Source organism: Callithrix jacchus, chromosome 5 (assembly GCF_049354715.1).
Source record: "Callithrix jacchus isolate 240 chromosome 5, calJac240_pri, whole genome shotgun sequence".
Classification (NCBI taxonomy): domain Eukaryota; kingdom Metazoa; phylum Chordata; class Mammalia; order Primates; family Cebidae; genus Callithrix; species Callithrix jacchus.
The window spans coordinates 109,445,199-109,508,574 of NC_133506.1; the positions used below are offsets into that span (position 1 = coordinate 109,445,199).

At 41.0% G+C, this 63,376-nt stretch overlaps 1 protein-coding gene, 1 non-coding gene and 1 pseudogene across 4 annotated transcripts; 1 reads left to right on the top strand and 2 right to left on the bottom strand.

Moving 5' to 3' along the window:
* The first annotated feature begins 7,015 nt into the window (after nt 1-7,015).
* LOC100395092 (small ribosomal subunit protein eS6 pseudogene) lies at nt 7,016-7,819 on the top strand (annotated as a pseudogene).
* A 5,867-nt stretch (nt 7,820-13,686) lies between these two features.
* LOC118154233 (U6 spliceosomal RNA) lies at nt 13,687-13,793 on the bottom strand. The gene has a single exon (XR_004744124.1). It is a non-coding gene; the product is annotated as a U6 spliceosomal RNA (small nuclear RNA).
* A 2,505-nt stretch (nt 13,794-16,298) lies between these two features.
* Nucleotides 16,299-49,434, bottom strand: DGKE (diacylglycerol kinase epsilon). Of its 3 annotated transcripts, none has more exons than XM_008997322.5 (12): nt 49,316-49,434; nt 48,278-48,759; nt 40,580-40,739; nt 38,187-38,306; nt 35,901-36,044; nt 35,094-35,251; nt 34,711-34,762; nt 28,057-28,170; nt 26,325-26,396; nt 23,306-23,433; nt 22,970-23,081; nt 16,299-22,603 (listed from the first exon to the last, which is right to left on the bottom strand). In XM_008997322.5, exons 2-12 carry the CDS (start codon nt 48,739-48,741, stop codon nt 22,424-22,426), a joined length of 1,704 nt encoding a protein of 567 aa, XP_008995570.1. In that variant the 5' UTR covers nt 48,742-48,759; nt 49,316-49,434; the 3' UTR covers nt 16,299-22,423. The 3 variants fall into 3 exon arrangements, with proteins under 3 accessions (XP_008995570.1, XP_035157032.1, XP_002748444.1); XM_035301141.3 differs by having other exon boundaries at nt 16,299-18,548; nt 49,048-49,434; XM_002748398.8 differs by having other exon boundaries at nt 49,048-49,434.
* Between the last annotated feature and the right edge of the window lie 13,942 nt (nt 49,435-63,376).

Sequence of the window (63,376 nt, forward strand, 5' to 3'; positions counted from 1 at the left end):
AAATGCCATAGCATCATGAATAACCGATGGATCCCCAACTGTTATTGACTTTGGAGTCACAGTCTACCTGTATTATAGATCAGTTCCAATATGTAAAATACAGGAAGGCTCTAAAGAAGCGAATTAAAGAGTAAAGGGGAAAGGATACATTGGAACAGCCTAGTTTAACCGGGGCAATTTGGAATGAGTGCACATACAAAATAGGGTTCTTTTGCTGATGCCTCTGCTGCCTTATTGAGCTGTGTGTCCTTAGTCCAGGCACATCTCCTTTCTGAGTCTTTTTTTTTTCATCAAAAATTTTAACTGATAGAGTCACAACCAGAAAATTAAGAAAGAAAAGGAAGAAGACCATTTATAATTTTCTTCCCTAAACCATCTATTCTAGCATTTTAGAATTTTTTTTTCTGTCAGTGTTTTTCAACTCGGTAGTTAAAAAAAAATTATTACATATTACAAATTCTTTCAGCATTTCTTTCTATTTAATATTCAGTGTTTTTCTTAATATATATTTTATTGCGTTTTAGGTTTTGGGGTACATGTGAAGAATATGCAAGATTGTTGCTCCTTTCTGAGTCTTAACTTTGCCTGCATTAAAGGTTCCATGAGGATCAGATGAAATTTTTGAGGTAAAAATAGGTTAACATTTAAAATATGGTACATGTGATTATTCTAGCTTCTCTACATACTCATACACACACCTACATTTTGAGGGGAATCCAGTTGGGGGCTGCCTTGGGAACTAGGACACAGTATTTTAGCCAAAGGGCCTTTTCTCTCAACTGAGGCATGTTGGCATTGCCACCACTCCCTTCTTGGGCTCCATTCCGCAGAGAGTTCCTGCACCCAAGGGCTGCTGACACTGGGTGAGCTCCACCTACTCCTTCCCCTTGTGTATTTGGACTTTGTTCTTCTCCTTTCTGCCTCACCGTATCTCTTTCTCCCTGCCAGCTTCCTGAGCTTGTTCTGTGAACCACAGATAAGCCATTTGCAGGCTCAGGCTGTGCTGAACCCTGTTCACTGTTTTTGGCACCCTGTCCCTGATCTGGGATGGCAAAGCAGGCCAGTGTCCTCAGATGGCTTCTAGGGATCCAGCCACAGATGCCTCTCCCTGTCTCTCACCTCAAGACTCACTTCTGTTCTATCTATCCCCTGGAGCTTCATCGATTTGTTTGTTTGTTTGTTTATTTTCTGAGAGCCTCTAGCATTATTGTCCAGGCTGGAGTGTAGTCGCCCAGTCTTAGCTCACTGCAACCTCTGCCTCCTGGGTTCAAGCGATTCTCCTGCCTCGGCCTCTCGAGTAGCTACCCAGTATCAAGGGTAGCACCTTGATTACAGGCATATACCACCATGCCAAACTATTTTTTGTATTTTTGGAGTACAGATGGAGTTTCACCATGTTGGCCAGGCTGGTCTCTAACTTCTGGCCTCAAGTGATTCGCCCTTTGGCCTCCTAAAGTGCTGGGATGACAGGCGTGAGCCACTGTGCTCAGTCTTCTTCATTGAATTGTTCATTGCCTAGCCATGAATTCAGCATGTGGAAGAAATGTTAATCCTTTGAGGTAAACAAAGACAGACTAGGCCAACTAGAGAGCTGGTTGAGTTTCCTATCAATGGAGGTGTAAAGATAGATTGGACAGATCAGTTGTCCTTTTCTCTTAAATCAATTCATTATTTTTCTAAAAATGATACACGGTTGATATGAGTAGGCTTGTGTCCCCACCCAAATCTCATCCTGAATTGTAATCCCCATAATCCCTGCTTTTCAAGGGAGAGAGCAGGTGGAGGTAACTGAATCATGGGAGAGGTTTCCCCTATGCTATTCTCGTGATCGTGAGTTTTCATGAGATCTGATGGTTTTATAATGGGCTCTTCCCCCTTGGCTCAGCGCTTCTCCTTCCTGCTGCCTTGGGAAGACGTTGCCTTGCTTCCCCTTTGACTGCTGGCATAATTGTAAGTGTCCTGAGGCCTTCCCAGTCATGCTGAACTGTGAGTCAATTAAACCTCTTTCCTTTATAAATTACCCAGACTCAGGGAGTTCTTTATAGCAGTGTGAAAACGGACTAATACAATGGTCATTATGAAGGACTAAAGCAGGACAGAAAATTACAAATAAATCATCTCAAATGCTACTATCTGGAAAGAAATCTGTCTCTTAGTGGATAAATAGACATATGCATGCATCGATGATGTTGTAAACATGATGGAGAGATGGCAGATAAGTAGAATGGTATTTAATCTTTCTGGAATCACAGACCTCTTTGGGAATCTGTAGCTTAACCTCAGACCTCCCTCACCAGAACAACACACACACACACACACACATACACAGAAGGCAACTTTGCACACAGTTTTAGGGGATTCATGAAAAGCTGCTGCCATAGAATGATTGATGATCATTCTGTAGCCCCATGAAAAGGTGTATTTAATTTCATAATGGAAACAAGAAAACAGTGTTATAGGCATACAATATATTCACAACCAGGAGCAGCTGCCACACTGTCTGCACTAAAGCACACACACCACACCCCCCCCACACACACCCATACCCACACTCGAACACATGAACCAAGCAAAACCAGCTGCTCTGACCTTTTCCATGAATGTATATTTGCTACTTGTTAATTCTTTCTGTCATCTGCTGGTACTTACTCTCTAGAAATGTGAAAAGTCATGAGCTTATGCTAGGACCTGCCATCCTCCCTGCGTTCAGACAGCTCCTACCAACCTGATGCTGACGTGTCTGATGATGATGAATCTCCCAATGCCAGCCTGTTCCCCGACCTGCCACCCCTCACTGTGTCCTAGAGGCACAGTGCCTGTGACCAGTGGCTGCAGGATGCCTTCCACATTAGCCTCCAAAGAGCTGAGGGGGGGGTGGTGGGCATGCACCCATGCAAAAGGCTGAGATGCTCCCTCTTCCACAAGCCTTCAGACTGCAGTGCTGGTGCCTTCCCCCATACCAACTCACTTCACAGGAGGGCCAGGCACCACCTGTGTCTCTCAGAGGCAAAACTGCCAACCCCTTTCTCCTGTCTTGGGTTGGCTGACACTGGGGCAGGCACCTAGGATATAGCCTCTGCCCATGGCAATGGGCCTCTACCTTTTTCCACATGTGTGCACCCCCAGCTTGGCAACCCTCAGCCTGGCGGCTGGGTCCAAAGTATCTTCTCCTCCTTTTGGCATCTCTGGGATTGGGATGAATGTCTGGCTCCCATCTCCTTCTCCCCTTTTGTTGCTATTGTGAGCTGCTGGCTCAGGGCATCCCACCTCCAGGCTCTGGGTTCCACTTCCATGGAAGGGCTCCAGGACCCATCCTGACACCCACCCCACAGCCAGGAGGGCCAAGGCCCCATGCTGGATATTTAAATTTAGAGGCCGGCCTCCAGGGCGCATAGACAAATAAATACTCTTTCAGCATTAAAAAAAAAAAAAAAAAGAAATACCAAAGGTCAAAAAACTTGGTAGAAGAACATTTCCAATTTGAGAGCATTCTATTGGCTATTTTAAAGTATATTCTCGTGAATTGGAGACAGATCATCATTGTAATATTGGGATAAAGCAGTGTGGTGTGTGAGGAAAACCCCAGCTTCACCATTCCTGTGACCTTGGCAAGTTACTGTACTTCTTTATTTCCTTACCAACAGAATGAGTGTAATGACATCTTAGTGTTACGGCACAACACAATGAGACGCAGTAAACAGCTGACACACAGTAAATGCTCAGTGCTAGTGTGGTTGTTGTAATAATCGTAGTCTAGGCAGCTTAAAGACAGTGATAAATAGAAGGTAATGCTCATTCCCTTAAAAAGCAGCGTCAGCTCAGTGTTCTGTGGGCACACAGTGTAAGAACTGTTGGGCTTTTTGGTAAGTTAACATAGGATGGGAAGTAGGGCTGTGGCCAGCTTTGAAAAAAATAAAATCTGCCCAACTTCCTCAGTCTTTTCATTCACCTTGAACACTTTTTTTTCCCATCACCATGCCTGGCTAATTTTGTTGTATTTTTAGTAGAGTCGGGGTGTCATCATGTTGGCCAGGCTGGTCTCACACTCCTGACTTCAGGTGGTCCGCTTGCCTCGGCCTCCCAAAGTGCTGGGAGTACAGGTGTGAGCTGCCGAGCCCGGCCTCATTCTCCTTGAACGCTTACTGTACTAGTTTCAGATTGGCCAGATTCTATGTTAATTTATGATTGTTCTGTGAATTTACTATTGTCCTACCCTTGACGATAGGGGAATGTTCATATATTTAAAAAAAAAAGTTTGTAACTTTACATCACCCTTCTCTACATAAAAGATTCACAGACAAAGATAGTATTTGACCTCCAATACCAATATCCATGTATTAATTAATAATATTGGATTATTAATCACTCTTTGATGCTACTGGTACCACCAGATACACAACCCTTGAAATGGCATGAAGAGTTAGTGTCACCTTGTATAAGGCACGGAAACTAAGTTCTTAAAGTGCCAAACTACACCAGTGCTTCATTAACAGAAACGACTTCCTGTTTTAACAAAAGCTCAGAAGCTTATCATTCCCACTGTATAAACTACTCACTAATTAGCTCTTTATACAAAGCTAAAAGCAATTTGCGCTGTTTCCTTTTTGAATAGTTACTTTAAAAATAGAAATCGAAATTTACTAATGATTTAGGAAGCACCAACTATCATTAGTTGCCAAATCTAGGCCTGATTCCAACTATTTGGAGGCTGAGGTGGGAGGACTGCTTTGAGACCACAAGTTTGAGTCCAGACCAGAACAACACAGTGAGACCTAGTCTCTAAAAAGAAAAGAAATGTATGCCAGCAGTGTAATCTTTTTGTTTGTTTGTTTGAGACAGTCTCGCTCTGTTGCCCAGGCTAGAGTGCAGTGGCATGATCTCAGCTCACTGCGACCTCTGCCTCCTGGGTTCAAGCGATTCTCCTGCCTCAGCCTCCTAAGTAGCTGGGATTATAGGCATGTGCCACCATACCTGGGGAATTTTTGTATTTCTTGGTAGAGAAATGGTTTCACCATGTCGGCCAGGCTGGTCTTGAACTCTTGGCCTCAAGTGATCCATCCACCTCAGCCTCCCAAAGTGCTGGGATTACAGGTGTGAGCCGCGGCACCCAGCCCAGTAATGTAATCGTAACAAATTATACAAGGTGTAAATAAGAAAGCTTCTGCATTTATGTATTGGATACAGTTGCTGCACGACTTTGTAATATTCTGTGGGCAGCACTTGGTTCTAGAATAGGAGCCCTACCTGGTAGGTGGGGCAGTTTCTGTTTTGCTTTTTCTTGCCTATTCCTAATGACTTACAATGAGACACTACCCTTTATGTCCAACTGTTTAATATGCCTCAAATCAGATTTCTTTAAAACATATTCTAACAATGGCATACATTGAATTTTCATTTGGCCCCTGTCTGGAAGGCAGCCAGTAACCAGGAACTAGGTTCTTTTAGGAATCAGTAGTCTCTGAGACAGGAAAAAGGAGGGAATACTAGAAGCCATCACACCTGGCCTTATGGCAAGGTGGAGACTAAAAGAAGGTTAAAACAAGGCCAGGTGCAGTGGCTCATGCCTGTAATCCCAGCACTTTGGGAGGTGGGTGGATCACCTGAGGTCAGAAGTTCGAGAACAACCTGGCCAACATGGCAAAACCCCATCTCTACTAAAAACACAAAAATTAGACAGGCGTGGTGGCAGGTGCCTGTAATCCCAGCTACTCTGGAGGCTGGGGCAAGAGAATCACTTGAACCGAGGGCAGAGGTTGCAGTGAGCTGAGGTCATGCCACTGCACTCCAGCCTGGGCAAAAGAATGAAACGCCATCTCAAAAAAAAAAGGTTAAAATGTAAATGCTGGACTTCTATTCCATAGTTGTCTCTTTTTTATATCTTTAATCTCTCCCTTTCCATCAGATAGTTCCTTCTCCCATGCTGCAAATGCTGACCCTGCATTCCTTAACAAGGCAATGATATTCAGTGACAACCCTGCCAACTTGCAGAGTCTGATGTGGTTGAGAGTGACCTCCCTGGTCATCTGCTGCTCCTATATTTAGGATGACTGCTCCTCCAGGTAATTTTTTGTTTCCCCTTCCCCTTAAGTATGCTTCTGTGGTTCCCTGCCCAGAACTCCAGCCATGATCCCCTCTGTCAATACTATCGTTGCCAAACTGACATCAATGAAGGGGTGACTTATTCATTCAGTAAATACTTCTTGAATGCCTACTGGATGCTAGGCGTTGTCCCTAGGCTGGGGAGACAGCAGGGAAAAAAGAAACCCAAATTCCTGCCTCTATGTCACTTACATTCTAGTAGAGGAAACAGACAACAGACAGATAAATATCAGTCTAGGGAAAAGGGCCAAAGGAAAACAAACCCGTTTGGGGCACAGCATGATATATATATGTGTGTGCTGGTCTAGCAAAGACATTCAGGAAAGACCCCTCTGATGGGGTGACATTTGCTCAGAATGAACTGGGGAGAGGGTTAGGCTAAGTGAAGCTCTGGGAGAGAGAGAAGGCCCTGAGGCAGCATGTGCCTGGTATTTGAAGAACCGCACGTGTGGTTTTGGGTTCTATTTTAAGCGTGGGTGATGTAAGGAAAGGCACAGTTCCTTCATCTTACTCTTTAACTTCTCACTAGAAAGTGAGCTCCATGAGGACAGGTGTTTCATCTCTTTTGTTCATTGCTGTTTCCTAAATACTCTGAACAATGCCTGGGACACAGGAGATGTTGGTCTGGTGTCAGTGCACATCGAGAACACAAGCCCAGCATGCATTAACAGATGTGCTGTATGTCTGGAGTCAGCCAGAGGAATTTATAACAGAGGAGAAAAAGTAATATTTAAAACCTGAGGCTAGGCTGGGTGTGGTGGCTCATGCCTATAATTCCAGCACTTTGGGAGGCTGAAGTGGGTGGATCACATGAGGCCAGGAGTTCAAGACCAGCCTGGCCAACATGGTGAAATCCTATCTCTACTAAAAATACAAAAATTATCTCTTTTCTGTGGCGCCTGGAAGGCATATAGCTGTTTCAAGATGAAGCTGAACATCTCCTTCCCAGCCACTGGCTGCCAGAAACTCATTGAAGTGGATGATGAATGTAAACTTCGTACTTTTTATGAGAAGCGTATGGCGACAGAAGTTGCCGCTGACGCTCTGGGTGAAGAATGGAAGGGTTATGTGGTCCGAATCAGTGGTGGGAACGACAAACAAGGTTTCCCCATGAAGCAGGGTGTCTTGACCCATGGCCGTGTCCGCCTGCTACTGAGTAAGGGGCATTCCTGTTACAGACCAAGGAGAACTGGAGAAAGAAAGAGAAAATCAGTTCGTGGTTGCATTGTGGATGCTAATCTGAGCGTTCTCAACTTGGTTATTGTAAAAAAAGGAGAGAAGGATATTCCTGGACTGATACCACCGTGCCTCGTCGCCTGGGGCCCAAAAGAGCTAGCAGAATCTGCAAACTTTTCAATCTCTCTAAAGAAGATGACGTCCGCCAGTATGTTGTAAGAAAGCTCTTAAACAAAGAAGGTAAGAAACCTAGGACCAAAGCACCCAAGATTCAACGTCTTGTTACTCCACGTGTCCTGCAGCACAAACGGCGGCGTATTGCTCTGAAGAAGCAGCGTACTAAGAAAAACAAGGAAGAGGCCGCAGAATATGCTAAATTTTTGGCCAAGAGAATGAAGGAGGCTAAAGAGAAGCGCCAGGAACAAATTGTGAAGAGACACAGACTTTTGTCTCCGCAAGCTTCTACTTCTAAGTCTGAATCCAGTCAGAAATAAGATTTTTTGAGTAACAAATAAATAAGATCAGACTCAAAAAAAAAAAAAAATTAGCTGGGCGTGGTGTGCACTTGTAATCCTAGCTACTCGGGAAGCCGAGACACGAGAATTGTTTGAACTTGATAGGTGGAAGGTTGCAGTGAGCTGAGATCATACCATGCACTCCAGCCTGGGTGACAGCGCGACTCTGTCTCCAAACACACACACACACACACACACACACACACACACACACCCAAAAAACCAACTTAAACCAACTGATACTAAATATGACCATTCCCAGAATCCTAAAGAAAAAATAGGGTAGGCATGGTGGCTCACGCCTGTAATCCCAGTAATTTGGAGGCTGAGGTGGGTGGATCACTTGAGCTCAGCAGTGAAACCAGCCTGGGCAACATGGAGAGACCCTGTATCATTGTGTCTGCTGGTCTGGGAACTGCACTTTGAGAATCACCGGTCTAGAGAGACACCTTAAAAGACATCAACTGGTACATAAAGGTGAGCCTTTGTGAGCCAAATTTGGTTCTCCTCCAGGTCTCCCCTTAAGGGAGGAAGGGAAAGAGTCCCTTCTGTGGCATTCCACATGGTGGAACTAGTATCCCTTGTGTGTTACTCTCATTTCCTTTGCCTGCATTAAACTTTGCTTCCCTTTTCCATTACTGATTATTTGTCATTTCATCCTCTCTCCAGTCTCCTCTAAAAGTGAATGTTCTCTAGGATCTCAGCTATTTTCACCTTAGCATTCTGCCCTTCAAGAGTCCACCCACTTTCTTCATCATCTTAATTGTGGGAAGTAGAAAAGTTCCTCTTTACAGTTTCCTTTCTTTCTTTTTTTTTGAGACAGAGTAACCCAGCCTGGAGTGCAGTGGCACAATCTTGGCTCATTGCAACCTCCACCTCCCTAGTTCAAGCGATTCTCCTGCCTCAGCCTCCTAAGCAGCTGGGACTACAGGCGTATGCCACCATGCCCAGCTAATTTTTTGTATTTTTAGTAGAGACAGGATTTCACCAATTTGGCCAGGCTGGTCTTGAACTCCTGACCTCATGATCCACCCGCCTCAGCCTCCCAAAGTGCTGGAATTACAAGCATGAGCCACCAAGCCCGGCCCCAAAGTTTCCTTTCTTGTTAAAGAATAAATTATAAGTGTGCCAATAACTCTTTGTTAAGCCCGATCCTATGCAGCTGTTAGACATGCCATGCTTACAGGCACGCAGTACATTCTATGTCCTTGTACTTTAGCCAAGATATCTGTGCTGGGCGTGTTCACAGGCATGTCCCAACTCTCCACTGCTTTTACCTGTTTAGAAAAGTTTTAAGTTGTTAGCAAATCAGGTTTTAGTTTAGATTGTGAGTTCTGGCTCCAGCCAACAGAGATCAGACAGCAGTAAGGACGACACCAAATGCATAAGAGAGAAATATGTCTGTTTTCCTTTGTTCTGGCAAGATGGCTAGCAGGAGTACCCTTCCTGCAGTGCAGGAAGTAAAAATTGTGTTGCTGAAGCACTTTTTGGCTTATTCTTTTTGCTGTCTACGTAAGTAACAAACTGTCTAAATCTTGAAGTGGCTCCTTATAAATTGACTGGTTGACTCAGAACACGGCTTTGGCCTTGACACCCTGACCCTCCACACTTCTATCATCAACAGAGTGCACACAATAAATATTCATTGAACACATTTGTTCTTCCAAGGCTGAAAATCTTGAGAGAGCTCTTACCCCTTTCCTCTTGGTGTCCTACATCTTGGCCTGTCAATTGTTCCTGTGTGAACGTTCTCATTTCTGCCTCTACTTCTATCTAATAGCTTTCCCATTTCTAATCCTTCTGCCTTACAACTCATCTTCCACACTGTTCCTACAGTAATCTTAAAATGCCATTTTTGTACATGGCACCCTAAATTTCACAGTTCACAGACTTACTGCATGCTTTAGCTTCTTTTTTGAGATAGAGTTTTGCTTGTCACGCAGGCTGGAGTGCAGTGGCATGATCTCAGCTCACAGCAACCTCTGCCTCCTGGGTTCAAGTGATTTCCCTGCCTCACCCTCCCCAGTAGCTGGGATTATAGGCACCCGCCACCAGGCCCAGCTAATTTTTGTATTTTTAGCAGAGACAGGGTATCACCATGTTGGCCAGGCTAGTCTCGAACTCCTGACCTCAGGTGATCAGCCCTCCCCGGCCTCCCAAAGTGCTGGGATTACAGGTGTGAGCCACCGTACCCGGCCATGCATCAGTCTGTTCTCCTTGCCAGCTTGTCCAACATGATGTCCCAAGAATATGTCAGAATGGCATCTCCTTAGAGGAGCAGCCTAAGTGCCACTTTTTTTCTCCTGGAAATGTTTCTCCACCACTAGCTTTTCTGAACCTGTGTGTTACTGATTTCTCTGTGGGCTTATGGGTGAATCAGAATAGAAAATGGCTGGAGGCAGCAGAAGATAACCAGACAGAACAAGCTCATTGCCAGTTTATACTAAACATGTCTGAGACGCCTCAGCTAGGACTAGAATCCTTGGTTCAGAGGTTCTTAACTGGAGTCTCAGAGGCCCTTGACATTGGCTGCAAAATTCTGCTGTATGTGCCAAGCTGCTAGGGTGAGGGGGAGGGGGGAAGTGTCTGTAACTATAGCTAACTTCTTGTAGAGGTTGGCTTATGATACAATAAAGGCTAGGAACCCCTGACCTAGGAAAAAGATGGCATAACTTAGTGGGGGAAAAATATAAAGGAAAAACAAACTCCACTAAATTTTGGAGTCACAAGACTAGATTGGTATCCTAGCTCTGTGCAGCCCTGGCATGTCATTAGCCTTTCTGAATCACAATGTAGTCATTTAGAAAAATTATATGTACACTGCCTGCTCAACTGAGTTTTGATGGGGAATACTTTATATAAAATTGTTTTATAAATGATCATATGCCCTGCTAATATGAATGTTACTTAACTCCAGATCATACGGCTCTGTTTGTATGTTTCCATTTACATAATGTCTGACATCTCAAAATAACAGGTTCTTATTTGTCTCATCTCTCCCTCCCTCCAGTTGTCTTAAGGTTTCATTGGTCCAGAGTCCATTGCCATTACCTGAATCATGGTCAAGATTTAGTATGAGATGTAGTTATGGCTCTTTTTACCAGTCGGATTATGGGAGGCCCATCGTGCAGACCTTATTTATTCCTGATTACCTCCCAAAGGCCCTACCTCTAATCAACTTGTGAATTTGGGGATTAAGTTTCAAATACATGAAATTTAAGGGAATACATGCAAACCATGGTATTAACCAATGCATTGCTAGATAGGTAGTTATCTAGATGGATGGGAAGAATCACAACTAATACTAGAACCTGCTCCTACACATGCTTGGGTGAGTAATTCAGGAAGCTGCCTTTATGAAAGTGTTTGGTATCCTTCCCTTGGTAGGTAGGCTTGTTGATAATCATGATCAACAAACTTGGCATTGGGAAGAAGCAATAGAAGAAGGGAATGGCCTCTAACTACTATTGATTTTATCACTGGTAATTTTTCTGTATTCCTAGAGAAAAATGTATCCATAAGGCTGGGTGCTCTGGCTCATGCCTGTAATCCCAACACTTTGGGAGGCCAAGACAGCGAGATCGCTTGAGTCCTGGAGTTGAAGACCAGCCTGGGAAAAATGGTGAAACCCTGTCTCTACCATAAATACAAAAAATAGCCAGGTGTAGTGGTGCAGGCCTACAGTTCCCCAGCTACTTGGGAAGCTAAGGTAGGAGGATCACTTAAGTCCTGGAGGTAGAGGTTGCAGTGAGCCATGTTTGTGCCACTTAACTCCAGCCTGGGCAACAGACTGAGACTCTGTCTCAAAAGAAAAGAAAAGAAAAACTCAGACTAATCTCAGCAGTGCTCCAGACTCCCTCTGTAATCAAACTCTTTGGTTTGACACAGATTATGGAGATTGAACTACTCTATATAATGACACAGCTATAACACCAGAACACGACCATGATACCTTTAACTGTATCATAGAGAGCTCAGTGAAATTAGGTATTGGTTCACTGGAAACTCTAGAAGCAAATGGAATGCCTCTATAGTTTCAACTATAGAAAATAAGTAGCTTTGTTTATCGGATAAATACTCGGAGCATATTTGAAGAGGAAACAATCATCATCCTTAGTTGATGATGACATACACGAGTTACTTTATCAAGTACATTGAACTGTTTTTGGTTCTAACTCCAGTTTTATATATATATATTTGAGATGGAGTCTCACTCTGTCACCAAGGCTGGAGTGCAATGGTGTGGTCTCAGCTCACTGCAACCTCTGATTCCCAGGTTCAAGTGATTCTCCCACTTCAGCCACCTGATTAGCTGGGACTACAGGGGCATGCCACCACACCTGGCTAATTTTTGTATTTTTAGTAGAGATGGGGTTTCACCATGTTGGCCAGGCTGGTTTTGAACTCCTGGCCTCGTGATCTGCCCTGCCTCCCTAGTGATCAGCCCACCTGTGCTAGGATGACAGGTGTAAGTCACTGCACCCAGCCTCCAACTCCAAATTTAAACCATAACCATTCGACCTGGCAATGAGCAAATGCAGATATGACGAAGAATCACTATGGCATTCCTGTCACCCCAACTGGTGGATAATGAGATTCACTTTGCACCTTTTTCTCAATAATACTGGATTGTTCTCTTTTTTTGAGATGGAGTTTCACTCTTGCTGACCAGGCTGGAGTGTAGTGGCGTGATCTTGGCTCACTGAAACCTCCACCTCCCGAGTTCAAGCGATTCTCCTGCCTCAGCCTCAAGTGGCTGGGATTACAGGTGCCTGCCACCATGCCTAGCTAACTTTTTTATATTTTTAGTGGAGATGGGGTTTCACCATGTTGGCCAGGCTGGTCTCAAACTCCTGACCTCAGGTGATCCGCCCGCCTCGGCCTCCCGTTGTGTTGGGATTATAGGCGTGAGCCACTGCGCTCCGCCAGATTATTCATCTTGAATGGCAAATGTATAAAGGTTTTTCCACCTAAATGACTTGAACGTTTGGGCTATGTCCTACCTAAAATGACCAGATGACTCTTCAAATGTTAATCAAATTCTGAACCTCAGAAACGAGCCTCCTGAGTGATCTTCCAAACCCAATCATACAATGGGGTTGCAGATTGCATTCTTTTGTAAGAGCTTTTTCCTCAGCTTGGAGTCTCTGAATTGAAAAAATTACTTATCAATATTTCAGCAACTCTTGAAAAAAGTTTTAGTGATATTTGTGAATTTTCTTCAAGCAGTACAATGTGAGATAATTTCACCTTAGCAGTACCCCAAGATAGGAGTTATTGACACTTTAGCTGCTCAGCAGTGAGGAGCTTGTGCTTGAATTGGTGAGAAGTGGTGTTTTTATGTTAACAAAACCTAATAGTGTTTTGTTATATTTGATATTGTTGCCCAAAATTTAAAGGACTCTCAAGAATACAAGGTTCTTATTTCATTAGCACTGCCTCCCTTGATATTTCAGTTGGTTAAATCTTGGCTCCTGGGAATCTTTTCTTGGGGTATTTTTTGATCCTTTGCTATTATTCTCCTCGTAGTTATTGTGTTCACCTATACACAGTGGGTGCCCATATACAATGGCTTACCCAACAACACAGTACATTGTATTCTCTCAGTACTTTTTAAAATTTATTTTTTTTAGCGACAATGTCTTCCTCTGTCACCAAGGCAGGAGTGCAGTGGTGCAATCATAGTTCACTGGACTTGGAACTTCTGAGCTAAAGTGATCCTCCCACCTCAGTCTCCTGAGTAGCTGGGATTACAGGTGTGTGCCACCATTCTCAGCTAATTTTTTTTCTCCCAACTTAGAAAGTTTATTTTACCAAGATTAAGGATGTGCCCATGACATGTCCTCAGGAGGTCTTGATGACATGTACCCAAGGTGACCAGGGTACGGCTTGCTTTTATAATATGGAAGATTTCACGAATTTGCATGCTATCCTTCTTCAGGGGACATGCTAATCTTCTCTGTATTGTTCTAATTTTAGTATATGTGCTGCTGTAGTAAGCACTGCCCAGCTAACTTATATTTTTTTGGGATGGGGTCTCTGTCACCAACGTTGGAGTGCTGTGGCACAATTGCGGCTCACTGCAACTTCTGCCTCTCAGGCCCAAGTGATCCTACCTCAGCCTCTTGCGTAGCTGGGACCAGAGGTGTGTGCCACCATGCCTGGCTAATTTTTTGTTATTTTTGGTAGAGACGGGTTTCATTATGTTGCTTAGGCTGGTCTGGAACTCCTGAGCTCTAACAACCCATCTGCCTTGGCCTCCCACAGTGCTGGGATTATAGGTGTGAGCCTCCATACCCAGCCCTGCCCAGGTCACTAAAAATATGCCTTTTTTTGTAGACATGGGGTCTTGTTACATTGTTCACCTGGTCTTGAACTCCTGTTCATGCAATTCTACTTTGCCCTCCAGAGTTCTGGGATTACAGGTGTTATCCACAGAGCCTGGTCTTTTCAAGGACATTAAATGCTTTCCAGCAGTCACTTTTATGTCAAAAGACTGCCATAAGGATCAGACAATTGGAGGAAACCAGCATGGACTGTCACGCTGAGGGTGACTCCGAGCCCTAGCGCCACTACTGATAACATCTGACTCTTCTTCCCAGACTGTGTCAGTAGTGATAACTGAGAGTAATGCTACGCCATTTGGTCACCTTCTCAGCTTGCTGACAGGGTGACTAAAAGCAGGGAACTGCCAAAGCAAAATTAAAATGAAAACTAGGCTTCAAACGTTTCTCAGCAAATAAACCAATTAGGCCTTAACAATAGCCCTAACCTATTGACACTGTAAACATAAATGAAACTTAACTTGGGACATTTATGGTAAATGCTTGTTAGAAACAAAACTTAACCTCAGCCAATCAGAAACAGCCAACTAATATGATCATGAGACTGGGGACTTCCCAACAAAGTAAGCCAAAAAAGGGAACCAATGAAATCATTTCTTAATTTTGCTTCTGTATCTACTCTACAAATACTTGCCTCTGATGTTGTCATCGAAACACTAAATCCTCACTGGGTTTCGTGTTTCCTAATTCACTAATTGCTTCTTACTCAAATACATTCTAAAATTTTATCGTGCCTGCTTTTTTTCCCCAATAGTCCATGTGTAATACTTTCAGCTCACCAAGATCTCCAAATTCCTTCCATGAGTAATTTTTTGGTATGTGATGTTTTCTTGCACAGGGAATCCCTCAGAGGGCCGCACTAACATTCCTAGTGCTCAGAACAATGACACATCTGCCAATATTTAACACTTTAAAAAATACTGTTGTTGGTGGCTGTGTTCATGATGAAAGGCAGTAGGGAGGATGACCTGGGTTCAGTCTGTAGCTCTGAGTTCTCAGTGTATGAAATGGAGCCGATAATGTCTACCTCACATAAATACAGATTATAACACAAAAAGTAAAAGCATGTAACATTTCAGTGTACAAATGTAAGAAGCTGTTTAAGAAGTCCAAACATGGAATCATTACGGGTAAGACAGCCTGCCTTGTGAACTTCAGCAGTTAACACAGCCATATTCTCATGCATGTAAATTATCAAGAAAAGGGGCATGATGCTTGGCACTGTCTGTTTAAAAGAAAGCAGGCTAGTGATCAAGTGAATTTTTATTACAAAAATTTTATAAAAATGGATTTCCAGGTAAAGATGACAGAATAAAGCAGGACTACAGAATCTTCCTCTAATGCCTAATAAAACAAATAAAAGATGTTACATGCCACAAAATGTGTTTTTATATTGTTACTGATAAATCACAAAGTGATTTTTTATGGAAACCCAGATGGAAGGAAATACACAGTTCTGCCATGTATATTAAGATGCATTCACTCTCCCAATCTAATAATAATCATGTCATGTTATGGTAGGCAATAATTAGTTGCAAACCAATACTTAAAAATCAGATTTCATATACTCTAAATTTCTATCTTTTCTAGAAAAATAAATTCTGTTCACACTAGGCCTGCTTCCCAGCAATCATGTGCTCTGGCTCTGGTTTACCAAAGTCTCCACAGCTCTTCCCTTTATCACTTGCCTAGCTCCTATAAGCACGTGCAACCCCTAGGTGGCCATTAATTCCTACGCTTAAAGAAAATTTGAGGTTCAGGATGAACAAGTAATTGCCCAGTGTTAAATTACGGTGGTGGAAGCTGGGTTTCCAATTCAGATGTTTCAAATAAATTCTGTATTTTTCCATATTCTACCAACTGAAAATAAGGTGAATTCAACTATTTAATCCCATTTACTGCTCTACTCTGCCAGGAGCCAGTTTATATGCGTGAGAATGAATGTTTCTCCTAACATTCATTTGTATTATTCTGTGCTCTTAGGCTACAAAGGCCATGCAATATGAATTTTTTATTCTTTCTGTCCAAAAGTATGTGACTCCAAACTTGCCACGTAATATGTTTGCCTGACGTAGACCAAGAACCATTTTCTGGGACATTAAGTCAAAGCTGCTTATTTTTTTCTTGTGGTTGTGTCAAAAAAGAACACAGTATCATACTTAAGTGCTGTACTGCTGTACTTTTAATTTTATTAAAAAACAAGCAAGTATTTTCAACATATCAAATGCTTTAATTCACATTTGTGCCTTCAGGCACTGACCACAAAAACACAGACCCAACACAACAAATTGACACAGGGTAAGTAAGTGGTAGGTACACAGGACTGTGGTGGGCAGGGGAAAGTACAAGGGGCCAGCTGGCTGCGCAAGTGGAGTTATCACATGTGCCCTCAGCACTGTGGGCTTAGGGATCCACTGCAGTCAGTTCACTTCTAAGAGGACTGGGGTTGAGGACTCGAGCTAGGCTGCTCTAAACTTATACAAACAGAATTACAAAGGAGAGTGCCAATTTATCTGTAGGGTTCATTTAAGCAGTTCAAATCTGAAAGACTGCTGGCAGAGCCCTGAACTGGATTGAGAACAAGTGTTCTTAAGAGCCATCATCATCCAACTCCACAAAGTGCCTGCCTTACTTTAGGGTTTTTCTCAGCCAAACCTACTCATCTGATCAGGATGCCCTCTTGCCTGGACAATGTCAGAGGAACAAGGAAAACAACTTAGCTTTCCAGCTCTTCCTTTTCGACATTCCATGTTAGTCACTAAAAAGTAACAAGTAAGGGAAATTCTCTAGATTACATTCTATTTCCTGTTTAGTGAATTCTGTGTTTATGTTGTCCTTTAATAGTGAGGTAGCTCAGGGCATCCTTAGAGAGACTGAAGTGTGCTTGGTCTGATGTCTGATACCAGCAACACATTTTTTTTTTAAATTGAGACAGAATTTCGCTCTGTCGCCCAGGCTGGAGTACAGTGGTGCGATCTCGACTCACTGCAACCTCTGCCACCAGGGTTAAAGCGATTCTCGTGCCTCAGCCTCCTGAATAGCTGGGACTACAGGCATGTGCCACTGTGCCCGGCTAATTTTTTTATTTTTATTTTTAGTAGAGATGCGGTTTCACCACGTTGGCCAGGCTGGTCTCCAACTCCTGACCTCAGGTGATCTGCCTGCCTCGGCCTCCCCAAATGCTGGGATTACAGCCATGAGCCACTGTGCCGGGCCTCAGCAATACATTTCTATTTATAGTTTCTAGGTGATTTATTTTCTGCAGACATTCTCGCAGATGGTTAAGTACAACCATTTGCATTTAAGTTTTGTAAATGTCTGTATTAGAGGATGACATTTTAAAATTATTTCCATAGAACCCTGGAATGTACCTTTTCGGGATCTGCAAGCCTCATGTACTGACTACACAGTCAGGGCCAGGTAGGTAAATAGATAGGTATGTATGTGTATGCACATTTACACATCTAAAATTAACTAAATACACAGATAATATACTTAAATTAGAAACAAGGAATGAAGGCTAAGTTCAGTGCTTTACTATTCAATAAAATAGCTTTAAAAACGGTGAAATAGCCAAGTGGCCACATTCTAAGCAGCAATGGAGACCTCCAAAATATTCTGTCCATCAAAAAAACCATGAAGTTTCTGAATATATAAAAATTAGTAGAAAATCAATTAGGTGACAGCCACTATAGTAGTGGCTTTCAAACCCTTTTTAAAAAATAGAAGCATTTTAAATGTGGAATTATTTTATCTACTGAGATCTGAAGCAGCAACTCAGTATACACAAGTGTGGCTACACTGACTGAAGTGAGAAGGCAGGAGCCTCCATGGCTCGCTGCCCCTTGGAGGCGCATTGCACTAGCTCCTGAAGTAACTCCTTGTCCTTCAACACTGCACGGAAAACAAACAAACAAACAAACAAACAAACAAACAAACAAAAATACTGCATGGGTCGCAGTCCAAAAACTGATCCCATGTACGAATCATACCAATTTTTATGTAACAGAGTTCAAACATATCAATTTGGGTAGGATACAAACAAGTTTTTCATAGAGTTCTTTTAGAAAAGTGATTTTGGGGACAGTGGAGTAGAAGAAAAACAATTTTAAGAACATACAATTAATTCAATTTTTTTGGCATGGTATCCCACCTGGCGAAAGCCCTAGGTGAATATGTGAGGTTCAGACCAGAAGCTTTCAAATTTCAGTATGCCTAAGAATCGCCTGAGGTGCTTGTGAATGAAAACAGAGGTTTCTATGTTGCATCTCCAGAGACAGGGAATCTTTAAGTCAAGGGTTGGGCTCAGGAATCCATACTTTCAACAGCCTGTCCATGCATTCTGATGCCGTAGAGCATACTCCTGCAGCGCATACTCCTGTAAAGTGTACTCCGAGAAACAGGAGGAGAAAGGCTTCAAGGGAAAAATTGAAAAAGGCAAGGGCACACTTTTTTAAAAAAAACCTAAACCACCTTTTCTGTCTTGTTGCTGAGAATGAATTCAGATAGGGATAAACAACATTAAAAAATTTTAAATATCTACATATTTTAAATAAATCTACTTATATTCCACTGTCCTCAACCGGGTGGAAATACTAAAAAAATTCTCAATATAAAACACTGGTTCTTGCCTCAATATTACCATTTTGAAGGAAAACCACACAAACTATTACCCATTCTAATGACCTTTTTGGCCAAACAAGTTACGTATTTGAGTCCACAATAATCTGTAAATTAGTATAACCTTTAAAGTTTTCAAGTTAGTGCAAATTTAAAATTCAATAAATACATTAAATACAATTTTAGTTTATATTACAAATGCAAATTATTTTTCTTCTGACATGCTGGTAGTACTCATTTTTACAATGCAAATGGACTTTACAATTTCTGAGTCACAGTACACTTTATGACTCTAAGCAAATGTATTTAACAAAGCAAACACTGTATTTTTGAAACACTCTAAAAAAATAAAAACAAGTAATTTTGACTATAAAATTTGTATAAACATTAGCTACATTAGGGGTTCACAGCTAATTTGTTGCTAAAAACCTAAAACACATTTAAATCATGTAATCTTACTGGTAGACAACTTGTAGTTTAAAACACAAGTCAGTTTGATTTCTATTCAACATGACAAAGCACTGAAAATGATCATCATCTGCCTATGGGATCTATAAGAGCTGCCAGGTATTCAGTATTTAAGCCACTAAGTTTATAGGAGTTAGGAATGTATTGGGATAGTAAAAAGATGAGAGAAATCTGGAAACAGACATGGAGATATGATTTAGTTCATGTATTTCTTCCTGAGAATGTAGAAGTTATTTTTTTAAATATCAAGACAATTTAAAATGGAACAGGAAAATCTTATGGCAATTTTTTTGGTAAAGTATAGAATCCCTGTAATATAAACAATCACTACTCTAATATGTAACTTGCAAACAGGAAGTCTTACAAACTGTACTTATTTAAACAAGGCACATGCCTATACATTTATTTGAAATGCTGGGTCAATGTGCCCAAAAAAGTAATTTTGCAAAAACAAGATAGTGATATGTTTTATGATATGCTATTCTGAAATAGCTTCCCTAAATGAAGTCTAAATGAGTCAGTAAGCCAGCAGAAAAACTCCATCACAATCAATAGTGGTGCAAAAACATTACTAGATTATGATAACCAAAAATTCAATTTGTTTAAATAAATGAGGGCATTGTATATAAGCCTGTTCTAAATACAGTGTAACATTATGGCTAATGTTAAAATTATAATTTTTAATTGTAGTTTTAGCAATTAAAAGAAACTATATTAGTTATTGTGATTATTTTAATTTCAACATCCTAAACTGATTATTTACTTTGCTTCTACAATTAGCATTATGAATTATATAACAGGTAAACTATCACCTACAGCAAAGTGAATTTAACAGTGTATTTATAAAGTGTGATAACTTTAACAATTGTGAACATGAATGAAAGAATAAACTTCATAACACTCAGAACATGATTGGCCCATTAAAAAAACCCAAAAACTCTGCCATCTCCACTGCCATGGTTACCTACCATGAAAGGTAGGTATAAATAAGCTCAAAACAGACCTGCTCACAAAGTTTCTCAAGACTAGAATTTAAGATCACCCATTGAGATCTGGAAGAGGTTAATTTAGCAAAATAAAGTATTTCATAAAACATACTGACTACTGTATACATTACTAAGGTGCTCTCTGAAAACATGATCTGGGCCTAAAGTGAGGCAAACTTAGGTTTACGGCAATTCACAGATGACAGATTCATAACAGATCCTCAAAGACAGCTAGTGGTGCTTTGGGGGATACATTCTGATCTTTCAGAGATTACTGTCATTAAAGACCACAAAGCCTACAAATGGGCCATCTGTCAGAAAAACGCCAGGCTGGATGCCCACTGGGACTGCCTACCCATGGGACATGAAGGGATGGACTGGTCAACAGCAGTGAAAGAGCACCCTCTAATGGGAACCATGAAACTAGCCCTTCAGTAAGTTTGTGGCAATTGAGGGGCAAATGAAACAATGAAACAAAGTTTTCAGTTATCTAAAAGTAGCTCCCTAGGGGTTTTTATGCCCTCCTCCTTTTCTCAAAACAATGAGGAATATTTGTGAAGAATGAGAATATCTAGATATCTGTCAGGAGAATTAAATTAGGATTTTTATTACTTAATTGGCTAAATTTCTATCTGATTGTGACAAGCATAATTTATGTGATCAATTTAACTTACTAAATCAAGCTATGGAATGTAAACACTAAAAACACAGGTATCATACTACAAGGTAAATAATAAATACTTTAAAAATATATCTCTCATTTTAAAATAAATATGATATAAACATTTTAGCAGAGATTTCTATCCACTTACCATCCGAAAGGGAAATTCTGTTAAAAGACTACCGTGTTTGAAAATACTACAAGACCAATGAATTTTTAAAACTTGTCAGTCTTGAGCTTTTCCTAAGCAATTAATCTCACTGATAAGTTTTCTTTAAGCACATTTTTTCAAGTGTTGACACTGTCTTTTAATAAAAAGAGAAGTTGGCCGGGCGCGGTGGCTCATGCCTGTAATCCCAGCACTGTGGGAGGCCGAGGTGGATGGATCACGAGGTTCAGAGATCGAGACCATCCTGGTCAACATTGTGAAACCCCGTCTCTACTAAAAACAAAAAAAAATTAGCTGGGCATGGTGGCGTGTGCCTGTAATCCCAGCTACTCGGGAGGCCGAGGCAGGAGAATTGCTTGAATCCAGGAGGCAGAGGTTGCGGTGAGCCGAGATCACACCATTGCACTCCAGCCTGGGTAACAAGAGCGAAACTCCGTCTCAGAAAAAAAAAAAAAAAGAGAGAAGTTGATGAACTGTTCAGCTCAGAACCTAGAACTTACAATCCAAAGTGTTCTGAATCTTATTTCTTACCAGTTAATTTATCTATTTCTCTTTTGGCTACACTAAATAGATCCTGAATTTCAGCTCAAATGGTTACCTACAGAGTTAAACAACATTTAGGTGTCTGAATATCTTCCTAAAATAAAAATTATAATGAAAATTTTAAGTATTATTTCTGTTTCCTGTTCTCCTTTTGAGGGTTCCTAGAAATCAATACACACACTTGGTCTGGGTTGCAAAGAATCCTAAGAGGCATGCTGCAGGAGGATGCCCACAATTAACCATGCTGGTTTGACAGTAATCATTTCCTCTCTAAAAAATCAAGTTAAGCTTTAAAATGTGATGGTGTCACCATCTTCAAAATGAAGATGGAAATGATCTTTCCACCCACACCTTGTTGGAGACATATGTCCGTCCAATGTGTGTTCATCAAATGCATGGTTCAAAAATAAGAGACAGCACATACTTCAGAGTCAGTCCCACTCTCAAAACAGTCATAAAAAATTTTCTGTTTCATATAACTTTTTATGACTTTTCAAAAGTTAATACTATTCATTTGAAGTATTTTGCTGAAAAAGAATAAACTTTTTTTTTTTTTGCCAATCAGTTGGAGCTTATGAGGTTGCTCAGGTTAGCCTTGAACTCATGACCTCGCCTTCACAAGTGCCATGACCTCTGGCGGGAGCCACTTTGGCCCCCAAGAATAAACATTTTTAAATAACTGGAATCTGGCTGGTTTGGGGATGCTATTTACAAAATGTATACCCATTATATTACTAGCGAAATTAAGACTGAATGCTGATAGAGATTCTGGTAATACTTTTGGATGAACATGTATCTACTTTGCTTTCAGGATTCTATGCAGTTTTTACTCCCTCATCCATCTATTCAGTCTCCTTTATGTCTTCTTGATCCGAAGTACTAGAGATGTCATCATCTGTTTGTTCTCCAGAGAAATATAACATCATTGCATGTGTCTTGTGAGTTATGGTGACAGTGCAGGGCCCTTGGGCCCAAGGCTCTCCATCCACCTGCATTGGCATCATGGAGCACTTCAAAATCAGCTGATATTAGGGAACAAATAATGTTTAAAAGTCAGTCCCCCAACATTTAGAAAGGTCTTCCTTAATAATACCATCTACAATCCCTTAGCCCTTATGCATTTCATTTTTAGAAAATATTAATCTGAATATGTTTTTATTCATTCATTGTTTAAGGAATTTGTTTTTCAAGTGAATGTTTTATCTCATGGATCTTGAGCCGTATTTCTGTTTCTTCCTCATCCCACTCAAGCCCCTGGTGTAGAGTGACCAGCTGTAATAGCCATAAACCACTGTTTAAAGAAAGGTATAGCATGTATACTTTACATATCAACAGCTTAGAAATGGACTGGGACAAATTAGCCTGTTACAGCTATATTTTTCACCTACCCTCACTGTATGTGCCTGTCCTATTCGAAAAGGATTCGCCAGTTTCACTTGAATCTGAGCACAGTGGAAAGACCCATATACTCCAACAACTTCCAGTAGACCATCATCATGCCTAAAATTGGAAAAAGAAAATATGGATTATAATGATACAATAAAATAAAATCAGTTATGCTAGAGCAATTGCTTTTTAGTGCAGTTGGACCATCAACTTTAAAATATTTATAACTAATGAGATATACAAAAAAGAAAATTTGAGGAAAAATGTTAAAGTCTATAAACAAGAGATGGCTTTAAATAAAATAGTGACATGAAAAAACAGACTACAAATGTACATACCTGGCTAAAGGGTAAGTCTCGTCCCCCATCCCTTCCCATAGTCTGCAGCCACCGCCCCAGTATCCAATGTTCAGAACTATAATACCTTCCAAGTTGGGCAGTGCTACTCGCTCACCATCCAGTTCTAGCTTTAAAGAAATACAAATAGATAGTGACTACAGGGCACACTATTTCCATACATATCTATTTAGAATTCACATCCATTTTTAAAATGTGCTTATGTGTGAGGGATGCACATGTAGAAGACACTCCCTACCTCTCACTCAGGGCCTCTCATTTGGCCTTTTCTATCTCCCCAGTGGAACTGCTTCTATTAACACCATCGATAATGTCCTTTCTGTTGAACCCCATGATTTTTTAGGCCTTATCTAACTTGCTGTTTCAGTAGCACCTGACACTTGTTGACTCCCTTCCTCTTTTCCTAAAATCTTCTTCCCTTTGCTTCCTGGAAACCACAGACTCTGCTTCCCTGGATGTTCCTTCTCAGGAAAGTAAACTGGGCCAGATCCATCTGTCCACTGCCTACAAAACATGTCCACGGACTGGCACTAAAAACTCCTATGTAAAAAACTGATCAAGCAACTTGTTCTGCAATTCGCTCTCTGTTCCCCAACGTACTTACCAGGAAAGAGTAACAGTCTTCCCCTCCTCCTTCTCTTAGCTAACTCTTACTTACTCTTTCCTGGTAAGTAGGTTACTCATCCCCCCCCCCAACCCAACTGTTTAAGCCAGAAACCTGGGAGTTATCTTTGGTTTCTTTGAATTTACCCTCTACATTCACTTAATCACTAAAAACAGCTGATGCTATTTCAGTCTTTCTCTCCACCATTTCTTCCCTAAAATGTTCCTATCTGGTCTATGTGCCTCTAACTTTACTCTCCTATGCATCCCTGACAGAGCATTTTATTTGACACTTAAAAAATGCAAATATGTCATCCTCTAATTACAACCCTTCAATGGCTTCACTTCAACCCTACAATGCCCATGATGAAATCCAAGCTCCAATACCAGGCAAATATGACACTGACTTGACATCTGTCCATCTCTCTAGCCTCAGCTTTTGTCACTTTCCTTCCTGAAAGCTATGCTGCAGCTTGAACTCACTCAAATATGCCACGTGCGCCTCTGGGCCTTTTGCACATGCTGTTTTTAGCCTACACCAATCTTCCCCTCCTCCTTCTCTTAGCTAACTCTTACTTATTTTCAGATTCCAGCTTGTCACTTCTTTCAGAAAGACTTGCTTATACTGCCGCTTTCCCTAGTCTCTGTAGCTCCTAGGTTACGTATTGCTCGTTTATTCCTCTAAGACCACATGCTTTTATTATCACTTCTCATACTGTACTGCAATGTGTTTTAAGTATCTTTTCTGCTTTTTATTGGAGACAGGGTCTCAATCTGTCACCCAGGCTGGAGTGCAGTGGTATAATCATGTTTTACCGTAGCATCCACCTGCTAGTTTTAAGTGATACTCCTGCCTCAGCCTCCTGAGCAATTATGGCCACAACTGCATGCCACTATGCTCAGCTATTTTAATTTTTTTGTAGACATGAGGTCTCGCTATGTTGCCAGGCTAGTCTCTTTGCCTCAAGCAATCCTCTCACCTTGGCCTCCCAAAATGCTGGGATTAAAGGTGTGAGCCACTCTGCCCAGACTGGTTTAAATATCTCTCTTCACCCTAGAGTGTAAATGTAGAGCAAGGGATTTATCACTGTGCCTCCAGTATCGAGGACAGTGACTATTTTGTAGGTATATACATAAAATTTTGTTTCCGTATAAGTAAAAATAATTTGTATTTTTCTATAAATAAAATGTCATACAATAAAATAAGGTATTTTATATGCTCGTATGCTTTACTAATATTATCAAAGCCCAGGAAACAGGAAATATGATAAAGTAACATAACACCCTTTTTTTTTTGGAGATGGAGTCTTGCTCTGTCACCCAGGCTGGATGTGCAGTGGCATGATTTTGGCTCACTGTAACCTCTGCCTCCCAGCTTCAAGCAATTCTCTTGCCTCAGCCTCCCAAGTAGCTGGGATTACAGGCATACACCACCATGCTAGGCTAACTTTTTGTATTTTGGTAGAGACGGGGTTTTACCATGTTGCCCAGGCTGGTCTTGAACTCCTGAGCGCAGGCTGTCTGCCCCACCTCAGCTTCCCAAAGTGCTAGGATTACAGGTGTGAGTCACTGCACCCGGCTATGATCCTCTTTTTAACAGACAATCTTGTTCTTTTACGCCATGGCTACCCATAGGCTTTGAGCTAAACATTATGCCTAACAGCAACATTTTCCCTTGGCTAATGTATAATCAGGCTCCTTACTCTCTGCTCATTGTCTCTTTTCCCAAGCTGTTTATGATCTCTTTTTATTTATTTTATTATTTCTAGGTTTCTCTGAATTAATGTTTTTGTTGTTGCTATTAACCATTACAGATTCCTTCTGGAATCAAGCAAGGAATACATATAAGACTGCCATATCATGTCAGAGATGCTGTCACAATAAGCAATCATTAATATTTTGTTTTTACCACTTATACATTTTTATTTTGGTATGTAAGAGAGATACCCCACAAAAGTAATCTGAATTAAACTTTTCATTTAAACTTCCTCTGCGACTTTATGTTGAGTCAGGCACGGTATTAGATAACTGTAAATTATTTATCATGTATGAATGGAGGCCATTCACCCTAATAGTTAAACAGACTCTGGATTTACATAAATCTGAGTTCACGTCCTGATTACATGTGCATTTAGGCATTAAATTAGAGAATCTGGGCAAATTCATTTAAAATAGTTTTATTTTCTGTATAATATGAATACAATACATGCCTTAATAGAATTGTGGTGAGAATTTAGAGGGACAATGTGTATAAAGCATGTAGCAAAGTGCCTGGCACACAAATAAATCTATATATATGCTGACAAAATGTATTAACAAAAAGTTTAGCATTTCTGTTTTAAAAATCTTCATAATTCAGAGACCACCTAAAACTTTTAAAAAAGTGTTAGTAGCTTACCTCAACTTTTTTATTCAAATCTTTACATTCTTGTACTAAACAATCTTTGGTTCCATAGAATAAGTAAACTGCCTATGAAAAACAGACAGAAAATATGATATTAAAATAATCTAACCCTTTAAACATTAAGAAAAAAACCACTGTATCAAAGCTGCCTGATAAGAATGTTGAATGAAGCACATTTTCCTTACGTGGACTAGATGCTGATGAAAAGAAGGGCAACTGAAAAGGGATACTTTTGGTGTGCAACCTCTGGCCCTAACCAACACCTCCATTCTAGTAATTTTAAAGGGTAAAATTGGAAACCATGAGGAGCAGCAATGGTAATATATAATTAAAAAACAATGTACAAATGCCTTTAACATATTACAGATACTTTTGGCATCATTAGTTATTTTACATTTTATTCTCTTATGCTATTAATAGTTTAAAATTTCTAGGTGAACTCTGGTACAGTAGATGAGATGCTACTCATCCTTCTTTTTGGAAGATGACAATACAGGCCATTCCATTTGGGTTAATTAGCTTCTTTCTCAGGGGAAATGTGGGATAGAAGTGATTTTTTTCTAAATGGTGTTTTCACCCAATTTATCAAAAATGTATTTGATAAAGAAATATATTTGAATTAGACAATTCCATTTTTCTTAGTACTTCAGATTACTTAAGGACAGTAGAAATGCAGATTAATCCAGCAAACATTTTTCTAATCACTTTTGAATACAAAATCACTTTTGAATACAGAAAGGTTGATATAAGCACTGAGATAAGTTAATTATCAATTGACTAAATAGCAATACTTATTACATTAGTAACTATATTAATAAAAGGAAGTTATTTTAAAATTTGAAATACTTGTAAAACAGAACCAGGAATACAATTGCTTTGCATTTATTTTTGGTATCCTGTTGGTCAATCATCAAATGTCATTAAAAAAATTCCTAAGCAAAACTCCAGCAAGGGAATCAACTGTACTGGAAACCAGAGATGACCTTAGTTCAAAGCTGGGGCAAACAAACTGCTCCTTTCTTTATCTCATCTGCCTTTTGGAGGTTTTTCAAACCAATGAAATCTTTTCCATTAATTACTTTATCAAAAATTTATTCTGCCTAAAATTTCCTTCCAATTTTAGCTGCCATTTAAGATAAGCTAACACATACTCCATTTAGTTACTATCTAAGCAAAATATACTATAAAGCATCCCAAATTTGAATTTTCAAAATTTGTTAGAGTTATAAAATACATTGATAAAGTTTTTTTGTTTTTTGAGATGGAGTTTCATTCTGTTGCCCAGGCTGGAATGCAGTGGTGTGATCTCAGCTCACTGCAACCTTTGCCTCCCGATTTCAAAGGATTCTCCTGCCTCAGCCTCCCAAGTGGCTGGGATTATAGGCACCTGCCACCACACCTGGCTAATTTTGTATTTTTAGTAGAGACGGGGTTTCACCATGTTGGCCAGGCTGGTCTCAAACTCCTGACCTCAAGTGATCCACCTGCCTCCGCCTCCCAAAGTGCTAGAATTACAGGCGGGAGCCACTGTGCCCGGGCTGATAAAATCCATTTAAAGATCTAATTAATAAAAAAGATCTGATTTGACAGTCCTACACAAAACAGAGCAGGTAAATATTTCTGTAAGTTAGTTCAATCTGAATCTAAGAGTGCTAAATATAATTGAACTATTGATTTTTACTGTACCTTCGATGATAAGCAGGAAATGTTATTTTATCCAACACACCTTATTAAGAATTCTGCTAGAAAACAGAGATGGTGCCTTCTCACGATGAGCATGAAAATTGAGAGCCATGAGAGCATCAGGTCCAACAGAAAAATAGTTGTTCATTGTGAATTCCTGTGAGAAAGGGTAAGAATAAGCAAGGTTAGGCTTAGGTTCCACCTAAGCCTGAGTCATAATTAAATGTCAGTCTTAGTCTTGTATGGCTATTTTTTTTTTTTTGAGCGTTTCGCTGTTGTTAACCAGACTGGAGTGCAATGGCACAATCTTGGCTCACCACATCCTCTGCCTCCTGGGTTCAGGCAATTCTCCTGCCTCAGCCTCCCGAGTAGCTGGGACTACAGGCGCGCACCACCATGCCCAGCTAATTTTTGTATTTTTAGTAGAGATGGGGTTTCACCTTGTTGACCAGGATGGTCTCGATCTCTTGACCTCGTGATCCACCTGCCTCAGCCTCCCAAAGTGCTGGGATTATAGGCATGAGCCACTGCCCCTGGCCTTGTATGGCTATTTTATACTGTCTGGTGAAGTTACCAGAAATAAAGCTTCCGTTCAAGGCTGATAACTACGGTTGTAAATTTCATCTTCCATTTCTGTTTTATATGCTACATCTCACACCTTACCATCTACAATGGCTCTACTTGATGCTTCCAGACTATTTACGCCTGTGTTCCCATTACATTTGCTTTTCACATTTATCATAACCTCCAAGTTCTCAGCTTCTATTAGTCCTAACCTAGGCTACTGGTCTCCCCTTAATTTATCTTACTTCCCAACGTGGCCTGGATTCCAAGGTCAATCATTTCAATGACTGTACTCAACACCATCCTTTGCTCCATCACCCTTTTACCTCTTCTCATCTTAGCCTTACTTGTTAATCTTCTCTAAGTCAAACTGTTTTCTCTGTTCTGCTTCCAGGTTGCTGGACACTGGAGGTAAGAATCTTATAATTATGATCCTGTTACAAAGTTATTTCCAAGGATAGCTGGCCACAATCACTAATAGGGCACAGTAATCCTATAGATGACTCATTTCCTCTGTTTCCTAGTGTTTATTTCAAAACGTACAACTCTCGTCAAGTCCCTGATAACCAGCCCCCACTTGCCTTTGTTATGTTCAGATGATCTTTATTCTTGCCTCACTGAAAAAAGTGAGATCAGGTATGAATTCTCATGCTTTCTTTCTGCCATCTAAAAGTTCTGACTTTTGCTCTTCATCCTTTTGATGTTAAGTCTAAATTTGGTCACCTGTTCTTTTCATCCTTTTCCCATTCATCTCTTATGGAACTGTGATTCAAGAAATTTCTGTCTCTTCACTGCCAAAATATAATTTTCAATCCTAGTTGTTTACAAAAAACCCCCGTAAACATCTTAAGTAAAATATGTCAATGTACATTAATTTGTCTTTATTTTTTAACTGAATTTTTTTCCCCCAGTTTCCTAGGGGTCCTGTATTCGGAAACTAAAAGTATGGCAACATAAGCTTCATGAAGGCAAGGCCTTCATCATTGAAACTCCAGCACCTAGGACAGTGCCTGGCACCAGGTGGGCACAAAATACTTGTGTGAATATATAGAGAAATGAAGTTCCCTCTTGTATTTGATTGTTTAGATGTTCTTCTATAGAGTTAAGGAGACCCTACCTGATTGTAGTATATTTATTTTTAATGACATATCCTATTTAATGATAGCAAATGGCTGAGAATATGTCTTCTTATTTGAATCATCTAAGAGGTGTGAAACTTTGTCCATCTTTCTTCAGAGGAATGATCTCTGATAAATATTTTTAAATACTCAGCTCCGCTTTATTACAAAGTAGTAATACATCCTGGTATGAATGAGAAATCTATCATTTATTTTTTGCATATCCATCACCTCAAACATTATCATTTATCTGTGGTGAGAACATTTAAAATCCTCTCTTTTAGGCTGAGCATGGTGGTTCATGCTTGTAATCCCAGCACTTTGGGAGGCTGAGGTGGGATGATTGCTTGAGCCGAGGAGGATGAGATCAGCCTGGGCAACATAGGAAAATCCTGTCTCTATTGAAAATAATAAAAAGAAAATTAGCTGGGTGTGGTGGCATGTGCCTTTAGTCCCAGTAACTAGTGAGGCTAAGATTGGAGGATCACTTGAGCCCAAGAGGTATAGGCTGCAGTGAGCCATGATGATGCCACTGAACTCTAGCTTGGTCAACGGAGTGAGATCCTGTCTCAACAAAATAAAAAAATCCTCTCTTTTAGCAATTTGAAAAAATATATTATTATTAACTATAGTCACCAAGCTGTAAAATAGCAGAACTGATTCTTCCTATCTAACTAAAACTTTGTACCTATTAACCAATGTCTCCCCTTTATCCATCTACTCTCCTACCCTCTACGGCTTCTGGTAACCACAATTCTACTCTTGAGTTTGATTTTTTTTTAGATTCCACATATAAGGGACATCATACAGTATTTGTCTCTCTGTGCCTGGCTTATTTATTTAACATAATGTCCTCTAGGTTCAGTCACATTGCTGATAATGATAGATTTTATTTTTTCTTAAAGTCTGACTAGTTTTTCATTGTGTATATATGGCATATTTAAAAAACCATTCATTCACTGATGGGCACCTAGGTTATTTCTGCATCTTGGCTATTGTACATAATGCTGCAATGAACATGGGAACACGGACCTCTATTTGATGTAATGATTTCAATTCCTTTGGGTATGTATCTATAAATAGGATTGCTGGAACATATGGTAAATCTAGTTTTAGGTTTTTGAGAAACCTCCATATTGTTTCCCAAAATGGTTGTACTGATTTACAATACCAACAGTGTACAAGGATTCTCTCTTCTCCACATCTTTGCCAACCCTTGTTATTACTGACCAATGAAATAGGATAGAAAACCCCAAAATAAATACACATATCTACGGCCAACTGATTTCTGACAAAGGTGCCAAGAACACACAATAGGGAAAGGACAGTCTCATCAATAAATGGTACTGGGAAAGCTGGATAGCCACATGTAGAACAATGAAAAAATCAACCCTTATCTCACCCCTTATAAAGAATCAACTCAAAATAGATTAAAGACTTAAAGGTACAATCTGAAACTACTAAAGTACTAAAATATAAGGAGAAAGCTTCATGACATTGGCCTGGGCAGTTATTTTTTTGATATGACCCCAAAAACACAGGCAATAAAAGTAAAAATAGACAAAATGAATTGCATCACACTAAAAAGATTCTACACAGCAAAGGAAAACAATGGAGTGAAGTGAAGAGGCAACCCACAGCTTAGAAGAAAATATCTGTAAATCATACACTCCATAAGGAACTAATATCCAAAAGGTAGAAGGAACTCAAGCTACTCAATAACAACCAATAACCCTACTAAAAAATGGGCAAAGGACTTGAAGACACATTTCTCAAAATACATAAAAATGGCCAACAGATACAGGTTCAGCATTCCTAAAATGAAAATCTGAAATCTGAAATGTTCCCAAATCTGAAACCTTTTGAGCATTGACATGACACTCAAAGGAAATGCTCATGGGAGCATTTTGGATTTCAGCTTTTCAGATTAGAAATGCTCAATGGGTACATATTCTGCAAATACTCCAAAATAAAAAATCAGAAATCTGAAATACTTCTGTTCCCAACAATTTTTGTGGATAAGGGATATTCAACCTGTATATGAAAGAATGCTGAACATTTCTAATCATCAGAGAATTGCAAATGAAAACCACAATGAGCTATCACTTCACATCTGTAAGATTGGCTACTATCAAAAAGAGACATCTTTAATGTTGGCATTTCAGGCACTATGATAACTGACAAATACTTTTGAGCACAGGAACAATTTTAAATGATCTCTTAATACATTCTCTATTTTTTTATGTTCAATTTTTTTTTTTGAGACAAAAATCTGTCACCCAGGCTGGAACACAGTGGTGTGAGGCTCACTGCAACCTCTGCCTCCCAGGTTCAAGCAATTTTCCTGCCTCAGCCTCTTGAGTAGCTGGGATTACATGCGCCCACCACTACGCCAGGCTAATTTGTCTCAAACTCCTGACCTCAGGTGATCCACCCACCTTGGCTTCCCAAAGTTCTGTGATTACAGGCATGACCCACCATGTCTGGCCATTTCTTGATTTTTAAATTTTAAATATTACTTGCTGTATTCTTTTTCTTTTTAGAGATGGAGTTTCATCTGCACTTTCTCACTCAGGCTGTAGTGCAGTGGCATGATGATAGCTCACTGCAGCCTTGAACTCTTGGGCTTGAGCAATGTCTCTGCCTCAGCCTCCCAAGTTACTGGGACTACAGGCGTGTGCCTCCATGTCCAGTTCCTTTGCTTTCTGTTGTATTTTCTAAGTGGTGTCTTCAACTGTACTTTCCAATCGGATACTGAATTTTAGTTTATAAGAGGCTTTTTTGGGATGTGTGTTTCTGAATGTTCCTTTTATAGAATGCTATTCTATTAATACTTTCATTTTTCTCTGAAAACGTTAGTCCTGCTCCCTGAATTGCTGGACTGTGTTTCCTATAATTCTTTCTTTTGGTTTCTTTGGGGCTCTCTCATGGTAGAGGCTTTCCTTAAATGCTTGTTTGTGCCTCCAATCCTTAACTGTATATGTTCATGTTTTAAGAATAAGGTATAAAAGGCCAACTGTGAACTCTGCATCCAAAAGCAGGTCTTGCTAGGGGATAAGCTTCATTATAGAACTAAAGTGCAAAAATCTGGTCCTTTTGCTAAGGGACACCCAAATATCTTGGGCAAGTTAGCTTCCCCAGAGAAAAATCCTCTCTGTCACTATTCTTGAACTTGAGTGGATGAAAAGGGCCAGTAATCTCACTTTGCATTAAATCTATTTTTGGTATGTCTTTAGCTGGCTAGAGTCTCTATAGCTTAAACTTTCCAGAGTAAACCTTCAATCTACTACCTGAGTTGAGGAGGGTAGTAAATGACTACATGAAGCTGGGGAAAGGGGAAGTGATCTAAGGGACAAACAGCTTCTTCAGCTCACTGTTTCTATTTTCAGACACACTGTATACTACTGCTCTCTGAGTGATGTGGTGACCTGAATTCCTAAGCCTTTGCTTGGTTCTGCTCAATAAACTGGTTTCTTTCTTAGTTTTCTGCAGTGTAGGTACTTTTCAGCTTTTTTCAATATGCTAACCTTCCTAGTTTTGGCTTCTTAAAGACTGCTGTGATCTCTTTGTCCTTAAGGTTTTGTGCCTTCTCAAATATCTACACAAGATCTTTATCACCATTTTAGAAGGATTTTAGTGGTAAGGACACAGAGAAGCAGAGAAACATGTGTCAGTGTTCCCCAAATGCTCTTCTTTAAAGTCTGCATTATTCTGTTGTTTATCACCCATCTATTGCAGTTCTCGTTCTGTTTTCTCCTTATTTACTTATTATATTCTTTAGTTTCCTTTCATGGCCTCTCAATCCGTGTCATCTAAATATATCTATTTTTGAAATGTAGTTCCTGTCTGGGCACAGTGGCTTATGCTTGTAATCCCAACAGTTCGGAAGGCTGAGGTGGGAGGATTGCTTGACCGTAGGAGTGTTCAAGTTCAGCCCGGGCAACAGAGGGAGACAAAACAAAAACAAAACTATCTGGACATGGTGGCACATGCTGGTGGCCCTGGCTACTTGGGAGGCTGAGGTGGGAGAACTGCTTGGGCCCAGAGGTCGAGGCTGCAGTGAGCTGTAATCACAACACTGCACTCTACCCTGAGTGACAGAGCGAGACCCTATCTCCAAAAAAAAAAAGATGTAGTTCTTGGCCCTCTTTTCCCCTCTCACTCCCCACATTCTCTCATGCATTCTCAGCATTTAAACAATTACCAAAAATAAAGTTTCAGTTCAAAGGCTGATAACTAGGGACTTGAATCTCACAACTTGGGTTACTCCCCTTGCCTCCACCCTGGTTTATTTTACTTCCTAACCCAGTCTGGATTCCTCAGGTTGCATCTCTAGCTCTGTCTTTATTCCTGAGCAATAAGCCTAAACTTCCAACTTCTTCAATACTTCAAAGACTTTTAGATTGATATGCCCAATAACTATCTTATTTTCTTCCCAAGTAAACATGAAACTTGGTATTTTTCTTACAGTAGTTTCCATATATCCAGTTATAAAAACTAGAAATCTAGAAGTAATATGTATGTTCTCTCTTCCCTTTATACTAATCAGTTGTCAAGTACTGATGAATTCTACCTCTAAAATGTCTTTGCATTGTCCTCATCCTAATTCTCCCTAGTGCAGGCTTCCATGCTATTTTCACATTATCTCCAGAGTATCTTTTAAAAATGTAGATCTGCTAGCTCTGTATTATTTGCTACTTGCTAACCATGCTTTGCACTCTCACCTCTATTCCCTCTGCCTGGTAAGTCCTTTGCTTTTTTAAGGACCAACTCCCATATCACTTTCTCTGAATCTTCTCAGCCTGATCAGCTAGGGCAGAACTAACCACACCTACACCCTGTTCTCTCCCATGACACATTTTCAGTTCAGCTTGTGAGGTAAGCTTAGAAGTTTCTGTTCTGCTCTATAGCCAGCTCCCTTGAGATAAGCACCAGGTCTCTGTATCTCACCACAAAGTGCCGAATCTTGTGCAGTGAAGCTGAAACTACTTCCAAGTGAAGCACTAACAACATACCTTAGGTTTTCTCAAGTTGTAGTATCCTTTATTTGTTACTTGAACTTTCCATCTAAAAAACAGAAAAAAAAACCCCAGCACTTTTTACAATAAACCTTGTACTCTGGATATCTGAATAAATGAGGGTTTTCTATTAAAATACCATCTAAAAAAGTAACCACATATATATGAGCATGCAAATTTAGGGATACATACTCAGTATAACTTATTACTTTGACTCTTACATAATAAAACAAAACACCAGCATCTATGTGTAAGTACAACTAATAGCGTCTTTCACATTTAAGTTATATGCTACTTTTCATCCGGACAAGTCTTCGTTTTCAATCAAACAATTATGACTAAATCTCAAGAAATCTACTTTTTGGAGAAATGTAACTTACCGATCTAGTTTAATTCCATCTGCTTCCATTACATTTCGTAAGACCTGTGCAACTGGAATTTCTCCAGCATAACCTGCACCCCAACCCAATGTATTTGATAGATCGTTGCCTGTTCCCAATGGCAAGACTGCAACTTGTGGAATGTACTTTTCTTGTCCCTAGAATATAGAAGATATATTTTAGATTTTTCTCTGCAGAGTATTTACTGGGTAATAATATTTTGTAAAATTTAATAAGATCAAAGCAGTAAAGATACAAATATAACAACTGTAGGTTGTTTTGCTAAAGCTTGTAATAAATGCATATCAAAACATCTCATTCTTAACTATTTAAAACTGGCAATGTCTAATATTCACCTGCATAATAAAAAACATAAAGCAAAAATATTCTATATTAGGTTGGGTATGGTGGTTCATGCCTGTAATCCCAGCACTTTGGGATGCCAAGGTGGGAGGACTGCTTGAGCCCAAGAGTTTGAGAGCTACCCAGGCAACATGGTGAAACCCTGTCCCTACAAAATACAAAAATTATCCAGGTGTGGTAGTGAACACCTATAGTCCCAGCAACTTTATAGGCTGAGGTGGAAGGATTGCTTGAACCTGAGAGATGGAGGTTGTAGTTAGCTGTGTTTGTGCCACTGCATTCCAGCTTGGGTGACAGGGTGAGACCGTATCTCAAAAAAAAAAAAAAAAATATATATATATATAAAATATAAATATGTGTGTGTGTGTATGTGTATATATATATGTATATGTATAGTATATTTATCTCAGAAGTCCTTCTGTAGTAGTTTTTAAAGACTAATACCTTAATCTTCATGTCATCAACTGCATCCAGGACCCAGCCCACAGTCCCATCCCCTCCACAAACAAGTACTCGAGCTGAATAATATGGAAGAAGAGTACAGAGTTGTAGGGCTTTGATAGGAGGAGTTTTAGTTACATCAAAAATCTAGAAACAAAAGAAAAAGAAAAGTTATTTTTATCCAACATTTTCCTTCATCTCTCAAGATGATTTCCCTCTAGATGAGTAGAGATATAGTTAAATAACACTACTGGCTACTACGTATTTGTCTTTAACAATATGCCAGGCACTGTGCCAGACCCTTTCTATTCATTGTAGCTCATCCCCACACTGACTCTATAAAGCAAGAGTTAGCCTCAGTCTTGAGCTGGAAACTGAGCTGCAGGAAGGTTAAATCACTTGCCTGTGATTCTCCAGGTAATTAAATGCTGAAATACAAATTCAGGCTGGGCATGGTAGCTCACGCCTATAATCCTAGCACTTTGGGAGGCAAAGGTGGGTGGATTTCTTGAGGTCAGGAGTTTGAGACTAGCCTGGCCAACATACTGAAATCCTGTCTTTACTAAAAATACAAAAATAAGCCGGGTGTGGTAGTGTGCCCCTGAAATCCCAGCTACTCAGGAGGCCGAGATAGAAGAATCACTTGAACCTGGGAGGCAGAAGTTGCAGTAAGCCAAGATCGTGCCACTGCACTCCAGCTTGACAGAGTAAGACTCTGTCTCAAAAAATAAAAATAAAAAAAATTAAATTTATAGTTTATCTATTATACCACATTACCTCCTTCCTGTTCACATAAACCACAATGTGCTAAGTTCACCTTTAACTAGTGTTTCATATCTTATACTGGCTTAAAAAAAAAATCACCAGTACAAGTTAGTATAAATTTCTGGAAGGCAATTTTGCAATACATAGAAAATGATGTAAAAATGCAAGTAACTTTGATAATCCATAATTCTGTCAATGATCCTAGAAAAAATATTTCGGTAGACAAAAATGTCCAAAGATATGTATAAAAATATTCACTGTGGCATTACTTATAATACAATCATAGAGACAGTGTTACCCTTCAACAATAGGAGACTGGATAAATAATCCATTCAATTATTCTAGTTGTTAAATATGTAATTATGAGGACTATGTAGAAACAAGGAAAAATATTTATACTATTAAAGTTAAAAAAATCAGAATGTAAATTTGTATATAGATTATTGTTATAGTACTGTTAATATGCAAAGTAAATGCATAGATAATTAATGGAAAGAACAAGAAAAAAGAAAACCAATGTATTTGTATGGGGAAATTGCAAATGATTTTTCCTTTATTTTTTATAATTTTCTTAAACTGTATAATATTGAAAGAGTAAAAAATACAAATTGGAAGGACAAAGTTACTGCATTTCTAATTGTTACACAATGTGTTGTTTAATTTTCCTTTTTTTAAAATTAGTGGTTTTTTTTGTATTTTTTTTGTTTTGGGGTTAACTTTTCAAAGTTGCTAGTTGTACATTCAATCTTAACGATCCCTTTTATTTTTAAAACTGGGTGTAATTTACATAAAAGATTTGCCCATTTGAAGTGAACAAGTCAGTAACTTTGATTAAGTTCACTGAGCTGCGCAACCATCACCATCATCCAGTTTAGAACATTTCTGTTGCTTCAGTAAGATCCCTCAATGTCCATTTGCACTCACTCCCTATTTCCAGCCCTAGCCTCAGGCAACCAATAATCTATTCTCTACTTCTAGGGATTTGCCTTTTCTAGACAGGTCACATAAACGGGATCATACAATATAAAGTCCCTTGTATCTGTCTTCTTTCACTTACTATGTTTTTGAGGTTCATTTACTGTAATATGTTTGTATCAATAGCTTGTTCCTTTTTGTCATTTAATGGTATTCCATTGTATCGATACATCACATTTTGTTTATCAACTCACCAGCTGATGGACAGCTGGGCTGTTTATGCTTTCTGGCTATCATGAATAATGCTGCTATGAACATTTTTTTGTGAGAAACATGTTTCACTTCCCTTGGGTAGATTCCTAGTAGAGGAATTGCTAGGAGATGAAATAAATTTATGTTTAACTTTTTAAGAAACTGCCAAGATGTCTCCCAAAAAGGTTATATCATTTTATATTCCCACCACAGGAGTTCCTGTTTCTCCACATATTTAAACAGCTGATCTTTTATTCTTTCCTATGATCAGGATTAGTGACTTAAGCATTAGTAACCATTGCATTTTAGGGAAAATGAAAACATTAATAAAAAAAGGAAATTTTTTTCTTTAGTTACCTGAACTGGATTCAACAAGATCCTAAATTCTCCCAACAGTCCTTCTCCCATGTTAGTTCCACTACGAGAGTTGGCAAGGATTATTAATGGGGTCCACTGCTTTCCAAGCTTAGAGGCTAGCTAAAAAAAATTGCCATTAGGGAAAAGGGTTTAGTATCTCAGAGATGACAAGCACATTTTCCATGCCTTGATTATAGTGGTGCTGTAATTTGCTGTAATGAAAACAACTACACCAGTTCTTTCAATTCAATATAAAAATCAAAGAATTCTACGAATGGAAGGGAACCTCAGCAATTAACTAATTGAACCTCTCATTCAATGTTTAGTTCTCTTCTACATTATTCTAGATAAAGTCATCCAGCATATGCTCAGAAACTCACATAAGGAACTTACTAATAATGCAGCCCATTACACTGCTACATCAAATTATCAGAATGTTTGGACTTAAGTTGAGTTGAAAATATGTCCTTCCATAACTTTCAGCCATTCATAGAATAGACACTGATTTTCTCTCATCTTTTACCTTGATTTTCCTTTACTGGATGTATTCTAGCATATTTTGCAAGCTTTTCTTTTTTTGAGATGGAGTTTCGCTCTTGTTGCCCAGGCTGGAGTGTGATGGCACTATCTTGGGTCACTGCAATCTCCGTCTCCTGGGTTCAAATGATTCTCCTGCCTCAGCCCCCCCGAGTAGCTGGGATTACAGGCATGTGCCACTGTGCTGGCCTTTTTATTTCTTTTTTAAAAATGGGGTACTTAGATTAAAAACATCTGGATTTCTAATAGCTTAAAGTCAAATGCAATTAATGTTTTTCACAATGTAACCATTTCTTCTTCCCTTCTCCTTATAGATGTAGCCATTAATGAAGTTATTCTGTGGTTTTACTTAGTGATTCTCCTCTCTTGTGATTTCGGATTAAACTCAGATAAATAAGAGATTTGTACATTTTAAAAAAGTGTCGGCTGGGCGTGGTGGCTCACACCTGTAATCCCAACACTTTGGGAGGACAAGGTGGGAGGATCATGAGGTCAGGAGTTCAAGACCTGCTTGGCCAACATGGAGAAACCCCATCTCTATTAAAAATACAAAAATTAGCTGGGCATGGTGGCACACGCCTGTAATCCCAGTTACTCTGGAGGCTAAGCAGGAGAATTGCTTGAACTGGGACCTGGGAGGCAGAGGCTGTAAGTAAGCCAAGATCATGCCACTGCACTCCAGCCTGGGCTAAAGAATGAGACTCTGTCTCAAAAAAAAAAAAAAAAAAAAAAAAAAAGTGTTGGGCCAGGCGCAGTGGGTCATGTCTGTAATCTGTAATCCCAGCACTTTGGGAGGCAAAGGTGAGTGGATCACTTGAGATCAGAAGTTCGAGACCAGCCTGGCCAACATGGTGAAATCCCGTCTTTACTAAAAATACAAACATTAGCAGGGCGTGGTGGTGCATGCCTGTAACCCCAGCTACTCTGGAGGCTAAGGCAGGAGAATTGCTTGCACCCAGGAGGCACAGGTTGCAGTGACCCAAGACAGCACCACTGCACGCCACCATGTGCAACAAGAGCAAAACTCTGTTTTGCACAAAAAAAGTGTCAAAAACTGTTAATGTTTGAAAATTTAAAAACGTCCCTTTTCTTGCAGGAATACTGACAAAAGTGACATTTAAGACATAAAATCTTAATTTGGAAAAGGTACAGTTTGAAAATAAAATAGTTCAATTATTTTGGTATATCCAATTAGAAAATAAATCTATAAATTTAAGACTGAGAGACACAGTAATAGTTACGTCAACTATGAACAGTTGTCAACAAGTTTAATGTTCACCATTATTTGTGGGAACATTTAATGTGCAAAGTAAACTTTAGGAACCCTGTATAAAGTTCCAAATAGAAAAGTATTTTTAGAATAAGGTGTGAGGACAATCTATATTTTCTTTTCACTGACAATAATCATGAATCCCAAACCTGGCTCTCCATCAGAATCATCTGAGGACCTTAAAAAAAAAAAAAAAAAAAAAAAGAAGATGAATTCCTGGACCTACCCTAGACCTACTAAATGAAATATGGCAAGGAAAGTACTACTCAGAAATCTGTATTTTTAAAAAGCTCCCTAAATTATTCAGATGCAGGCAATGATATAGAAACCACTAATAGAACATTTCCAATTTCCTTTTAGACATGAAAGAACTCAAAAGACCAAATTTTTGACCCATCTCTAGGAAGTAGGTAGGGTTTTATGGCTTACCATAATGGCATTTTATTTCCCTCCTTGGTCTTGATCTGTTATTTAAGTTTATTTTATTCCCGGCACCGATTCTTCTTACATAGTCTTAACCATCTCAAACAATGACTTAAGCAGCTTTTTAAAAATCAATCATTTAAGAGAAATAAATTCTACTTACCACTTCATAATCTGTTTTTTTGTCTTTACGCATCTGATTAATGGAGGTTAAATAACTTGGTGGAATGATTAGGTTTTTGAATTCTCCAAAATCACACTTTTCATTCTTTAAACTATGTTTCATGCACTCATCATGTACTGTCTTCTGGCACCAAATGCACCTGAGGGAAAGAAGAAACAAGCTTAATTAATTAATTTTAAACCACAATCTCACTGATAACCCACAAAACAATCATTTTTGCTAAAAAATAAAACAGTAATTTTATCACTACTTACCATAAAATTTGGCAAATAAAAGATATATAACTCTATGTGCACAGTGAAATGGAGCAATAAGGTTTTTTTCTTTTTATGCCCCAGGGTATACTAGTCAAGCTTTAGGAGCAATAATATTTGAACATATTTGGCAGTTTAATCGAACAGTATTTCCTTTTTTGTTTTTTTGAGACAGACTGGAGTGCAATGGTGCAATCTCAGTTCACTGCAACCTCCACTTCCTAGGCTCAAGTGATTCTCCTGCCTCAACTCCTGAGTAGCTGGGATTACAGGTATGCGTCACTACTACCCAGCTAATTTTTGTATTCTTAGTAGAGACAGGTTTCACTATGTTGGCCAGGCTGGTCTTGTATTCCAGACCTCAAATGAGCCACCCACCTCGGCCTCCCAAAGTGCTGGGATTGCAGGTGTGAGCCACTGTGACCAGCCTGACAGCATTTCTTAAAGTGTTGCTTGGGTCCCCCAAGATCCATTCAGGCCCCCAAGATCTGTGAGGTTAAAATTTTAATACTACTACTAAAGAGTTATTTCACCCTCATCCTCTCAAAAATGTACAGAGGAGTTTTCCAGAAGCTTTATGACATGTGCTATGACAACAGAAGCAAATATGATAATCTAGCTGGAGTATCAGTGAAAGAAACGTACAAAAATTTAAAACAATGTAACTCACCTCTTCATAAAAATAATTTATGCTATTATTTTAAAATATTTTAAAAATTTATCAGTTTTAATTTACGGCATGGTAAATATCAATAGATATAACCTACAGAAACAAAAGCTGATCTAAAACAATAGCTTTATATATATTTGTGCTCTGGCTGAAATGTAGGTTCATGAGGCCTTAAGTCCTTGCTATTTAAATGTCCCACTGACATGGGCCCTTGAAGAGTTCCTCAGGGTCCAGCTTGAAAAAATCTCTTAACTTGTAAATATAAGTACAACAGTGTGTTTTGTCAATTAATATGAAAATAATTCACGTTTGCTTTTGAAATAGACATAAGAACATTTTCATTTGGATTTGCCTCTATGTTTGGACCCAATTCTTAAAACAAGCTGAGAACAGACCTAGTAAAGGTCCTGGGTTTCTATTATTAATCTGCTAAGTATTTAATCCACTCTCGGATAAGACAGATATGACTGGACAGATAAAGCAGGCCACCAGAAAAGAGTGGTTATAATTAAATAAATAATAATAAAAAAAAGAGGATAAACATTTTTTTTCACCCAGAGGTCCTCTCTTGGCCTTCTATTTTAAGCTGTTTCTTCCTTTTGGATGTTCAGATTTGTCAAGTACTTAGTGCTGTTTACTTGACTACTATTTACTGCTAAAAGAAAGAGTTCTCTGCATAAACTGTTACAGAGAAACGAAAATAATTTGTATAATCACATTTGTTGATTGTAAACTAAACTTGAGTTAGTATAATACACTGGTTATGTGGTTAAGGTATCATATCTCTACTTACTGGTCTACCATTAACTTTAAAATAGTATATTACCATCAAAAGCAATCAGAAAGGATACCCCTGAATTATTTCATAATGGTTTCCTCCAGGAAGAAAAATAGGACTGAGGAATGGGAAGGATATTAACTTTTCAGCCTACATATTTTTTTGTATGTATTCCTTGACAGCCTAAAAACCAGAATATATTCATGAACTCTTGTATAAATTTTGAACATTGTTTTAAATGATACTAGCTTATGCTTGAGATACCTCAGCGAACACAGTGAGGCTGTCTCAAACAAACAAAACAAGACAAACAAACCCCTGCATTAATCTGCCCAGAATTAATCTGGTATATTATGAAGAATTAACCTTCCTCCCTCCCCCAAAGAGTACATGTCCTAGAAAAATTCACAAATTAATATTTTCTATCCCCAATAAATTTGTGACAGAACATTTACCATTTACTAAATTCTTATAAATTTCAGAAAAGTTTTTTTTTTTTTTGAGACAGAGTTTTGCTCTTGTTGCCCAGGCTGGAGTGCAATGGCACGATCTCCACTCACCACAACCTCTGCCTCCCAGGTTCAAGTGATTCTCCTGCCTCAGCCTCCCGAGTAGCTGGGATTACAGGCATGTGCCACCACGCCTGGCTAATTTTGTATTTTTAGTAGAGATAGGGTTTTTCCATGTTGGTCAGGCTGGTCTCGAACTCCTGACCTCAGGTTATCTGCCCATCTCTGCCTCCCAAAGTGCTAGGATTACAGGTGTGAGCCACCACACTTGGCCCAGAAAAGATTATTTTAACCAAGATAATAGCTATTATGAGCCTTTGCTCTATAAAGGTAAAGCTAAAATGCTTACTAGGGCCACCAGGTACAGTGGCTTATGCCTGTAATCCCAGCACTTTGGGAGGCCAAGATAAGATGATCCCTTGAGCCAAGGAACTTTGAGACCAGCATGGGCAACATGATGATACTCCCATCTCTACAAAAAAGAAAAAAACTGCCAGGCATGGTGGTATATGTCTGTAGTCCCAGCTACTTGGAAGGCTGAGGTGAAAGGATTGCTTGAACCTGGGAGGGTGACACTGCAGTGAGCCATAATCATACCACTGCCTTCCAGCCTGGGCAGTATAGAGCAAGACTTTGTCTCAAAAAATAAAATAAAATAAAATAAAATAAAATGCTTATTAATTACTCACTATCACATTCTTCTTTAGAAATACCATATTCAAACCTGAAGCCTAGTCTCTACATATTTTTTTTTTCAAGCCTAGTCTCTTTATATTTTTTTTTTCTCAGCTCACTGCAATCTCCACCTCCTGGGGTCAAATCATTCTTCTGCCTCAGCCTCCTGAGTAGCTGGGATTACAGGTGCCTGCCACCACGCCTGGCTAAGTTTTGTATTTTTAGTAGAGATGGAATTTCACCAGGTTGGCCAGGCTGGTCTCGAACTCCTGGCCTCATGATTTGCCTGCCTTGGCCTCCCAGTGCTGGGATTATAGGTGTGAGCCATCATGCCCAGCCACATATGTTGTCAGCATTTAACAACCTAGATTTCAAACTCACTGGAAAGATAAGACATTACTAAATGTCTTGATATTTCAGCTTTAGCATCATGTCATTGGGTAATTGCTTATGATCTTTCTATTCTGAAAAATTTCAAACTTTCAGAGAAGTCACAAGGATAGCAAAACGAATACTCTAAGCCCACCTTTCATGCTCATTCTTAATTAACATCATCTCCCACTCTCTTTCAATATAAACTCATATAATTACTAAATCATTTGAAAGTAAACTGCAGACAGCATGAGATCCCACCCTTCAATATTTCAGCAAATATATTTTAAAAGCAATAATAGTTTCCTTGCTTTTTAAAATATTTTACTCAAAAAATATTTTTACAGGTATGCCTACCACCTACATTCTTCTGTTAACATCTTCCTGTAATTGCTTTGTCACGTTTCTATCCATCCATTAACCCATCTTATTTTTAATGTTTTCAAGTAAACTGAAGATATTAGAATACTTCCTAAATACATCAGCAAATAGGCTTATCACTATCTAGAATTTGTGATTTATGTTTTTTCCTTTTGAGTAAAATTTACATACAATGAAATGTACAAATATATGTACTTCCTGAGTTTTGATAAATGAACATATGAAACTAAAACCCTTATCAAGATCTAGAAAGTTCCTCCATATGAAAATATGGAATGCTTCACAAATTAATATGCCGTTCTTATGCAGGAGTATGACTGCTTTATTTAAAAAAAAAAAAGGTTTAACAAGGCTCATTTCCTCTAAAAAATAAGCCGTTCACAATAGCTCTCTTCTTTAGTGTCCTGGAGGCAGCTAATTATACACAAAGTTGAGAGGGTCATTTATGAGAGTCACAGTAGAACAGGGTTCTGCAAACTGCAAATATGTCTGCCATCTGATTTTGTGAATGAAGTTTTACTGGAACACAGGTAAACCCACTCATTTATGTATTGTCCATGGCTGGTTTTGTACTGTAACTATGGCAGAGTTAAGTAATTATGACAGACAAAATGGTTGGGAAAACCTAAAATTCTTTTGGCTCTTTATAATAAGTTTGTCCATCTTTGCTCTAGAAGATGATTTGGTATCTTTCACTGTTTCAGATAATTAATGAAATGAATAAACACATACCAATGGAATATAGAAACAAAATTCATGATCAAAGCTGAGACTAATGACACTGAGGCCCATGTAACTGCCTTCTGAGAGTCAGCAGCTTTGTTTCACTAAGCACAGTATTTGTGTGTGAGGCGTGGGGTGGATGTAATAAATGGAAGGTCCTATAAATTAAAAAGCACTTTAAGTTCTTTCTCTCTTAATGAGACAGAACACTACAAGAAACAAAGGTTCATTTGATAAATATAATGATGTAAAAATATAACCTAATTCCTATTTTAGTCAGAAGAGAGGTAAGAAAAAGAAAAGGAAAAACAGGGAAATAAGATACTAGGTGCAGAAATACATTATAGTGGTTGGAGGTAGAAACAGGAACACACAAAAAGAAAAAATCCACAGGCAAAGTAGACTCTAACACAGTGTCTAGTACAAAAATAGATGCTCAGTAAGTATAATGACTGAATGAGTAAAAATTAAAGGGCCTTTCTCACATATTCTGCAGGCTTTAAACTCAGTTATCTCTCATTAGTGTCCTTTGAAATGCTAACTTGTCTGCCGAGTTCAATCACTTCCCTAAGAATGTGATGCAGACATGGAAGAAGCCCTCTTCAAAGATAGATAAAATCCAGAGAAGGACTGTCTGGTCTGTGTTTAAAGGTTTTACGTAGCTATTTATTTTGTTTTTCTTTCCAAAATATCTCATTCCTACAAAAGGTCACGGGAGACTGTAATCCTGTATAAAACTATTTGCAAACATAAATCAGTTCAGAACATTGTAGAATATGTACAACTTAAGAATACTGTGCTCTCTTGGGAATAATAAACATCTAAATTACACAGAGACAATTTCTATTATGGGGTAAAGGGTATTTAGGAAAAGAAGATCTATTATCACAAACATTCAGTGTGCTCAATGGGAGGACACAAAATTAAAGACAAAGGTGCATGTTTTTAAAGACACATAAATATAGCAGGTGTTTTCCATCTTTAGAAGGACCTGTAGGGCCTGTTAAAACCAAGATTGCTGGCCGGGCGCGGTGGCTCAAGCCTGTAATCCCTGCACTTTGGGAGGCCGAGGCGGGTGGATCACGAGGTCAACAGATCGAGACCATCCTGGTCAACATGGTGAAACCCCATCTCTACTAAAAATACAAAAAATTAGCTGGGCACGGTGGCGCATGCCTGTAATCCCAGCTACTCAGGAGGCTGAGGCAGAAGAATTGCCTGAATCCAGGAGGTGGAGGTTGCGGTGAGCCGAGATCGCGCCATTGCACTCCAGCCTGGGTAACAAAATCAAAACTCCGTCTCAAAAAAAAAAAAAAAAAACCAAGATTGCTGATGTCTAGCCCAAGTTTCTGATTTAGTAGGTTTGGGGTGTGGCTAGGGTTGCCAGAAAAAAAAAAAGGCAATGCCTAGTTAAATTTGAATTTCAGAGAAACAACAAATACTGCAATATTTTATTTTTATTTGCTAAATCTGGCAACCCTAGTTTGCATTTTTAACAGATTTTGAAGGGATGCTGATGCTGCTGGTCTAGGGACCTTACTTTGAGAACCACTGAGATATAGGATATTATGTTATCACCAAGAAGGAAAAACTGGGGGATGAGGGAAGGTGAGTAGATCAGGCAAGAGTTGCTGGGGGAAAGGACAAGGACAAGGGGTGTCTTTAAGGATGCCTAGAAGCTAGCCAGAATATTAAAGAGAGGAAAGCTTTGAGCAAATGGGCCGAAATGTCAGAAAATGCCTGACATTTAAAGGAAATCACAAGAAGCTTGGTGTTGTTGGTGCATAAAGCTTCATGCAGTTGGTGTTAGGTAAGACTAGAAGGGAAGAGGCTAGAGAGTACTAGGACCTTATGTACCCTGTTAATAAGCACTGAGGGGGTTTATACTGTAAAACAATCAGCTTACATGATGGGGAGCAATTTAAAGAGTTTTAAGCAGGGCAGGGACTTGATCAGATTTGCATTTTTAGAACGATCATTTGGGTGGAGGATCAGAGGCACTATGATTATGTGTTCAGGAGTATTTGAAATACAGTTATTTATGGAAACCATTTTTAATCAAATTCTGCACAGACACAGAGACCGCTGGAGGCTGGCTACACCAGAGAAGGGAAGGAAATAGAACAATACTCAATTCATTATGAAATTTATTTGAAATCCCTGCTAACTTGGCTCTCACTGATGCCAGAAGGACAGAATTTAATTTATATAGATGCCAAATAAAAATGCATGGTTACAAAACTTTGTAGTTTTCTAGAATGTATTATTTTGACCATTTATTCTTAAGCCTCTTTGATAATGTGTAAATTAATTTAAAATAAGACTTAAAAACAGGTATTGACATTATATAGCACTCATGCTAACGAGTTTCTGCCAAAAAAATTAAAAAGCAGCTTCCTATTTACTGCCTATTTCAGCTTGTAAGCATGTTTATGGGCCCTTCTACTTGTCAGAAACTCATTACAATGATGTCCACACTTAAGGCTCAAAGGAAGCTAGGTGTTAGTCTGGAGCTGGAAATCCTGGAGGCCCGTCCTATCTTACCAGAGTAGACCTAACGAGCTTTAATTTTCTCAACTGTGAACTGAGTTGAATGTAACATTTGCAAAGCAGCATTCTCCTTTACCAATCTCCAAAATCAGCTAAGGATATCGTCACCTATGTTCAGACAATATTTAAGGACAAAAATGTGTTGTCCAGTGTGTATATAAAAGACATTAAAATATTGTTGGCTTAATCAAGGTAACTTATCTAAGATTCTACATGTCCTGAAAGACCAGGCGTCAAAAGGAATATTCCTATCAGTGTTCTTTTTAAGTCTATTTTACTATGGTAGCAACAGCTATATTAGCAAAAGATATAAAAGTGCCGCCTTGGAATGACACTTGTTTTCACTGTACATTCATAGTACAAAACCTGTGATACATCAGTTTTGTGGCTGGAGGGAAAAGTTAATTTGTCTGTATTTCCGTTTTCCTTATTTAAAATAAGATAATCGATAGGAACAAAAGCTCAAATATACCGTGGCCACGAAGCAGGTGCCACTTAGAAACCTCTGCAATGACGTTAGGAGCCAAGTTTTATTACTCAAAAGGGTAGGCTGGCTGAGGAATGGAGGCTGGACGCCTCATCTCAGCAAATGACCACTGCAAAGCTGCCACACTTGCAAAAACCCAGGGACGTTTATTTATTAGCTTGTTTCCTTGAAATGAGTGTAGGCCATCTGCCGAGATTAAAGCAGGCCTCTACACCACTCTATGAAATCCTGACTTCCACGGCGCATTCTGGGACAGTGGGTGTCCACGGAGGCCCTACCTGTAATCGCAGAGCTTGGGTTGGCTGCCACACTGCTGCTTGCAAACCATACAGTAACTGCACAGGGGCACGTTGCCCCGGATCCAGTGGTGGGGCATGGCGTCCAGGACCTTGCTGTCATTCTTGAGCATAATCTCCTTGCACTGAAAGCGCTTGTCGGCCTTCTTGAGGCAGTCCTCATCCACACGGAGCCCGCAGCAGTCGCAGAAGGCGCCCTGCAGAATGTGCTGCGCACACACGCAGCAGTAGGTGGGCTGGCTGAACAAATCCGTGTCGCGCCACCCGTGCTTGCTCTTGCGGAAGATGTCCCTGCGGTGCAGCTGCCTGCGCGACCGCTGGAGGCTACACCAGAAGGTGATGAACACAGGCAGCAGGACCGAGCACAGCGTCCATAGGATCAGGTGCCCATCCGCAAACAGGCCCTCGGAGGGCGAGCCTGGCGCCGGCCGCCTCTCCTCTTCCATCTTCTCCAAGGACGGTGCCTAAAGATGAAAGAAACAGGCGGCTGCACCCCGTGCTCGCCATCCCTTCCCCGCCCCCTTCCTGCCTTTCCGGGGCCAACGCGGGCGCCCTCAATCCAGGTGGCTCCGCTCTCCCCAGGACGGGCCAGCACTTCGTCCCCCGGTCTCCCGGGACCTGCCGCCCCGAGAAGGTGACGTCCAGCCGTCACGCTCCAGTCCCCACTCCCCAACCCGCCCCACGTCGGGAGCGCGTCCGGGAGCCCAAGACTACTGCTGCTGCTGCTGCTGCTGCAGTCGCCGCCTCCTCACCTCGCCGCCGGTCAGACCCAGGAAAAGGCGCAACACACGGGGGCAAGCTGCTCTCCACCGAAAAGCCTGGCGTTCAGGCCACGCGACGCCGATCGGCGCCAGTAACCTTCGGCCCAGGCCTCGCACTCCCCGCCTGGGCGCTCAGCCGCTCCGGGCCCGGGGCGCGGTCTTTTCCCGGGCCCTGCCCGCCCCCACGCGTGGCCCGGCACCCTTGCCCCTCTCGGGATGTCTCCGCAGACCTGCACCGCGCCCGTCCTCGAGCCCCTACCTAGCGCGGGCGGAGGCGCGGTTCCCGGCCAGGCCTCAGCAGCCCTCGCGCAGGAGCGCGACACTGCGCCGCGGGCGGCGATGAAGCCGGGCGCGGTGAAAGCTAGAGGCTTGAGCCTCACACACGCAGCTGCGGCGCGCTGGGCTATGAGCTGGAGGCGGGGCCTGTGGCGGCGAGCCCAGTGGTTACGCGGAGCCAGGGCTGACGGGCGGGCGGAGGTGTGAGGTGGGAGGGGAGACAGACAGACTTGAGGGGGCGGGGCCGTGGAGAAAGCTGGAGACATAAGAAAGGGGCGGGGCCCTGCGGATGGGGGCGGGGCCTAGAGGAAGCGGGCGGAGTAACAGTTGGGCGTTAGAGAGGACGGAGGGTTGAACGCCAGACTGTTATCAGAAAATTCTGGGGCGCCGACGGCGGGGAGGGCCGCGAGCATCCTCCCGGCGGCACTGGAACCTCGCGGGGTCCGGGGGCCGCGCCCTTGCCCTTCTCCCGGCGCGGACACGAGTGCTCCGGGCTTAAGCCGAACCTCTTGCCTAGGCCGCGGCCGCCTGAGAAGCCCACGCGGACTGGAAATCACGGGAGGTGGCGGCCTGCGCGGCGCCGCCCGCCATGGCCGCGACAGGCTTAAGTTGATGCGGCGGCCGCAGTAGCTCAGACCCGGGCGCAGGCTGGCGCGGAGGCCGAGGGGGAGCGGGGCCGCAGCCCGATGGTCGCCGCTGACCCGGAGTCCTGCCGCGGTTTCCGCCCCCTGCCATGGCGGGCGGTCCTTCCCTCCACGCCCCCGCTGCCCGCGCCCGCCAGCGCCCGGAGCGAGAAAGGGGAACAGCGGGAGCCGGGGACCGCCGGAGATGGGAGCACGCCTAGTGCTGCTGTTGTCCCACCTCAGAATCCGGAGGAAGGCCCGCTCCCGGACTTAGCCGCGACCACGCGGGATGCATGCAGCCTGCAACACGTTAGCGACCCGGAGAACGCGGACGGGTAAGCACCGCCGTTCAGCACCCCCGAAGAAGCACGGAGTCCAGAGGGCACAGGCACCACCCCAGCACGCACAGCTCCACCCAGCTCTACTCCACGGCTTCCTTTCTACCACATACATAGGAAGAGGAGCCAGGGACCACTTGATCCTTGAAGACTTCCTCCAGCAGAAAGGATGGAAAGAAAACCCACACCAAAGCAAGGACCCAAAGGAACAGAAAAGAAATGCATAGATTATAGGAAAACTGCAAAGAAATACCTGATAATATCTTCCAAAGGATTAGGGAAGACATGACATTCATTAAGAATACACATAGAGATAGATGTATATATGTATGTGTGTATGTAAATGTTACGTGTGCATATATATGCATATGTACGTGGGCATATGGGTATTAACTGTAGAAGGTAAAGCTAGACACTAGTAAAAGTGGTAAGAGCAGATTTTAGTCAATAATATACTATTGGAATAGGGAAGAAAGTACTTCGTGAACGGAATTGAGCTTTGTGCAGAAGTGATTGGGTGTTTCAGAGGGAGAGAGTGGCAGTATGGAGATGAGCAGGCACTCAGTAGTCAGGAAAGTGAAAACTTGCAAAAGTTGGGTCAGTGTAAATAAGGTTAGGCTACCGTGCCTGTTAGGTGGTTGTTATGGGAGTTAGGGTCCTATACTCCCACAGGAACTGGGAGATAGGCCCTGTGCTTCCTGGTGATTGTATGTTGAAGAAATGGCTTTCAGGTTTTTGAGAAGGACACTGTGTAGGAGACATATCCCAAAGAGACAGAGGTAGGATTCACAAATGTTTAGTTTGTTGTTGTTAACTATGAGAAAGGGACATCAGGTGCTCCTTGTAAGGTGTTGCCAATAGCCAGCAGTGAGTTCTTTTGGCAGCTTTCCCAGGCAGACACTTTAGGGGGTGTGGGGTCATCCTACAGATGCAGCTTTGAGTTGTTAGAAATGATGTGTTTAAGTCTTTTAATATAGGGGGAAGGATGACCCGATCTTTTTTGCCGTAATCTGCAGATTTCGTAGGCCAAGGTGGAGGCCTAGTTGAGAAGGGGGCTCAGGGAAGCCTGTCTAGAGCTTGGTCAAGGAGGGGATCTTCATCAGTCTGTATACATGGCACGTGGACATGCATACACATGTGAATGGTGGAGGCTGTGTTAGGATTCTGCACGACTCAAGTGTCCTAATGGGAACAGACTTGGGGAGCTCACTCTTGAGACTTTTGGTGGTATCGTGGATACTGGGAGACCCGAGGAGGGTTCTTGGCCACTAGCAGACTCATTGCATTCACCCTTTGGAATCTGCCCAGGCCTTGGACTTTCTGTGTAATAGTAACTTCACTCCCCATGATCCTCCATGTTCCTTGCTGATGCTGTGATTGCTCCTCCAAGTCCTCCAGCATCTCTGCTGATGCTGTGATTGTCCATCTGAGCACTTGGTATTTCTTTTCTGGTATCAAAAGGTCCTGGTCCCAAGTCTCCTCCCATTCATTCCAGTTTATCCAGATGCTCCTCCTTTGCCATCCCTCTCTGTTCCAGCGAAGTGTACCACCCCTCAGGGAGATGCTCACAGTGGACTCCTCGTCCTCATCCTGACTTCCCTTTTCTCTGGCACCCGCAGGCCTCAGTAAGTCTCTTGGTCTCCGGCTGCAGCACAAGTCCTGGACTCAAGCCCATCTCTCCATCCCCCGCTCCACTACTCCTCAGGTCCAGCTGTCACCATTCTCACTCTAGAATCACTGTCATAGCCTCCCACCTGGTCTCCCTGTTTTACCCTGTTCCCTGCAGGCTGCCTCTGAACTGTTATATTGAAACTCTTACTGTGGTGAGAACCCTTCCATCCTCAGACACCTGGTACCCTTTACTCACTTCCCACTGTGGCCATCGTTCACTGAATTCAGGCCACTCTGGCCTCTGTATGGTCCTCACGCCTCCAGACTCATGCACCCTTCAGGCCTATTGCCAGTTCCACTCTCTCTTCCTACAGAGTTCTTCCCCATGTCCTCACTGCTCAGGTGCTCCCTCCCGACAGATGCCCTGCTGACCAACCCTGCCAAGATTGTCCCCACCCTCACATGCATCACTCCCGCCCCTTCCCTCTTTATTTTTCTCCATAAAACTGACACCTCCTCACATGCTGTGTCTTCTACTTACATTGTTTAGTATCTGCCTTTCCTCCCCAAAATGAGAGCAATATGAAGACAGGGACATTTGCTGTCTCCAACCGAAGCACTTTTTTTTTTTTTTTTTTTTTGAGACAGAGTCTTACTCTGTCACCCAGGCTGGAGTGCAATGGCACCACATTGGCTCACTGCAACCTTCACCATCCAGGTTGAAGCAATTCTCCTGCCTCAGCTTCCGAAGTAGCTAGGATTACAGGTGCCCGCCACCACACCCTGCTAATTTTTGTATTTTTAGTAGAGACAGGGTTTCACCCTTTGCCAGGCTGGTCTTGAACTGCTGATCTGAGGTGATTCACCTGCTTCAGCCTCCCAAAGTGCTGGGATTACAGGTATGAGCCACTGTGCCTGGCCGAACCAAAGCACGTCTGCTGCTGCTGTCCCTGTCATTGATTTATGTGACTTCCCCTCCACTGCAGTTACTCAAAATGTCACTTGCTGCTTCCCTTCCATCAGGATAACACCCATCTGTGCCCACTGACTAATGAGGGGACATGACTGGTGTTTACATACACTAACTGTGGGAACCTTCGTTTAATTTTGTAAGACAGAAGTCCCTTAGAGCCTCCTCAGCTTTCCACTGATAAATGTTTAAGTGATTTTGAGAGGAGATGGGAAAAAGTGATGTGGGGCTCTCAAGGGATTTCTTCTTAGAAATCTCTTCCTACAGCACTCTTGTAGTGAAAGAAAACCATCTCCATGTAACTTGTCAATTTTGTTTTTCGAAAAATGTTTATCCACTATTTTAATCTAAATATTAAATAATAGAAATTTATCTTTAAACATGCTCTTTTACTTTATCCCAAAATAAGTCTCTCTTTGCATAAAATTTTTCAACAAATACATACAGCCCAAAAAATGATGCTTTAACTTATGACTTACAACTGTTGGGAATATAACTCTAGAAAAAATATTGCTATTGAGTACTGAAAGTCTTTATTGGTAAATGAAATCTATTTTCAAAGTATAATACAATAATTGTATAGAGGATAAAATAGAAATTGTTCATCTAGGAGATTAATATATAAATAATATTTATAGAGCATTGTCTTGAGAAATGCAGTTTGATGATGTTTCAGTTTGAGCAAAAGATGAGGCTCTCAAGTATGGCATTTCTTTGGCTGCTAATGAGAGAGAATGCAGACTTTCTTGGTGTGCTCCAGGTTCTCCTGCATTCTTTAGATTTGGAGTAATTGACCACGAAGGAGCTGGCTGTAGTGCCAGTAGGCGAAGGTGGAAACTTCAATACAGGAAGGGGCTCCCCTGGATCCACTGGAGTTAACGTGGGAGAACATAGCCTGGCAGCTCTGGAGGCCTGAGTGGAGGGGAAAGAACAGCGCTGTCCTATGACCCAGGCCCCTCATGGAGAAGGGAGCAGCAGGGCTGGCTCTTGGCTACCTGGCCGGTGTGGAAAAGCTCCTTATCACGGGGTGTCTCCCATGGCCTCTTCCACGGATTCCGGCATTGATAATATTTCTGCCAGCTCTTCTTGTTGCTTGGAGAGTCTGGATCTTTCTTCTACCGTTTTTTCTTTTCTTCTTCTAATTTTTAAAAATCTCTCTCAGTTCTTGAACCGGGGATGTGATTTTCTTTTTTTTCCTTCCCCTCTCTCCCCTTCTCCCCTCCCCCATCATCTCCCCTCCTCTCCCTTCCTCTCCCCTCATCTCCTCTCTTCTCCCCTTGTCTCCTCTCATCTCCCCTGTGTCCTCTCGTCTCCTCTTTCCTCTTTTCTTTGTTTTTGAGATGGAGTCTTGCTCTCATCAAGGCTGGAGTGCAATGGTGTGATCTCGGCTCACTGCAACCTCCACCTCCCGGGTTCAAGCGATTCTCCTGCCTCAGCCTCTTGAGTAGCTGGGATTACAGGCACCCATCACCATGCCTAGCTAGTTTTTGTATTTTTAGTAGAGACGGGTTTCACCATATTGGCCAGACTGATCTCGAACTCCTGACCTCAGGTGATCTGCTCACCTCGGCCTCCTAAAGTGCTGAGATTACAGGCATGAGCCGCTGTGCCCTTCTGGATGTGAATTTCTGCATCAGCATTATGCTGGTGCTGTTCACCTTGTAAGCATCTACAAAACGGAATTAAAGACTTTTTTGTACCCTGACCTGACATCCTCTAAAGATGTCTCAATCTCTGCAATTTTGTTTTTTTTTTTTGGCATCCCTAAGCTTGCCAGTGAGTTGGCATTTCTCCTTCATGTGTGAATCCAGTGTTTCTGCAAGCTGCTTTTCATATGTTACACAGAGTCGATTCCTAACAGGTTGACTAAGGAAATGAAAGCCACAAAATTTAGGAGAGTAGTTCCCTCTGATGGGGGAGAAAGTGTACCAAAGAAGTGGCCACACCAGAGCTCCCAATCCTCAATATGTTAACCTGGGTAGGGGGTACACAGGTGTTTGTTTTGTTCTTTTAAAAAACTGTGTATATATGTTTTATAAACTCTTCTGTATGTATGACACGTTTCAAAATATAAACAACATCAAAAAGTTTGAATAAAGAATTACCTAGGGGACTTGTTAAGAAGGCCGATTCCAAGCTCCATTTTATATTCTGATTCCAGATACCTGGTCGGGACCACAGAATATACATTTTTAAATGATGCAGATGCAGGTGCTTCAAAAACCACACTCTGAGATGTGTTATATACTCCATGCGTACATGTTACACGGAGTCCATTTCTAACACATTGACTAAGTGAATAAAACTAACAGACCCATCAGTAAGCGCTTGAGGTGTGGACACACCAGTGTCTTCCCATGGAGGCTGTGGAAAGTGACTTGAGGACTCGGGTCATGGGGCAACAGCCCCACTATCTCCTCATTCAGTTTTCCAGGCTTCAGTCCAGGGTCCAGCTCCACAGAATATCGTAGCCCCTCCATGACACTACAGCCACCACAGGGCTTTGCCTAGTAACCATGATTCTACAGCTGCAACAGACACCAGAGAACACCCCAACATTCTGCCTGCAGTGAGCATCCTGGATTGGTTAATTTTATGGTCAGTTAGAGGGAGAAATTTGTAAATAAAACCTACATGCCTCAAAAAAAGAAAATTGTAGTATGAATGATTTACAGTATGAGTTAAGCTTATCTATGACCTTTTAGCCTCCCCGCTTTCTCACCATCTGGTGAGAGCTCAGTTTTGAATGTTGGGATGCAGAAAACTGGCAGTTTTGAGAATGTTATATACTAAAGAAAATTCATCAAGTCAAAAATTGATAAATGATAACCTGCATTCCTGCTGGTTATTTATTAAATGCATACTGGCTGAGCACTTCCTATGTGCCAAGCATTGCACAAGGAATCCCAGCTTGTACAGAGCGCCAAGCCTGTTGAAACATACCCAACAAGAAGCGTTATTTACAGGCATTGTTTACATACTGCACCTGGTTTCTATCTCTGCACTTGCTATATGCCATATAGGTTTATCACCCCCATTTTACAGATAAAAAAAAACCAGGCACAGAGAGGTTGAGAAACATGCTTCATGTCACACAGCAAATGGTGGGATTGAGATCACTGTTTTGACTTGATCAAGTCAGCTTCAACTAAAACCATCAAAGAGAGACTTTCTGCTACTTCTCTGAGAATCTTGCCCTGGGGATCTTGTTAAAAAAATGCAGATTCTGATTTCCCTTCTTAGGAAAGAGGCGTGATAATCTGGATTTCTAAGAGGTTCCTAGGTGCTGTTGCTAGTTCCAGAGCCACACTTTTAAGTTCAGAGGTCAAAGTATTTAAGTCTGTATTGTGAAGACAGAGGGGCAGTGTGATGAAATAGGAGGAGTGTTAGATGGGATTGTGAGGCCTGGAAACAGATCCTGGACCTCACACATGTGTGTCCCCTTGTGCTTGTCAGTTCGCCTCCTTGGCCTCAGGTTGGATGCGATCTCTGAAGCATAACTTCTGCTTCGATAGGCTGCACAGTGTGTGAAAGTGTCATTGTCTTTTATGAATCCTAGCTGATGCAGAACCCTTAAATTAGTTCAGATTTGAAGACATAACAAAATAATATGCTTTAAAAAAGTGACAGGCTGGGCATGGTGGCTCACACCTGTAATCTCAGCACTTTGGGCGACTGAAGCAGGTGGATCCTTCGAGGCCAGGAGTTTGAGACCAGCCTGGCCAACATGGCAAAAACCTATCTCTACTAAAAATAAAAAATTGGTCAGGCATGGTGGCATGTGCCTGTAATCCCAGCTACTCAGGAGGCTGAGGCAGGAGAAGTGCTTGAGGCCAGGAGGCAGAGGTTGCAGTGGGCCTAGACTGTGCCACTGCACTCCAGCTTGAGTGACATAGTGAGACTCCAAACACACACACACACACACACACACACACACACACACACACACACCCAGGTTCCCCCTGCCCCCATTCCCATTATAGAGTATTTGAAAAAGTAAAAAGGAAGAAAAGAATCACCTGTCTCTCACTCCAAAGACAACCTGTGTTTGAACATTTTGGTCATTCCATTATTTTCTATGGAAACTGATGTATTTTTTTGTATGCATACTTTTGATGATGTGCTATAGTCTCTGTATTTCTCTTATTTCATTTAACATTATGAAGTAACTTTTACATGTTATTAAAAAGTCCTATGTAATGGCTACATTATATTCCATTCTATGAATATAGCTTACAGTGTGTATAACCTTACTTTTGTGGTGGCAATTTGTTTATAATATTTTGCTTTTATAAATAACACCTCTGTTTAGGGTTATTTCCTTAGAGTCTCACATTTAGCTAAAGAATTTGAAAAGTTTAATGGGGACATGGGAGAGCAGGGAGCTCATCACTTCCTGGTTCTTGTCTTAATTTGTTTTCTGTTGCTATAGCAGAATACCTAAGACTGGGAAATTTAGAAAGAAGTTTATTTGGCTCATAGTCTGGAGGCTGGGAAGTCTAAGGGCATGGTGGCAGCGTCTGGTGAGGGCTGTTGCTCTGTGTCATAACACGAACAAAAAGCAGAAGGGCAAGCCGGTGTGTGCAAAAGAGACCACAAGAGTGAGTCAAGGTCAATTTTATAATAACCGGTTCTCAGGAGAACCAACTCACTCCCCAAATAACAGCTTTATCCATTCAGGAAAGTGGTGCTCCCCTGACCTAATCACCTCTTAAAAGCTCCCCCCCGCAACATCATCAGTGTCAATAATATTTCAATGTGAGTTTTGGCAGGGGCACTCAAATCATAGCAGTCATTAAGATAAAGTACAAATAAGCTTCTGTATCAGGCTCAACAGGCAGCCTGTCCTTAGACTGGCTTCTTTCACTGAGTCACATGCATTTAAGTGTCCTCCATGTCTTTTTATGGCTTGATAGGTCATTTTTTTTGGTGCTGAATAATATTCCACTGTCTGGATGTGCCACGGTTTATTTATCCATTCACCTCCAGAAGGACATCTTGGTTGCTTCCAAGTTTTGGCAACTGTGAATAAAACTATTATAAACATCTGCGTGCAGGTTCTTGTGCAGACATGAATTTTCAACTCATTTGGGTAAATGTCCTCTTTTTAAAAAATATGTTTTTCTCTCTTTTTTTTAAAAAAACTTGCCTCCTCATTTTTGCTTTATTTTTCTGAAAGATTTCCTTAGCTTTATTCTTGACTCCACTGAGTTTTAAATTTCTGCTGTTACAGTTTTTCATTTCTGAGTTTTTTGGTTAATTTGTTTTCTGAATATTCCTTTTTTACAGCGTCTTGTTCACCTTCTATGCAAGCAAAACTTTGATTTCTTGGAGGATATCACGTTATTTATTTATTTTCTCCAGTTGCATGGTGTCGGATTGCCTTAAGTTGCTCTTTTATCTTTTTTTGTCTTTACCTTTCATGTCAGAGGCTTTCTGGTCTGTTGAACCTCAGCTGATTCTAATGCACCTTATGGCGTTTGAGACGCACTGCTAGAGAGTCTCCTAAGTTCTCCGAAACTTAATCATCCTAACAGAGACCCCACCAAGAAAAATAACATGGTTCATATTTTTCCCCAGAACTAGAGCTTTTCTTTTCCAATTAAAGGCCTAGCACTTTTTCTGAATGAAATGTCATAAGACGGTAGCCTTAGAAGTGGTTTCATAAATTATTTTGTGCATGGTACACTCCCCTAGTATGTTTATTCGTACCCGTCTTATATTATTCTGCCTGTGCCAATGCTCCTTTGTCCCTGTTTAGGTTGGAGAGAAGCCTGACACTGGCCATCAGGAACATGATGATGACCTTGGCTGTCCTCACCTGCTGGGCAGACATAGTTGAGGCCAACATCCTGGACCTAGAGCAGAAATTATAGTTCACTTGTGGAGGCATGCAGCAGGCCGGAAAGGCCCCTGCCCAAGGCCAAAACATCTTACCATTGTACTGCTGCTGCAAACAGGAAGGGGTGTGTGTGTGTCAAAGTGCTGAGGCTATGTGAAGGGAAGCCAGGGTCTGGGGTGTGGACACAGGGGGCAAGTCAACTCACATTAGAAATGACCATATTTTCTTTTTAAATAAATATATATTTTTATCTCAGCAATATATAAAGTTGTATATTTTAATATGTGTGATTAATCTATCTTGAGTCATCCAAAACATTTTTTATAAAATAGGTTGCACATGCAGAGAGATTCGGCATAGAGAAAGAGGAGGAATAATAATAATGATTTCCAAGTAGTTGACTTTTACTATCTGTCTTGCACTTTACACATATCTCTTTTAAATCTTAACCTCATGATGTGAGTTTTATTATAATTCTTTCTTTAATATAAGTGAGAAAACAGTGATTTGAAAAGTTAAGAAATGTCCCCAATGTCACCTAGTTCCAATGTAACACAGGTGATAAGTTTGAGGATCAGTATTCAGGGCCAGATATGTCGATGACTCTGCTGCCCACAGTCATGGCCGTTATACCACACTACCAACACGGGGGACATCCAGTCACTTTTCAATGAATGTTCTGGCAGGACCCTATTGTCAGTTGCAATAGCACCTGGATTTGGACACACCAACCATCCCATGAGAATCCCCCATGTCAGTTAGCTATTATCAGAGTAATGCTATGTAACAAACCACTCCTAGTCTTAGGCTTAAAGTAATCTTCATTTATTCTCTGGGATCTGCGGGTGATGTGGCTCTGCTTCAGTCTGTGGTAGCTGGAAGTCAGCTGAACGAAGTTGGGCTGGATTGAGTGGGTCTCCTTTAAGCTGCAGATGTGCATAGACTTGGCTCCTTTCTTGGCTACTTTGCATGCAGCTAATTCTGAGACTCAGCTTGAAGGGGCTGTAGCCAAGTGGGGGAAAGTCTTTTTGTAGCAATGACAGAAATGCCAGAGGGCACACTTAACTGCACAAACCATTTCACATCCTTGTTAGTGCCTTGTCTGCCACCATCCCACGGCCCAAAACAAGTCATTTGGTTGAGTCCAAAGTCAAGGCACGGGGCTGCAAAGTCATGTGGAAGAGAGTATAAATTTGGGGTGGTGGTGAAGAATTGATGGCAATAATTTCATCTATCACACCTGCCCAAACCTAACATCTGCCTGCACAGTGTGCCTGTAAATACATGTTTACAGGCAAGCAAAGTGACGAGGTCTAACGTATTTTCTACATCTGTTTCATGAGGATCATCTTTGCTGCTGCATGGAGAATGGATTGAAGGAACAGGGAGGGAAGCTGAGACTCCAGTTGGAGCCTGGTGCTGAGTGAGAGTTAACAGTGGCCTAGATGTGGGTAGTGAGAGTAGAGATGGAAGGATCTAAACCCATAAGCATCACACACAGCTTATGGAGTTACTACCATTTCTTTAAAAATACTGTAGTCTAGTCTACAAACTACACTATACATTCCATATTTTCATGATGTACATACAATTCTTTACAATGTACATGTAAGGTAGACAGTAAAAAAGATGAAAGCAACCATGGAAAGGATTTTCAGAATTTATTTAATTGACCCTCGGCCTAAAGAATGTGGGCACATTATAATTCTCTTGATGGGGACAGATTTGACATTTTTCTATAATTAAAAAAAATGTTACTTTGGGAGGCCATGGTGATAGGATTACTGGAGCCCAGGAGTTCAAGACCCACCTGAGCAGCATAGCAAGACCCTGTTTCTACAAAAAAATAAAAATAATGAGCTGGGCATGGTAGTGCATTCCTGTAGTTCCAGCTATTTGAGAAGCTGAGGCAGGAGGATCAATGGAACCCAGGAGGATGAGGCTGCAGTCAGCTATGATTATGCCACTGCGCTCTAGCCTGGGCAACAGAGCAAGACCCTCAATAAACAAAAAAACAAAGTTCTCTTGTTTCTAAACTTTCTTTAGCTCAGTGTGATGACATTTAGAACTCTACAATGCTGGGTTTGTCATTTCTCAATGACCCTTAGTAATTGGACAGTTCTTTTGGAAAAAAAAAAATAGAGGGAACTCACCCAAACAAAAATATTAGTTGTGTTCAGGTGTTGGGAATATGGGTGGTAGCATTTTTCCTTTATAGGCTCTTAAATGTTGTCAACTTGGTAACACAGCAGGTCCTCTAGTAACATTGTTTCCTTCAACGTTGTTTCATTACAGTGCTGATGAGAAAAAAAATGGATTCCAGCTCTGAGCCACTCTGTGTGGAATTTGCATATTCTTTCCATGTCTGTGTGGGTTTTCCCTGGGTACTCTGGTGTCTTCCCACATCCCAAAGCTGTGCACATTAGGTTCATTGGTGTGTCTGAATTGTCCCAGCCTGAATGTGTGTGTGGCTGTGTGAGAGTGTGCCCTGCAATGGAATGGTGTCCTCTGGGCTCCTGCCTGGTGCCTTGAGCTGCTGAGACAGGCTCCAGCCACCACGGCCCTGAACTGGAATAAGTGGGTAAATATTAATAACTATCTTACTTATTTTTATTAATCAATCTTCATTATATGTATCTCCTTCAGCGTTTGATATTAGAAATGTATTGGGTCCTTAGAAGTTTGGTGATGTTTTGTGACCAGAAATATGCCATAGGAACTTACCTCTTGTGAATATCAATTAGCTAAGGGTAAAATTGGTTCATTCTGGACCATTTGGCTTAAAGTTGCAGTTTCCAAGAATTTATCAGCAATGATGTTGTGAGGACTTACAGTACCGCTTTCCTAGGCCACAACATCTGATGAAGGCCGTTAAGTAGTACATCAATTAAAATAAAAATACCCTTTCGCTCCACCTCTCTCCACCTCCAGGAGATTCACTGGAACTGCTGGCAACTTCTTGAATAATTAACCTTGGTGGCCTTGAGCTCTCCTCGATCTTAGTTGTCCCTGGTTCCACTCTCTACTCTGCCATCTTGTGGATTTATTGGGAATTGCGTCTTCTACTGGGAGCTTTGCCGACTCATCATCCAGTTATCCCGCTGGGGCTTTTCCTTGAGAATGGGGATGGGTTTAGAAGAGAATTCTCACCACCCCAGTGACATTCACAATAAGAAACTTTGTTCTTTTGGTCTTTCCCTATTCCTCCCCACTGCTCCGATTGGGACAATATCTCCAGAGACCAAACTGAAGGGCATTTGATGGCCTTGCCAGTATCACACCTGAATGGCCCTCTCCACCTGAGACCTTGCAGCAGCCTCCCAGGTTGTGATACAGGCCCTGACTCTCTCCAGTTTCACCGCCCCAGTCCACCAAAGGTTTCCTTGTGCTTTAAAAAATTATAGAAATAACACAAGCTTGCTTAGAGCTTACCAGTGAAGGAGACAGATTTTTAAAAAAGCAAACAGATAAATGTAATATGCATAAATTATGGTGAGTGCCGTGAGATGGAGAATAATGGTGGTGGTGTGGGCAGGGAACGTTTTATTAAGAAGGCTGGTGTGGGCAGGCTTTCATGAGTAGGAGAAATTTCAAATTGAAACTTGAAGGATGGGATGGATCCAGTCATTAAAAGAGGGAGAAAACGCTCATGCAAAGGTCCTGAGGTGGGAGTGGGCTTGTTAAGTTGCAAGTTAGTGTGGCCAGATGACAGTGAGCAGGAGGGGAGTGGCTGGAGTAAGGTTGGAAAGGGCAGTAGGCATGTATAACAGAGGGGCTGTTGTGCTTGGTATGGAATCTAATTTTATTCTGATTCTCGTGGGAAGATGATGAACGATTCTTCAGCAGGGAAGTGATGATGTCTAATTGATATTTTCTATCTCATCCTTGCTGCTGCCTGGAGAATGGATTGAAGCAAACAGGGAGGGAAACTAGAATCTCATTTGGGAGCCTGGTGCCAGAAGCTGGGTGAGGGGAGCAGTGGCCTAGACTTGGGTGGTGTTAATAGAGATGGAAGGATCTGGACCCATGTTGTCTAACATGGTAGCACTAGTCACATGTGGCTCCTGAGCACTTGAAAGGTGTAAGCGGAAAATCTACACCAGGTCTTGGGAGGCTTAGTACAAAAAAAGGATATAACATCTCTTGTTGAAAACTAGTTTATATTATGTGTTAAAATAATAACCTAGGTTATTTTAATTATTAATATTTTGGATATTTCATGTTAAAATATATTAAAATATTCAACCTTTTTACTTTAAAAAACTGGCTACTGAAAAAACTTAAATTACATATGTTGTTTGTAGCTGTAGCTCCCATTATGTTTTTATTGGACGATGCTGATATACACAAAAGTTGTCAAATTTAAAAAAATACTCTTTTTTGGAGACAGGGTCTTGTTCTGTTGTCCAGATTTGCGGCTAGTGGCATGATCATAGCTCACTACAAGCTTGAACTCTTGGGCTCAAGTGATCCTCTGGCCTTGGAATTCCAAAGTGTTAAGATTACAAGTGTGAGCCACTATGCCTGGTCACAGAATTTATAGTAAATTTACATTGGCCACATTAGAAATTTATAGCTAAGTATAGATTTTTTTCTGGTCCACAGAAGATATTTATTTGATGTAATAAAAACAAAATAGTCTTCTATCCAACCACAAAGA

What these genes read in the sequence shown, in the direction of transcription:
- DGKE (XM_008997322.5), bottom strand. Translation starts at nt 48,741, where the DNA reads ATGGAAGAGGAGAGGCGGCCGGCGCCAGGCTCGCCCTCCGAGGGCCTG. An exon ending in CCCAAGCTCTGCGATTACAG is followed by an intron (nt 40,740 to 48,277) that starts GTAGGGCCTCCG and finishes TCTTTCCCTCAG; the next exon opens with GTGCATTTGGTGCCAGAAGA. An exon ending in GAGACTTACCCTTTAGCCAG is followed by an intron (nt 23,082 to 23,305) that starts GTATGTACATTT and finishes TTCCAATTTTAG; the next exon opens with GCATGATGATGGTCTACTGG.